At 36.4% G+C, this 67,778-nt stretch overlaps 2 protein-coding genes across 3 annotated transcripts; both read left to right on the top strand.

The window, feature by feature from the left end:
* Positions 1-7,308: 7,308 nt before the first annotated feature.
* LOC149078393 (lamin-like) lies at positions 7,309-27,944 on the top strand. The gene is made up of 11 exons (XM_089242043.1): positions 7,309-7,847; positions 8,858-8,990; positions 11,405-11,554; positions 13,943-14,113; positions 16,071-16,196; positions 17,572-17,792; positions 19,650-19,863; positions 21,145-21,249; positions 21,455-21,571; positions 22,549-22,642; positions 24,923-27,944. Exons 1-10 carry the CDS (start codon positions 7,450-7,452, stop codon positions 22,612-22,614), a joined length of 1,701 nt encoding a protein of 566 aa, XP_089098169.1. The 5' UTR covers positions 7,309-7,449; the 3' UTR covers positions 22,615-22,642; positions 24,923-27,944.
* Positions 27,945-34,285: 6,341 nt separating this feature from the next.
* Positions 34,286-64,966, top strand: LOC149078392 (DAZ-associated protein 1-like). 2 transcript variants are annotated; one of them, XM_089242041.1, is made up of 12 exons: positions 34,286-34,443; positions 38,080-38,120; positions 38,303-38,469; positions 42,583-42,621; positions 47,881-47,979; positions 49,491-49,539; positions 53,911-53,993; positions 57,997-58,234; positions 61,071-61,154; positions 63,496-63,660; positions 63,860-63,955; positions 64,629-64,966. In XM_089242041.1, exons 1-12 carry the CDS (start codon positions 34,400-34,402, stop codon positions 64,775-64,777), a joined length of 1,254 nt encoding a protein of 417 aa, XP_089098167.1. In that variant the 5' UTR covers positions 34,286-34,399; the 3' UTR covers positions 64,778-64,966. The 2 variants fall into 2 exon arrangements, with proteins under 2 accessions (XP_089098167.1, XP_089098168.1); XM_089242042.1 differs by lacking the exon at positions 61,071-61,154.
* Positions 64,967-67,778: the final 2,812 nt, after the last annotated feature.

The following is a 67,778-nucleotide window of genomic DNA, read 5'->3' as shown; positions in this document are numbered from 1 at the left end:
CTCTTGGCGATGTAGGCATCACGAGGTCCGTAGGAATAGGGGGTCAAGGATGTTTGGTTTGTCAGCGAATGTACAGTATGTCATTTTTTTTAATATTGGGGATAAATTATTGGGGACCATACAAATGCCATGATGCCATAACATTTTTCCAACATGCAAAAAACAAAATAGATCACTTTCGTTAGGGCCGTCTTAACGGCCTCGTGGGTCCCCAGTCCAGGGGCAATCTGTAGGGAGGGGGGGGGGGGTGGTGGTAAGACAAAATTCCTGAAACGGGCAGAAAGATGTGAGTTCGAAAAAGGGCAAGGGAGGTGGAAATTCAGAAAAAAAATCAGAGTTGAACTGAAATTTTGGAAAGGGCAAATGGTAGCGAAAATTTAGGGGGCAGAAATTGAATAAGGGTCGGGTGATTGCATTAATTTAGAAAAGGTAGGCAAAAGTTGGCAGCATTGTCAAAAGACGACGAGGAAGTGGAGCGGGGGGGGGGGGTATTTCTCACAGAAAATCAAAATACAGCAGGAAAGGTAGACAATTTCTGGTAATTATGGAAATCGAAAAAATAATAAAACTTTCTAACAGAACTCATTTCTTCGAGGGGAAAACGGCAGCAAATTGCCTCAGTGCAGGGCCGTAACTGCGTAAGGGCAATGCGTTGAGTCCCGAGCTTCAGAAGCGAGAGCCCAGGTGAGCTAATTAGATAAAGAAAAATGTAAACGATTTCTTTGGAATTTCTGACGCTGAAAAGCATCTTAATACATGGCGGAAAATACGAGGAGGGCGGTGATTCTCGTTTAAAATTCGATGCATGATCGTTCGTTCCGTCTACTACTTCTACGCTGTCTCGCCTTGATGAAGTGCCATCGATGGGACACCTTGAACTTTAAGACAATACATCAGGAGAGTAGGCTGTCAAGCCTCCGGAAAAGCCGTTTTGGATGGTGACATCACACGTTGTGGAATTTATTATCCGGTTAATGGCTGACCGATACTAACGCTATCGAGAAAGTAAAAGATAAAAAATAGTGGATGACCTTGCGCATTGTACCTGCATATTAAAATTGTTGGAATAGGATACGTCCGTGTCGGGTTGATGAGGCCTCGAGGTTCGTCGGGTTTCGCCGAAGTAGAATTCGGCTGGTCGCTTTTCAAACCTCTATCATTATATTAACTAGTATTTTAACCCGAAAAACACGACACGAGAGTGAGCAAGGGGAGTGCTTTGCACCCGTGTAGTTAATTTCTTCTGAAACGCGTTTTTTATTTAAATTTTAGTAAATATACATCTTGAAAACTACATTTAATCAAAATTTAAGAAATTATGAGTAAATACCAGTATTTATTTGATATGAAAACATATTATTCCATACACTCCGCGCAAAAACTGATAGTGTATTCTTGACAAATATTCTTGCTGAACTTGGCGCAGCTCGTTTTTGTTTTTTTGTCTTTTTCTCATGCACATAAAAAACAACGTTTGTCGACTCGATCAACCTAATCAAAATTCAATTGACATTTTTATTAAAACTGATATGTCTTATAAATCATGTTTAATACAGAATATTTTGCATAAGTGACGATATTAAAAAAATATTTGAATCAATATGATCAAATTCGATTCAAAGAAAACTGACGATTTCAATTAATAATTTGAGTTTGATAAAAATTTTTAAACCAAAATTTATTGTCTCCACTATGAACAGTTTTTCGTATTCTTGGAAGCACGAACTCATCTCCTCACAAGTACAATTCGAGGGGAGTTTCTGGGAAAAAAAAGCAAAACAGTATAATCGAAAGTAGTTTCGAAATCTGTGAATTAGTAACCAAAAATATAAAACCGTTAAAAAAAAAAAAACAAGATCCAAGTGAGGAAATTACAAGTTTCAGCAGTTATTATGTTCAGCGTATTGTATTGCTTGAAGCGGAGAGCCTTAATTTGTTTGGTCGGCTCAAGTTGGTTTTCTGTAGTTCATTTAAAACGTCTCACCACAGATAGCAATAGGCCTACAGCGGTACAATTATTCAGTCGTTCCACTTCACTCATAGTTACGAAAATTGATGGCCGATGACAGAACTACACATAACAAGCATTACACGGAAACACGTTAGGTTCACAACACGTACACGTATATTCCGGCATGTGCCAATTCATTGGAAATTCTGTAGTTAATTTCTTAACCAATTCCTACATTTGTTTTCATCTACCGATTAGGTGAGTGAAATGAATAAATTATATTTTTATAGCATCTGTTAATATGATATTGTCACAAAAAAAAATATTCGATTAAAATTCGATTAATCGATTAAAAAAATTTGATTAACCAGTTAAAAATTTTAATTGATTTTTTTCTATAGCTCTACTATAAAAATTAATGGTTCTTAACCCTTTTTCCAAGCCGCACCCCTAGTACTCAATCCAATCTACCTTTGGATAATTATTTTATTTAATAGAAAATTAATTTTTTGGAATTAAGTTCATTAATTTTTTCAATTAATTACTTTTTATAAAATTCGAAACTTATACTTACTTTATTTGAATGAAAAATATCACAAGTATGCTTTATAAACAAAACTAAAGTTTACATGTCGATTTTTAGTGACTACGTATTTTGTAATTGATTTTTCATAAAAATATTTTGAAATTGAGATTCTCTTTTTAAAATGGCCGCCCGGATGTTGATGACATTTGCATTTTTTTTTTTTGCATCTTTTGCATTTTTCGGGGGTTTTTTTTACTATTAGGGCAATTTTTTGAGTTTTGGGGCTTTTTTTTTTTGAAATGGAAAGAATTGAAAAAAAATTATATGAATACTAATTTCGTTGAGCACTTTTGAAAGAATATGCTTTAATTTCTTGGAAAATAAAATAAAAGACGCTTTTTGGCTTCCCAACCATGGATTTGGTTGAAACACTGGATTTTCTGGGGGGGGGGGGGAAGGGTTTAATTTTTAGTTTTTTACTGCAAAAAACCCTATTCCAACGTTATTTTATAAAACTTGAAACACACAACCTATAAGCTGATCGGTTACATTCGAGCAAATTCAACCATGTCTGAGATACGTGTGGGATGACAATAACGGACCATGCGTTAAGACGGCACTGATTGGTGAATATTTTCTGATGCCCATTATAACACCCCAGTGAAAAATTACATAGCTGCGGAAACCCGGAGTTCCGCATAACAACACCAGTTTGAGCAGTGTGGTTTCCATATACTTTTAGTTGTGAGCTTTTTCCCCCACAAAAAAAATGTTGGTATCTGCCATGGACACCCAAGTTAGGCGTGGAAACCCCCCCGGAAATATAGGTGTCTGCCTTGGTCCCCCCCCCCTCCCTCAGAAGCAGAAATTACAGCCATCAATCAGCGAGGATGTTCTCGAGCAATGAAGGACATTTTCTCCAGCACTAGTAAATGTGATGCGATAGCAATGCAATCTAAAGATCTGCAAAAGAACTAAGACAACGTTTCATACTCCTATCGAGAGACATCGCCACGAGTGCAATTTTTGGCAAATCATAACAATATTACTGCTGCAGTCTACAAACGTTGCTGTGGTGCTGCTCTTTTGCGCATTAATTTAATTGAAAATTTTCTTTTCTCAAGTTACTTATTCATATTATTTTTACGTTGCCGTTCGGGATCGGCAATAAATTAATAAATAAAATATAAAATAAAAAAAAAAAATCGGCAGAAAATAAATACTAAAAAAAAAAGAAAAAAAAAGCACTAGGTTGCAGATAATAACTATGATGAGACAAAAGCGATAAAATTGTTTCCCGTTAGTCGTTTGTATGACCGGGAATTCCACTCTTGAAATCAGCCGGGATGCAGGCTTCCAAAGGGTGAGTATTACTGGCCTAGAGCATACTTCCTTCAACCGCCCCCCCCCCCAAATATCCTGCATCAAGGCTCCTTTTTTTAACAGGGAGATTGGCTCGCATTTGCTCTTAGCGAGCCGATCTGCCCGTTAAAACGTAGAGAGCAACAGATCTACAACGGTACAGTTAGAGGCCGTTCAAGTATTACGTAAGCAAATTTTTAGCCATTTTTGACCCCCCCCCCCCCTGTCAGCAAAATTTCGTCATCAGCTCTGCCCCTCTAAATCCTAACTCATATTTTCATAAGGGGTGGTTGATTACGTAAGCATTATCCAACCCCCCCCCCCTCTCCCTTGTCATCAAAAGTCAGCAAATCGGAAACCCCCTCCCCCCCATCGATGATGACGTAATACTTGAACGGTCCCTTATCTACTTCATTCACAGTAAGAAAAATCGATGGTAGATGGAAACATTACACATAACAAGCTTTGGGCGGAAACAAACTTCACGTTCGGTTCAAAACACAAACACGCACATTCCGGAATGTACCAATTCGTTCTTTCTTTCAAACCGAGCACAAAGCAGAAAGCCTCCGCGCGAATCTTTGACGTCACTGAACTATAGTCCGCTTCAGTTTAACTTTGCAGTGAAAAGTAAGCTACGAGGGAACCTCATCACTCGTTGCTATGGCAACAAAAGCCTCTTAACCAATGTATCGATGCGCGGCCTCGGTAGGTATGGATGATTTCTAGGATATCACGCCAAAATGTCGTTGTGATTGCTATAGATTTTTGGATAATGGTAACCAATATTTTTTTCTAATTTAAAAATTACAAGCGAAGAAACATCTGTTCAAAACGATATTTTTTCATTATTCTTTTCAAAATCATTAAAAAATTTGAAATATTCTGTATAAATGATCACACACACATCATAAAACTCCCCAATTTATGGGAACTTTATTTTGCGGCGAAGGAGTACACTCTTTACCCTTCTCTCCGCTGCAAAGTTAACCTGAAACGGACTATAGTCCATTTCACCTGTAGCCATTAGATATAACAGTCCGACGTATGCGAAATCTTTACCCTTTTTTGCAGTATATCCAAGGGGTCCACGGGTGAAAATCGAGTTGAAGGGGTTCCATGATAGGCTGCTTCCGATGGGGATGGGGGTGGGGGGTCACAAAAAGCTATGAAAAAAAATTCAAATGTATGGAAATGTGAAATATTATGGAGAAAAGTAAGACTACTTTCAAAATGAAGCAGAACTGCCCATAGAATTAGGGCCATCTTCATGCATGGGCTCCATCCGGATACAGCCCAGGGGCTGTAGGTGCGTAGGAGGCCCCATGATAATGAGATATGATGCTATGTTTTTCAAAAACAAATGTGTAAGTTGGTATGCAGGTACTCCCAGCCAGATGGGGGGGGGGGGTTGACGTTGCTAAAATGGTCGTGCATAGAACCATAACTCATCTAGGCATTGTACCATGATTTGCGAGAGTAAAGTAAATATGTTGTTGAATAAGCTGTTACTTACACAGCTAAGTACGGGGTCGTCCCCAGAGCATCATCTTGCCTGATGGCCCTGACCAGAGCCGTCCAAAGAGCCATAGGCTTAATGGGCCCCCGTCTGAGTGATTTTTTTGAGGCCCTAGCTAGCACATTCACATATGTAAATATTTTTCAGAGTAAGCATATGATATTACGCTGAAAAATTTCAACCAGATCTAATTTTTGTGATGCACTGGCCCGGGCCACAATGGCCAGGGTGTTTAGACGCCAATGCGCCCACAAGCACTCTCACTTATTCAGACGTTACACATTAAATTTTTGTTCTTATCAATTCACTATAAATCAGTTCAATAAGTAGGAAGGGTCTCGCCATTGCCCCCCCCCCCGTGGGTGGAGCTTACAGGGCCCGAGACAATTACCATCAGTTTTTGTTTTTTCGCGCTACAAATCTACACATGTATATATATACAGAGTATGAAATTTACTTTCTGTGTGTGTGTGCGTGCGTGCGTGTGCGCGCGCTCTATATACAATTTTAGACCGATCAACTTTTGCGTATGTACAAAGCAGGGCCCCCCAACTTGAACGATAGGTTCTAACTTGAGATCTTGAACCTCAACAACGACTTTTGTAATGTTTACTTTGGTTTGCGGGGGTTCCCGAACGATGCATTTCAGACATGTTTATTTCTTTGCAATGGTCTGTAACTTCTTCAAAGCTCCCAGTGTATGGAGAAAACACGGGCAGAGCAGGGTATCTTTGCTAGTTCATAATAGTAGGGCCCCGTAAAAAGTCTGGCTGGGATAGAGCGTCAAGGATCCCTCTCCAGGATGTGAGGGCCATGGGTCTCGCTCCTTGTTGGGGAAAAAAAACCCATGTGTTCCAAATTCCCGTGACCCCCCTTTGAACAATATTTCTTTCTCTTGGCCTCCCTTTGTCTCATCCTGGGGGCTCGACTCCCAACAAGGAGCGAGACCCATGGCCCCCACATCCTGTCGGGTCGTGTCTGGTCTGACAGGATGTGGGGGCCATGAGTCTCGCTCCTTGTTGGGAGAAAAACCCATGTGTTCCAAATTCCCGTGACCCCCCCTTTGAACAATATTTCTTTCTCTTCGCCTCCCTTTGTCTCATCCTGGGGGCTCGACTCCCAACAAGGAGCGAGACCCATGGCCCCCACATCCTGTCGGGTCGTGTCTGGTCTGACAGGATGTGGGGCCATGGGTCTCGGTCCTTGTTGGGAGTCGAGCCCCCAGGATGAGACAAAGGGAGGTCACGGCAAAGAAATATTGTTCAAAGGGGGGGTCACGGGAAAAAACAGGTTAAGAAAAGCTGCCATATAGAAATTGTCCTTGGCTGTTGGGGAGACGGTACTGAACAGTTTTTTTTTGTCTTTTTTTCCGGCTCTATTGTTGGTACTACACTCAGGTAATGGCTTCATTTGCAATTTTTTTTATGCAACCAGGATTTCCCGTTAAAAAACAATTAAGTCTCTAGATGGCAACAACTGATAAGCTTTTATTTATTATATATTTTTCCTCCCCTGGTGGATAAAGCTTATTTTTATCTCAGTCTCATCTCATTCCCACATGAAAAAGTAGTTTTTATGGGGAAAGGAAGCTCTCTCTCTCTCTCTCTCTCTCTCTCTCTCTCCTCTAGAGGCAATATATTTACTGACATTACGTCATCTTGACAGCTATGGGTGTGTCCCCACAAGTAGGAGATCAACACGCACTCTCCCCCCCCCCCTTCTTCATCATTTTTCTTTTTCTGGAACACGCCCTGCTTATTTATTGATCATATTTCTTCAACTGTTTTTAAATATTTGAAATTTTATTAAATATAATTTTTTTTGTTTGAAAATTCATCCATTATTGTTAAAATCTTCCATAGCAAGAGCGTTTTTGGTTTCGGTTTATGAATTTGGTCGCTAGATGGCGTTGCAAGAGTGCGAGGGCGGATAGAGTTGATTCTGCCGGCGGTGGCGCGTGTGAGTGTGTGGAGGTGAGACTGAGTGAACGCCTGTACTTGGTCACGACCGGCTTCCTCGTTCCGTCTAGTGTGGATTATTTATTTATATTATTATTATTAGGAATTTTAGATTTCTAGCTGAATATTTGCCATGTCTAGGAGATCAGCGGCCTACGCCTCGTCGACGAGGAGCCCGAGTCCCCACGTCTCGACCAGCAGCGGAGGGGGTCGAGGAGAGCGTTCAAGGTCCCCCCTGAGTCCAACCCGCCTCAGCCGGATCCAAGAGAAAGAGGAGTTGAAGAATTTGAACGACCGCCTCGCCACTTACATCGACACGGTGCGTCGCCTCGAGTCCGAAAACAGTCGCCTCACGATGCAGATCCGCACCACACAGGAGACCGTGACCAGGGAGGTGACCGACATCAAGAACGTCTACGAGAAGGAGCTGACGGACGTCCGGAGGGCCCTGGACGACACCGCGAAAGAGAAAGCGAAACTCCAGCTGCTCGTCGACAAACTCAACAACGAGAACGATGAGCTTGGTATCAAGTGAGTTTTTGAAGCTTTTTTTTTGTCACGTGGTTCTGACCTAATTTGCTCGACCACTCATTTGTCACCTTCGGCAAAAGTGAACAATATCATCCAGAGGGTCGATAGAAGCACCCCCCCCCCCCAGTAGCACACTGATATAGAACAATGTAGAGATTTCAATACTGTTAGACGTCACAGATATCGATTGAGGGAATGTATTTTCACTATAGCATTCAATATCAGACACGTAAAAAGTAAAAATTTCTGACACGTATCGATACGATATTCTAATGATATTGTTGTGCTACTGGGGATGGGTTTGTTTGAGTTAGGGGCGATGAGAGGAAAATTTGTGGAAAAGGGTGCGGTGGAACAAAAAAAAAGTTAGGGAAACTACGCCGTAGGCGCTCTATATGTCACTGGTTTGGTTGTTCATTGACCTGGCTGTCTTGACCTTTTCCATGCTTACTATACTTATAGTCGCACACACTCTAGGTCAGCGGTTCTCAACCGGTGCTCAGCGGAGCCCGTGGGCTCTGTGCACCTCCCAGGGGCTCTGCTGCAGCTCGAGGGAAATAAAATGAATCAGTAAATTTGATAGATAAATAAGAGATGCCTACAAGGTTCTGCCATAAAAATTAAGAACACAAAAAGCGCTCCGCGAGTAAAAAAAGGTTGAGAACCTCTGCTCTAGGTCATTCAGCCATCTGTTCGATCAGTTCTTTTTCACATGCTTGTACACTGTTTTCAATCACTCATATGCTTGTACATGCTCCTGGCATGGTCCCCTGCAGCCGGACTCCTGAGACTGGGATCTTTTTGAGCGTGTAAAAATAGAAACCAAAAAAAAAAAAAAAAAAAAAAATAGTATAAATAAATAATTCTCAATTTTGTTGTCCTGCCAGTGTTTGTTGAAGAGGGATTTCACTCTAATTCAGATTCTATTGTAGATTTTAAAATGGAAACTGTATTATGTAATATCAATAATTTTTTTTTTAGATTTTTTAACATATTCAATTTGCTTCCAGGTTGGCCAAGAGGGAGAAAGAATCAGTATTGTTCGAAAAGCAGCTGAAATCATCTGAAATTCATAATCAAGATCTGCAACGAAGACTTAATCAAACACTGTCAGAAAATCGAAGACTAGAAAACAGCCTTAAAGTATGTGTAGTTTTTAAAAATATTTCAATTATGAAAATTGAGTAAATGTGAATCCTGCTTAGTTTTACTCACCATGTGACTCATATTTTACAGGTCTTTCCCCCAAAGGCAGATTTATGATTTTTCTGCCTGTGGGCTATACAAATTTTGCTACCTTTTACCCATTTTAGTCTGATTTTCTTGATCACTCACTCCTCTGCCCTGGGCTAAAGCCCACTTAGCTCCTTCCCTGTAAATATCCCTTTGTCTCTAAGTCACTGTTTTGGTCACTCGCATGCTTCCACACCCTCTGGATCATTGTTTTTGTCCCTCACTTAATAGGTCTCTTACTAACAAGGTTCCTTTATTTTGGTCACTCACTAACAAGGTGGTTATTATTATTAGTTGGTCACTCAGCAACATGGTTCCTCGCTCTCTCTCACTTCCACACTTTGACTTATACCTATGGGTGGGTTTTGTTCATGGAACCTAGCACTGTGACTAGACGTCTATCGTACTACCCCCCAAAAATTGAATATCTTGAAGCTCCCAGGGTTCAATTAATTGACGACCCCAAGTGCTCAAACCTATGTGCAGAGTACATGTCACATCCACAAAAAAAGTGAATAGCTGTTTCTTCCTTATATATATTCAACATGTACAGGTTGAGTCACTGCTAACTCCTATGACATTGAGATGCCTTTTACAGAGTGCAATGACCAGTAACTAGACTAACTATGATACCATTGAACTGTCTGTGAATACCAATTGTACTGAGATTCATCAGCTCCTTCTGCCTAAAACTAGGGCAGTCACAATTTATCTATTTTACCTATCGCAGACCATCAATGTTCAGCTGATCTTAGTGCTGTTTTTTTTCCTGAATGAGTTGAAAAAATTAGCGGCTCACAATGGCGGCGAAAAAATGTAATACAATTTCTTTTTGGTTTCCTGGAAGGACTTGTGTCCCTTGGGGGCCACATAGTGTATATTCGTTATATGTTATATAGTTATATATGTGTATGTCTTTATTTCTTTTTCTTTTGTATTCCTTTTCGTGTCCAGTATTTGTATAATGTGTATGTGTGTGTATTTGTTTACAATAATTTAAAAAAAAAGTATCTCTAATCAACTCCTGTGCAATGCCCAAAGCTGGCTCAGGACTAATAAACAGAGTCCTAGAACCTCCTAACCAACCTGTCAGCCATTGCATTACCTGAGCTACTTGAATTGACCAGGTACCCAGCAAAGCTTGACTTTTGTTGTTGGATCACTACTATACTTACACACACACACTATTGGCCTTTTTCCTGTCATTCACTGACATGGTCATTCATTCTTTAGATCACACATATATTTGCATGCTGTTTTGGTCACTCGTGCACTCTCTGGGTCACTAGTGGTTTCTCATATGCATTCACCCTCTGTGGATCACTCTAGTGGTCACTCACATGCTTTCACCTTCTGTGGATCACTCTTCTAGTCTCTCACATGCTTGTACATTCTCAAGGTCATACAAGTCACTCTTTTGTTCACTCATATGCTTCCACACCCTCTACTTTACTGCATCCCAACTCTGATCATATATATCGCCATACAGCAGTTTCCAACCAGTGAAATTGGGTGGAAAATGAAACGTCATACTATCAGTGGTCGCCCCAAAATCGGTAGGTAATGAACTTGTTTCGGATGTTGTTTCCTGGATTTGAACCCATGGACCTTGATGGTAACCTTCATTGGTGAAGATGAGCATCTTGCACACTGCACCACTCTGGTGCTCCTTCCACACCCTCTCGGTCCTCACTACGTCCTTTTTTTTAGTCACTCATCAACAAGGTTCCTTGTTCTGGAGGTCACTCCCATATTTACACACTCTGTGTCTTTTTTGGTCACTCACTCACCTGGACCCTCACTCTCTAAGTCCTTGTTTTGGTGTCTCATATGCTTGCATACTCTCTAGGTCAGGGGTTCTCAAACTTTTTCCACCTGCGGTGCTCCTTTACCCTATTCAATGCTTATCCGTGATCTCCGCCGGCTCTCCAGAGCTATTTAACAAAGAATATTTTCGAAAACCTTTTGTCAGGGTCGCTGCTCCGTGGTGCCCCTGACAAAGGTTGTAGGCTCAGAATTTGAGAACCCCTGCTGTAGGTCACTCTTTTGGTTGACCCACTAATCTATCCTTCACTCAGTAGGTAGAGGTGAATTTATGGTTCTGCTCTCTATCCCATTCTACTCTAACTTACTTGCCCACTGATTCCTCAAATTTGCTGTCCCCTCCAAACTTGCCACCCTGGGCTTTAGCACACTCAGCCCCCTGTAAATACGGCTCTTCTTTTCCCATATTTTCTGTATGTTTAGCTACCCTGACTTTTTTTCTCAGGAAAATGTCTATTTTTTTTCTATTAATATTTTTAGATGTACATTTTTGTTTTCAGGATACTCAGGCAGAAAGAGATAAATTGACTCAGCAGCTCCAAGGTGTCAAAAAGGACCTTGACAATGAAAAGCTTTTGCGAGTGGACTTGGAAAACAAATTTCAAACTCTCAAGGAAGAATCTATGTTCAAGGATGTGCTTCATAAGAAAGTAAGTTGAAACTTGAATTTCATGTCGAGGTTCAAAAATCATTGGTAACTTACACTTATCATCTAAATCACATTTAAAAAATTGTAAATGCATAGGTGACAATGCTTCCAATTTTTTAGCCTTATAAAAGTCCTCAATTGTTGCTTCACTTGAATGAAAAATCCCTAAAGAAAATACTCTTTTAGTCCTTACAATCCCAGGCCGACCATGTGCTCTAAAGAATATGGGAAATTAGGATTTCAAGTATGGGAAATTTGCAGTTGTTGCCAATTATGATGCCTAAAGGGAGCAAAGTTGTCAATTATTGCTGAATCACCAATGGTGGGATTGCCAACTAGATTAAAATAAATTCTGTGATGATTCATGATTATGACAAATGAAATAGAATATTCATATTTATAGTCATAATTGTCTTTAAAAAGTTAGGAAAAAAATTTTCTTTTTAATAATACAGTAGGCTCTCGCTAATCTGGCACATATCAGAGCAGGATGTGCCGGATTACTGGAGTCAATTTAAAAAGCTCCCATGTGAATAATATAAAATTCTAGGCAAAGACATGCAGCGACATATTTTTCCTTTTCAATGCTTGATGAAAATACAAATACAACACCACAACAGGGAAAATGCCCTGTTGTGGTGGCATCTTTTTCTCAGGCTTAGAAAAAGATGCCCTTAAAACCCGCCTAAAAAATGCTGGTTTACTTGGCAGGCCGAACTAGTGCATGGCTGAATCATCAAGAGTCTACTGTAATTTTAATTTTCTTTTATAAGTTGGTAAAATACTTTTAATCTTTGATTTCAGTGAAAGATGAAAAAAAATAATAATAAATGTAAATAGGCTTCATTGAAAACATGGGAAAAATGGGACATTTTCATTTGAAAAAATCGGGACATCAGAAAATGCAGGGACATCCTGAAAAATTGGGTCACATGGATGGGGACAGAGTGGGGGCCATGGTTGGTCTGGAGGTCACATGGATACCCTATGCAATCCCAAAAAATTCCCAGTTTTCTCTATCATTTTTATATATTGCATGTTTTTCAGTTTTTTTCGGTGCAAAATATTTCATTGCATGCAATAAACTACATATTTTTCAAGTCTAGGAATTAGTACCTATGTACTAAAATAACCATATTCTTTGAAACATCTGCTGCAGTGCTTCCTTTTAAAAGTGTAATTTCAGAGCCTTTTAAGGCTCTCTTGCATTTATTTCACAGTGAAACCTTTGTATAGCAATACTGTCTATAACTATAAACCGGCTTTTAACGATATTTTCTTTGGTTCTAGCGGAATTCCTTTTCAATGTTAAATAGTGCAAATACTCAAACTGTCTACAACGATAACCTGTCTATAACAATATTTTTTGTAGATCCCTACACCAACAGCATCATTATAGACAGGTTATACTGTATTTGTATTTCTTTATTAACTAATGCAAAAAAAAAAACCTGTAAAACATCATTAACTTGCGGACTTGTATGTGCACGGGCATATGCAGGATTGACCTTTGGAGAAGGGTGCATAAGGAATTTCTTCCAGAGAAATTTTGAGTTATCGACCTTTAAAAACATATAAATTCACGCATGTGAATACGCAAAAGTATTTTCTTTAAATATTTTAGTTTTTTGAGAATATTTGGAAAAAATAAACTTTTTGTTCAGGAGGGTGGTTATAAACCAGCACCTCCTAGAGATAGAAGGCCTCCGCAGTCTGCTTGTGACGTCAGTAAGTAGTCCATTTTCCCTCAGAATATTCAAGGGAAAAAATTCCCTGCTCGTGCCAGTATAATCGTTGTGAGGAAAAGAAATGATCGGGCTCAGAATTGGCGATTTCTATGCCCCCCACATCCAATTGCTATGCCGTATTTGTGAGCCAATGAGGAAGACCAAAATTAGAAGAAACGATATAGGATGCTGTGTTTCAAAATGTGGCAAACTTGCTAGGTAGCCTGTGTGGATGTTTATGGCAAACAGTGCAGAGGCCTTCTATCTCTAGGAGGTTCTGCATGAACCCTCTGTGTATGCCTCTATCCCCCATATATAGCACAAACGAGATTTTCAAATGCTGTGACTTCAACTAAGAACTTTGTTTTGTAATGGAGAAGAAACATTTTTCAATCAAATTGGTTTTCCTTTATTCCCCAAAGCAGAATGCTTTGCAGTGTTCTGCAATGAACCCTCAGCTGATTGAAAAAGTTCTGCGGTAAAAATTCTAATAAATGATTTTTTTACATATAAGAGTTATTTTCTTGAAATTCTTGGTGAGATTGTTCTGCAGCAGTGGCACTGATTGTTCCTCGACGTAGGTCACAATTTTTGGCGTATTCTGCTTTGAGACCCTTATGATTGATTATTGACAGGATATTTACTTGTTTTTTTTCTTTCAGGAAATAACAGAGACTCGTAAAATGAAAGAGACAGAAGTTTCAGAAATTGATACTCAATTGAGAGAGAATTACGAGCAGAAACTTTCTGACACTCTGCGAGAACTCAGGGAGCAGTATGAGACCCAGATGCGGATGAACAGGGATGAGATAGAAACTATATATGAGACTAAGGTCAAAATTATTTTATTATATCATTAATTGTATGATTTTTGGAGTTTTAACATATTCCATGTATAAGTTGCTTTATGTATTTTTCTTATTGCAGCCATCAAACCCTGTTTTACATTGTAGTGATAACATTGTGCCAGTTACAGGTTTTTTTATTCCAGTTTTCAGGGGGATTACGTTCCTGGGTTGTGACAGCGAATACAGAAAAATCTGCAAATAACTCAAACCATAAGCTTTTGTTTTTTAGGCATCTCGTTTAAACAGTGTCTGTTTTGTGTAGAGGAAGTAGAAGGGGGCAGGGTCCCTCCAGTAATTGTATTATTACAAATAATTCATTGCCAATTTAAACTTAAGCTATGCTACTCATAATGAACTTGTCTTCTAATACTCAATCTTGATCATTTGCATGAGATATGGTTCCGTTTTCAGAAGCAGTCCGTCGATTTAGCCCTTCTCTGTTGCTTCGATTGCTGTTAATCAACTCTTTTTGTCTGCATCAGTGAATCCTCCCCCCCCCCCTCTATACAGTACATAATTTGCATATTTTTTTTATCGGACCCACAAAAAAACAGCACTTTTATGTGAAACCAGGACTATATAGTAATAGGTATAGTTGCAGCAATAGATGATCAAATTTTAAGTTCTCATATCTTGATACGTTTGACTGTAGATTGATTGGTGTTGTAATAACAGGTAATCACAGCAATGAAGCTAACCTTTGTCAAATTTCGAATTTTCTCTGTTAGTTCTTCACTTTCAGAAACACTTAAACAGGCTTGTAGAAACATTTTCAGAAGCGCCAAAAAACCTTTGAAAGAGATTTTTTAAACGTTTGTTTGTAACACTTACAACTTATATTTTGTTCCGATACGAAAAAGTCATCTCTGCAACAGTGTTTTCCAGAAAACTGAGGAGACTGAATATCAAAATCTGCGATTACCAAGGGTGACTGCTTGATTGGTTACGTTGCTGATGATTACTATCAATCAAAAGATTATTTATCTATTAGTTGTTTTGATGTAATTAGAATCTATATTTTGATTTTGTTTGTAAGCATTGACTGAAAAATTACGAAAAGTTAAATTTTTCGCCGTATTTTAATCAATTATGTTAGTTTACCTTTGGCTGAGATCGAGGTGACCAATCTCACTGGATTGTGAGCTTCCAATGCCATTTGATAATCTCCAAATTCATCTCATTAGACCTGTATCCAAGCATTGGAATCCACAGTTTTAAGCCTGCCAGATCTTGGCTGATTATTATCGAGGCTTTTTCTAACTTGAGCAAAATTTCTTCAACCATCTGGTGTTTGTGCTATGATTAACTCTGTATCTTTTGTACCAGGGCCATAGCGTGCCTTCTTGAGACCCCAGGGCAGACATTTTCTTGGGCCCCCTAAAAGGGGAAAAAATTATGCAAAATAAATGTACATTATTTGTGAGGCTCCCATTCAGCTCAGGCCCCCGGTTGCCCCAGCCTAGTTACAGCCCTGTTTCGTACAACCAATGTTTTTTGGGTCACTTCCTCACCATTATTGTCTAATTAGAATATATGAAGCAAAAATTCTTTAATATGACGATGCTGTATGTTTACCTTTGCATCTCTAAAATCTTGCATGGACTGAATTAATTCACAATCTATGTGAGCAACATCTTAAATACATATATTATCACACTCCACACAACTGGTCGGTCACTATTTGAAATGCCTAAACTCAGAAAACTGGCTCTGAAATATATACTCTGTCTGAAATGGTAAACACTTTTTTGTGGTCATTTGCTTCTGTCACATAAAACGTGTCATTATAAAGTTTTTGACTCGCCCTGGCATTACTTTTTTTTGACAATGCATTTTATTTAAAATTGTTCTGCAATGTTTTTAATTAGCTTTTGGTTTGTAGATATATATATTGCAAAACTAGTAAAAATGTGTTTTTATTTGATTTTTCCTCAACTTTTAGATTTCGGATCTGCAAAACAAACTGGAACGGTCCAATAACACAGCATTGAACAGTAGAGATGAATTGAGATCATTGAAGTCTAAGGTTGAAAGCATCACTACAAGGAATTCTAATTTGGAAAATCAGGTAATCCTTGAGAATAATCAAAATAAATGTGTTTTAATGGATATTTCTGTTTTTAAAATATGATTCTTCCATAAACTTACTGTATTTTGAGTATATAAGAAACCCTTTTTTTCCAAAAATTAGGTCCTAATAGTAGAGTTGGGAGGGGGGTTCTTATACAGGAATGTCATAGATATTAACAAATTACTCAATTCCTTGCAATTTATGAGAAGTGTAATTCTGATAAGATGATAATCAACTAGTTGATGTAGCTGATTGTGATGCATCAGATGAGAAATTTGATGAGGGTCTCTGATAAACTAAAAATAATATATATATATATATATATATTAATATATTATCTTTAATATAAACTTTTCTCCAAATTTAAACCCATTAATTCGGGAGAAGAGTTTTTCTTATGCAAATACAAGCACAAAGGCCACAACAGGCAAATTGACCAACAAGGTGGTTGAAAAAAGATGCTCATAAAAAATGGATGTGAAATATAACCAAAATACAGCAACTCCATATAAAAGCATATATCACGAAAGAAAATGATTAACACTATATAATACACTGCCCATAAAAAAAAATTATGGCTGTCTTATTCTATGGATAGCTTTTTTTTGCAACAGCACAGCGTTACTGAAAGATACTGGCGTCCCTTTGTTGAAGCAGTTGATTGACAATGTATTAATAACTCAGTCTATCCTACCCATCCTGTTAAAATTTTTAAACACTTCGATCATATAGTCCCCTACACCTGTGTTCCTCCAATGTAAACATATTTAAGAAATCAAGTCTTTCTTCATAGCTCAAGCCTTGTGTGCCAACAAAAGCATGCATAACTCTTCTGTGCACCCCTCAACCAAGTCTGTGTTCTTCGGTAGGGTATGGTCTCCAAAACCTTACACCATGCTCCAGTCCAGGATTAACTAATCTCCGGAAAAGCAGAAGAATGACTTTTGGAGAAAACTTTTATTTAACACAAGGGTTCCTTGTACATGTTAAAATACATTAATTCATCTCAAAATCTGATAGGAATATTAAATTTCCTTTCAAAAGTCAAGCACGTAAACTTGGAGTTCTTTTCAAAATTTTTTGCTGCAGTTTTTTTCCTCTGAGCTTCTAAAATCGCACATGCTCCCTACAGCCCATTTCTATCAAGGTAATGCATAAAAGAAAAACCCATTATCAAGTTTTGAAAATTTGGGACTTCTCGCATCTCTTAGAAACTTCAGTGGCTCAAGAGGCATGCCTCACTATCTAACAATCACATGGATTTCTATTTATGTATGTTAAGGATAAAAAAAAAATGTAAAATGATAAAAACAGTATTGAGGCTACCTTCATAAGTTACCTAACACTGAGCATTCAAAACATACATTTCCAGTTTTCATCATTGCAAAATCGTATAAGAGACTTGGAGAAAATGCTGGAGCAGGAAAGGGATTGGCATAGCGAAGCTTTGCAAAGAAAAGATGATGAACTGAGAAAGCTACAAGACGACATCGCAAAACAGCTTACAGAATACCAGGACCTTTTGGACATCAAAGTTGGCCTGGATTTAGAAATAAATGCTTATCGCAAGCTCCTGGAAGGGGAAGAATCAAGGTAAATCTATTTTACGTAAAAAAAGAACAAAGTACAGTAGAACTCCTATTTAATGATTGTTTATTACCCCTACTTATAAATTGTAGACACAATGCTAAGTCCTGTTGTGTATGTGTGCTCATCTGGACTCCAATTCAAAAAATAAAACTGATGGTTCTATCTTCTTCATTACATATGAAAATATAATCTAAATTGACAATAAAAAATATCTTGCGAAGTTAGGTATTTATAGAGTGTTTATTTGAATGTGATTTGAATATTAAGTCTCTCTATAAAAGAAAACTTGTGTTAAAGAAAAAGTTTTGCTCGTGTTTTTATCATATATATACAGTTGATGCTCATCATAAGGACAATGCATTATTGTGACCATTCCATTATAATGGCAGGTACAATAAGTACCAAATATTTTCCAATTCATCCCATGTTACCTTTCTCTCAACATAATTGACACACAAAAACTGTTCAATTCAATACAGCGCCTGAATTTAGCTCTGCCCTGACCTTTTTATGAAAAGAAATTAACAAAATCTGTGTTTTTCATTTGCCAAAATTGTAATATGTATTTCAATTTTATTGTTTTCTAACCTTATGCATTTTCATTGCAACAGAACAAATAATATAATTTTTTATTTTGTCTAAGTATTGAATTTTCTTAAGCAGTATTTTTTTTTCAAACTGTTGATATTGCGAACTCCTAATATTAGGTCTGTCTTCCATGGAATGGGGGGGGGGGGGGGGGGTTGTAATGAACATTGACTGTAAGGTTTCATTTTTACAGTCGACCCCAATATGACAAATTCCTTGATTTAACAATTTTTTTATAAGTTTCAGTACTTATATTTGTGTTAATCTCTGCCCCAATATGACAGTTTTTTTTGTATTTAATGAGTAAAACTAATTTCACGGATTCGTTAAATCAGGGTTCATCATCATCATCATCATTCTGTGGTGTCCCAAGTGGGAAGAGCTCAGGCAATTTTGCCTATTGCTCTGATACCATGTAGTATGACATGAATTGTGGATCATGTAGATGTGAAGTAACAGCATATTGTCTAGGTTTCCCAGAGGTTTTGCAACAGTGTTGGGAATGAAAGGTATGGTAGCTGTTACCATTTTACTGAACTCCTATATGTGGGATTTGAGTATATTTATAGTATAACTGCAACCGATAAAGGCTATATCCAAATAAATGAGGAGGCTACTCCTATCTGTTACCCTTTTTAAGAAAAGGAACATAGGAGGTCTCTCAGGGATATTATCAAGAACTCAACATGAAGTTATTGGAAAATAACATGAGAGTTCAAGTTAGAGCAGAGAATTGATACCATAAGTACAGTTTTTTATTATAATTAAGAAAATTTATCAAGTTGTAAATGTTGGCTGCATTTACTATTTCAGTTAGTGTCACCAAAGTAGTTCCTTCTCGGGATAGAGAAGGCAGGGCATCATCCCACATAGTGAAGTGGAGTTCCTCTCCACACACAGGACAAATAGGTGAATCTGCATAGCCACAGTTGTGTAGGTGTTTCGCTTGGTTAGTATGACCAGTAAGGATCTGTATAACATTTCGAATCTGTTTTCTGTTCAGTGAAATAAGTTTTTTGGCAATATTCGGTTGGGCCAAGGCCAGCTTGCCCTGTCTGCAGTCCTGCCTCGAGTTCCATTGCAGATAATGTTTATTGTCTATCCATTGTTTGACATCGCTTTTTAGAGTTGACATTGAAACAGGATAGAGGGTTTGACTGTTCATCATTGTATTATAGTACAGAATAGATATTGCATTTCTATAATCTAAATGTAAACCACTTACATTTGTTCTCTTGTATCATTGAAAATCTTTATTGATGTTATTCATAGATTAAACATGAGTCCAGTTGGCTCTCGAGCAAGTACTCCAACGCCATCGAGATCTACTCCCATGAGAACTACAAAGAGGCGCCGAACAGTCTTGAGTGAGACAGAGAGGACATCATCGGGAATTCAATCATCTGGACGTGCACGAGGAGATGTAGAAATATCTGAACAAGATCTTGATGGAAAATTTGTGAAGATTCTGAATAAAGGGAACTCGGTATGTGTGTGTATGAGGCTTTGTTCTATAAACTTTGGTCTTGCTTTTATATTTCATTCCAAATAGGCTGTTTGTGCATTACACAGAAAAAAAAATGCAAAAAATTCAATGATTTTGCAAAAATTTTTTATGTAAATTATCTATGCCATACTATATTTCTATTTTGTAAGACCTTAAAACTATTGAGAGATTTACTGTTTGATCATTTTTCTTACACCATCATTTTCTGCGCATGAGAGCTAATCAGACCGGGACCTACAATTTATTGCAGATTCCAAATGACAGTTTTTTTTCATACTCAGTGAGAGCATTACCCCCGCAGTCTGAGACTCCCTCAGTAGCAATGTTTTTCTATGGTTGTGTCACCTTTTCTGTTGCTCCTTCCTGGCACAGGAAAGTTTCTGTCAGGATGAACCAGGTATCGAACTTGCCACACCTCTAAACATCCTTTGGTACTTTAGACAAGTATCTTATTGACCTGGGCTATATGTACAGCTCCCAGAGATTTGGAGCTCAAAATCATGGTGTTTTTTGCTTTGCTTAGTGCAATCAATATTTGTCCAATCTTCATGAGTTGATGCTTTTATGAAAAGTTGTGCTTGATTGGGAAATGAAACTGATATCTTCAGGTGCTTTTGTGGAAATTAATATTATTTCAAAAAATGTATATACAATATATACAGCAATATTTGCTGAGAAATTTGAATTAAAAAAAAGCAGGGGAAAAGGGGGAAAGAACAGCATATATAAATAAGGGAGAGAGCATTGTCCATTATTTTATTCAGTTCTTCCCCCTTTTTTCTTTTGCTTTCTGAATTCAAATATCTCAGCGTATATTGCTCTTAGGAACATGGGAAATTATTTTGTTGGCTTCAGGAGTGACAGGGCAGCAACTTTCTAACAGGAAATTAGGGGAGAGGAGTAACCATATAAGAGTTCAAATTTTGTAACTTTTTATTAACAATTATTTTAATTCGAATGGCATTCGATAAGTGACGACATCATTTGAAGCATTTTTTGTAATTGAAAGTTCTCTCTAAAGCCAGTGGTTCAGGAAATAGCTATTAGACCACAACAAGTCTGGACACCCTGTATATATAATTTTAATTAAAAAATATCAATTGTGAACTTTGATTGCATTTTTCAAAGTTTCCATCAAAATTTTCATTTATGGGTTGAAAAATCATGACCATATTAGCATAGAGCACCTAAAACTATAAGATTTGCATATGAAGCGATTATATTTTGTTTAATTATTTATAATATATATTTTCATTGTAGGAAGTGGCACTTGGTGGGTGGCAGCTAGTCCAGCATGCAAATAACGCTGAAGTGAAGTATAAGCTCCCCAGAGCTGCAATTATCAAACCCAAAATGGTTCTGTCTGTAAGAAATTTTTACACTTCATGAGATGTTTATCTGTATTATTCGTTTTTTGGATTGATTTTATTCGGTTTGAAATCCTTTTTTTCAGTGAAAAACATATTGATGTTTAGTTTGATTTATGTTACATGTTGAGAAACAAATAAAATGCATCTGTTGTAATTATGAATGAATCACTAATGCTTGCTTTTTAAATTTTGTCTTCTAGGTTTGGAGTTCTGATAGTGGAGTAGCACATTCCCCACCACAGAATTATGTGATGAAAAATCAGTCCTGGATTTCATCTAGTTCATCTAATGTCATGCTATTGAATGCCAGTGGAGAGGTAATTAAATATTTAAAATATAATAAAAACAAATTCTCTTAGAGAACGGCACAATAATAAATTCATTTATGATAGGGGCTGCTTGCATACAAGGTGAAAAAGTGCATATACAGTCGTCTCATTAACCCTTTATAAGGCAGTTTAGGGCACAAAGGGTTTTTGAGCAGGAATTCCTTCCCACCTGTTCTCAGGTATTTTTCGGTGATTTCCGTTCCTGAATTCCTAAAAATTTGTTTGGGAAATTGCTTTTACAACCTGGTTGACCTATAATGTGAAATGTAAAAAGATTCTTGCAGATATATTCTGCCTGAAAACTTTTAAATTTCCTTCTACAAACCCTCTAGCTCTATTTTTTTTTCTTCTTGGCTTGTTTATGTTATGTTTTACCAAGAATGCAAGTATGTATTTTACAGTGATTTCTGTTTGAATGGGGTGAGGCAGCCACCTAATGGAATGAACAGCCTTAGTCAGATAGTGAATAAAAAACTACTGCAATAAAATATTCATGTTAATGAGGTTCAATAACAGAAGTAAAAAACTTGATTTGTTTGTGATCACCACTGGAAATTTTTAGTAGCTCATTATTACAGGATCAAATTTGTTTTTTGCTTATGTCAGGGCTTCTCAAACTGTGCGCTGTCAACCTTTGTTGCGGGCGCCAGGGAGCAGTGCCTCAACAAAGGTTTTTCAAAAAGATTCTTTGCTAAACTGCTCTGGGGAGCTGTGGATAAGCGTTTATTAGGGTAAGGGGTGCTGGGAGTAGAAAAAGTTTGACAACCCCTGGCTTAGGTTATTATTTTGTATTAAGCAGTTAAATTTTGTAAGAAAAATGCACTTTTTGGTGTATTTTGGATCGCCATCAGAAATTTTCAGTGCCTTATTATTCTTCATTTTTATTTGAAATGTATTTAAATAAATGATATGTTAGTAATTATTGAGCTGTCAATTTTTAAAATAAATTCTTGTTTATTTTGTAGGAGGTAGCTATCAGAGAATCGCTGAGAGTATCTGAGAGCTCTGAAATTTTTGTTGAAGAGCAATGAGCATATTTATTGTGGATTTTCTGTTGCAGTGAGTTTTTGTTTCGAATAAGATTTCTATCATTGAAATTTTGCCAGAACTTTGATTAGCCGATCCTCGTTTATCCAGAACTCTGTCAAGCATTTTTTTTTTTCCCCCCATCGATAATTTTTTTGTGGCTGATTTGCTTTTAGCATAAAGACTGGATTGGAAAGGGTTGGTGGTGCTCATTCCAATTCACAATTTTCATTCATTGACATTTTTTTTTCCGCAGTCAGACCTTGGCTTCAACTTAGAAATAGAAATTTACTCTAGCCAGTATTCATTTTGGCACCAAAATTAATACTGGCTTCCTCCCCATAATTTCTTACATGAAATAGAAATAAGTAAACTCGGCACCTTTCCTGGTCCAGCTCCTGTGGCGCCAGACCCCTTTGCCTCGTCTAATTACGGCCCTGTGTAATCTCTGCGGGGGAGGGGGGGGGGTGGGAGACAGAAAAAATTATTTGTTAAGTAAGCAGGGTGAGTTAATAACAAGGAAATCAATTTGTTAATTATACAGTAATATCTTAGCTAAGGGGCCATTCAAGTATTACGTAAGCAGATTTTCAGTCATTTTTGACCCCCCTCCCCCCGTCAGAAAAATTTCGTCAGCGCTCAGAATATTTCATGTCTTCAAAAAGGGGTGGTTGATGACGTAAGCAACCTTTAAACACCCCTCCCCCCTTGTCATCAAAAGTCAGCAAATCTGAAACTTCCCCCCCCCCCCGATGCTGACGTAATACTTTAATGACCCCTAACATAGATAATTTGTTCATATGAATCGCAACCATTAGTTGAAATCCGAATTGTCACAGGTTGCTATGTAAAATTGTTTAATTGTTTTAGGTATGACCTAAAATTTAAAGATGTGTTTAATAAAACATGAAGAAACACTGAAAAAATAAAAACGAAAGCTGAGATAAAGAAATTTACAATTGGATTGGGTGGGGGAGTTAAAATAACACAAGATACTTTAGTTTGATGCAAAGAGGTGTTTTGTATACACTGTATACACTGAAAACCTTCAAGTCTAAGCTTCTTTATTTAATGCTTTAGTTTTTGTATTTCTTAATGTGTTTTTTCTTAGCTTAATCCTTCATTTTACATGAAATGGCCCAAAAGCTTTCTGAAAGAGAAATACTGGAATATCTGGAAAATGATTCTGATGGACATTAAAATTCAGCTCACAATGCATCTGTGTTATGTTCACGTGTGTTTCACGCACCCATATTAACTAAAATATTTGTTAGCCAAATTTGTATTTTCCATTTGAGGCTGACTAGCAACGGGAAAAAAATGTTCATTTGCCTACAAAATTCATAAGCTGTGCTATCCCTGTACTGGCAGGGAAAACTTACATCAAAGATAGGGTGACTGATGTGATAGACATTATACCAAGATCAGATTGTATATTTTTTATTTCTTGAGCACATGATACATGTAGGAAAAAGGCTAATATTTGTTTACAAGTGTCAAACATATTATATACAGGGTGCATAGCAAACAAGGGGTATGACATTTTATTGCCGAAATATTCATTCTAATGTGTAGTACTCAGATATATCATTTAAGAGTGTTTCAAGGGATTATATAAATATTAAAATGAAAAAAAACCTTGTACAGTCCCAGTGTGTCCCAAAACCCAATTATAAATTTGTTGCCCTCTCTCCTGATGCCAACAAAAGAAATTCCATGTTTCTAAATGCAATATTTTCTGAGATATTCGAATTTGGAAACAGGAAATTTGGGAAAGAATAGTGTTAAATTCGGAGAAACCATTATATCCGCATTTAATGCTACTCTTTCCCAAATTTCCTCTATTTTTCGAATTTCGATATCTCTGTTAATATTGCACTTAAAACCATAGAATTTTTTTGTTGGCATTAAAAGAGGCAGGGCAACAACTTTCTAACTGGATTTTGGGGCACACAGGGACTATATAAAAAGTTTTTTGTATTTTAATGACTATACAACCACTTGAAACATGAATGACATACCCGAGTATTACACCTCATTTGAAAACTTCTTCTAATTGGAAGTATACCTCTAGGATCAACGATTCTCCAGTAAAATGCCATACCCCACTGTTTCCTATGCACTCTGTATAACATTTGTTATTATAAATAGCCAGAGATTGAATTTCAATGCACACACTCACATAATTTCATGTTACAGCATATGTGCAAAATTCAGACTTCATACAATCGCTACATGTACATTATGTTCTAACATGTGTTTATAAACAGTTTATTGTCTAGATATTTATGAATTCATTTTTTTTCCTTACAGATCAAGTAGAAATTCAAGAAAAATGTACACTGTCCAGTTTTTTTTACAGATCCACTTCCATATAACTTTATTGTGTTCATTAATTTCTGTCTATGTAATTTTATGAGAAATCAAATCACTTCAATTAATTCATATGATGATTTCATTTCAAATAATAACAAGCTTTGTTATTCATAATTAATTCCATTATATTAATTCCTGAGATTTCATAATTCAAATGTTCCTGCCATCAATGTCATTAGTTTATCAAAGTCAATTGTGAACTCGAATGTTTCTATTTCAAATACTTGAAAATATATATATGTATATCAAACTTTTTTCCCCAAAGTCTAAAGTGCAATTAGTGACAGAAATCAAAAGAGTTTTGGGCGTTATTAAAATTCCTACACACTTTGTTGTTTTTGAATGGAATTCTATCATGATTAAGTGCCATTAAATGATTAAAGTACAAGCTAGTCAGAATTTTAAAGGCATCGAACGAGGAAAAAAATCAAATGTTTGTAGTTTTATTAAAGTAACTGATTTTTTTAAATATATATATGAATAGCATTTATATGTATATGCATTGAATTTTGCCGGTAGGTTTTTGAAATGGAATAATATTTTATTTGCTATTGTTGAAAGTAATTTATAACAATTACTGATTTTGGATGTAATTCAGCCATCTCTTATGAAAATTGGTTCATTCCTTATCATAATAGTATAGCAGACTCTCGCTAATCCAGCGCATATCAGATCAGGATGTGCCGGATTACTAATGTTAGTTGAAAAAGCCTATTTGAATAGTATAAACTTCTGTGCATATATAGACATGTTTTCCTTTACTATACTAAAAGAAACTGGCCTAAAAATGCTAGATTACTGGATTGGCCAGATTATCGAGAGTCTACTGTATCAATCAACTGAAAATCAAAAACTAGGATCCTTCAATGCTCTCAAAAGTTCCGATTTGATGTGTCATTTGATATTATTTTGACTATCATCAGTATATACAGTAGAGCCTTAATTAATCAGGGAGGGGGGGGGGTTATGTAATCTGTTCTTGGCAATTTCAGATAATGGGAATCTCGATTGATAGAGGCTCTCTTCCCAAAAATGTGATCAATAAAAGTCTATGGATCACTGGAAATTTGTTTACAAATTAAAATCAGATTTTGATACATAATGGTAATGATTTAGGAAAAATATTTTCTAATCACTAATTTGAATTATTCTTCCCCATCATGTGCTGCACTACTCTAGTGAAAGGCAGATATGACTGCAGTAGTAGCTTATGCAAGATTTGCTCGGGAGAGGAGAGTTTCACCTTTTTTTTGGGGGGGGGGGCATCAATTTTAATGACTAGTTGACTTTGATTTTACCCAGTCCCCCAGTTAAGGCTCTGCTGTATAGACCAGGGTTCTCAAACTTTTCGTCCTATGGTGCCCCTTTCTCTAATCAGCACTTATACGTGGCTTCCTGGAGCAGTTTAACAAAGGATCTCTGCAAAAAGAGATAATATATTATAACAATAGCAACTCTCATAAGATGCTTGTGAGATTTATAAGGCGTGTGATTTGAACTTAACTTTTTATTTATCCGTGATTGTATCAGAAAGCGAGTGTTATATACATAATGAGTGTGCATAAATGTAACTAAGTCATTTGATTCTGTCGCAAGATTTTTTTACATGAAAAAACCTGTCATAGAGAGATAGTGAGAACAGTGTTCTGGTAAAAATTTTTTTCAGGGGGTGCTTGTTAATTTAAAATTCTATTGTGTTGCTAAAGCTATTATAAATATACAGTGAAACCTGTATGTAATGAAACGAGACTGGAAAGAAGGTTCCGTTGTATGAAGGTGCGTATCAAAGCCCTAATCATCGATAAGACAGATGTTGAAAGGTTTCCATCTTATAGAGTGTCTATCTAAGATAGGATTCACACAAATTAGGTATGCTCTAAAAGTTGGTGAATTACGATAGTATACCGTAGTTTGACTTATACTCACACATCTTTGCCATCATTGGTCTGATTTATTTAAGATGTTAAGTGTTTCAACTAGTAGAGATTTTTTTGATAAATTTGAAAAATAGTACTAATTAACATCGCATCTAGCAATTTTTGCTAAAACCTTCATATGGAATGGGGTATGTTGGAACTCATCTTATATCAGTCACCCCGCTTTTACAACTCAATAATTTCCCTTGGACAATAAATTGTCATGTTCAATGGTCATCTGGGTTTTCTGTATATTTAAAAAGTTGAAGGTGAAGAGGATGTCAATGAATGAAGTACTAAAAGTGGTGACTGTTTGAATGCAGACACACTTGAATATTATGCTCTATGATGATATTAGCTGGTATAGCAGCTAAGCTAGGGTACTTGACAAATTAAATTTTGCAGTGATCATTTCAAAGACACGAGTGCAACTGGTTATTTTATTCCTTCATGTATGGGGGGAATCTAAAGATAAAGAGAAAATGCCATTGATTATTTCATTAAGTAAAAATTCATTGCGGTATCAAGCTGCATAGGTGCTGATATTTCTGATTTACCCAGAAACCTTAATTTTTTAGCCATATTAAAATCCTAGTCGGAAACGCAAACCTTTGGATTTTATAGTTGGTAAGCATTCTCAATTGTGTCTTGCTTGAACAAAAAATCCCTTAAGAAAATACTCTATCAGTTCTCGCAATCACAGGCCAACCATATTTTCTCAGAAAAAATGGGAGAAATTAGGATTTCAAGTGGGGATATCAGCAATTGTTGTGAGATATGATGCTAAAAGTCAGCAAATTTTCCAGTTATTGCTGAAAATGCCAAAAAATAGCCAATGGTGAGAGATGAAGCACCACTGCAAATCACAGTTTATTAAAAGGAAGCGTACGAAAAAAATTCAAGTAGGCTTTGTTAGAAATATACGGAAAAAAATAAGGCATTTTTTTATAAAATAAAATCAACGCGAAAAGTTTTTGGGAACGTTCTGAGAAAATGGGTAGTATATGGCAGGCTTGTAACTAGGCTGGGGCAACCAGGGGCCCAAAAAAAAAAATTTCCTCATTTGGCATAATAACCCTTTGAAGTGTGCCCAAGAACGCATCTATGGCTCTGTAGTATGGTCACCCTCTGCAATCCCAAAAAATCTCCCAGCTTTCTGTTTTATTTGTATGACATGTTTGCTTTGGCTTCGATGCAGAATATTTCATCATGTGATAAACTAAATATCTTTCAAGTCTGGGGATTGACTCTAATGCAAGCCTTATGATCAAGCAATGTCACATTCTAAGCTTGTTTGCATTTCAATATTGATCATTTTAGTACTTAGGAGTATAACAGTGGTTCCAAACCTATAGTGCTCATACCCCTGAAGGTACATGACAGGTTGTTCAAGGGTATATCAAAATAACAGGTGGAAAAACTGGTTAAAGTAAACAAAGTTTGAAGCATCTGTCATGGCATAATATGGAAAGAAGTACGCACATTTCCATGGATACGAATCCCTCTTGTGCATATCTAGCAGTACAAAATCCTCCAATGTATATCAAAGCCTAAGCACAGCTCCCAAGTCTTTCTAGGGATGTGTAAGCCTATTACACATTTCTAGGCATATGTAAATTTCCTATGCAGTTTAAGAGGTATGCATGCCTTCTAAGCATTTGTAAGAGTGCTCACTTTTCCAGGGGAAGGGATTGCACAAGCCTCCTACAATTTTCCCAGGGTACTTGAAGCATGAAAGGCTGGGAACCACTGTTCTATAACATTGTTCATGTCATGGACTAAGGTGAATCCACTTATGACTTCATCGACTGGTTATTTTGTTTAAGGTCTATTCTCATAACAGTAAAGACCGTAACACACTACACTGCCATTACTTGATTTCATGTCATGCCAGAGACGTGAATTCTGATTCGTGGAAATTCATAACATCTCTGACATAACGTGATTATCACATCATGTCAGTGTAGTGTGTTTCAGCCTTAACATTCCGTCTCATCTCTCTAAAAAACACATTAGGATCAGATTCTGAACTTCATCTAAGTTTAAGTGTGACTGGGAGATAGAAGAAAAAATATTCAAAGCAGAGACGAGCTGTGGCTGATATGTGTGATGACAACTTTTTAAGAATTGAATTTTAAATACTTGAATTTTGTTAGTCCTTATATTGATATTTTGAAATATAAAGTGAACATTTGATGAATTATTTAAGCTTTTCATTCATCAATTTTTTGAGCATTGTCTTCATCAAAATAGACGCTACTATTACATGTGCATAAGCACTGCAAGCTGTCAAGTTATTTTGAGAGCTGTTTCAAATTATAATTAATATAATAATATATAAATAAAAGCATCTATTTTTTGTACATTGTATGTAGTTGCTCTGTTTTGCAATACTTTATCCCTGTGATATTGAATACTAATAATTTTGTCTTTCGATTTAATATTTATTTGAGTTAGTATTTACTGTATTTTATTGTATAAGGACTTTATCTCATCGGCGTATCATTTTTATAATCAGTAATTCAGTCATGCAATAATATAACCACATATTCCACAAGGTGCTAACATGACAGCTATGGCACATTGTCAATACAGTTCAGTCTGTGGTTCAGAAGTAGCATGTTAAACACTTTTGGAATCGCTTTTGAACTGTTGGTCAGTATTGGTCATTAAGTGCGTAGAATGATTGTTCAGTGACAAAACTGATATGAGGCATATTACATGTCAAGAAAGGCGTTTAAAATTTAGGCTTATACTGTTTCTTTTATTGTACTTATAAAGTTCCAGTGCCTTCTGTTTATGGGAAACAAACGGTAATGTTGAAAGTGCCTGTTATAATGAGATGTCGTGTCTTAGAGGGAATCAAAATCATATCCATGAAATGTTGGAGTTATCCTGTTTCGAACCATATATATTTACTTGGATTGGTGCTTTTGAATGCTCTGAAATCCCAGATATGTTTATGTGTACTTCCATTTGTTGACTGTTAAGAAAGAGGGGAAAAAAAGGGTATCAAAATTTGGGCGAAGTTCATACCAATGTATGAGTATGTAGTTCATTTACTTTATGGCCATTTCTTTCTTCCAAGAGTAGTATGTGTTTTATGGGAACCAAGCGATATCAGAATATACAGTAGAGCCTGGATTTATCCAATACTCAACTTATTTGGAAATCTCTGTTAATAGATGTCGGTTTCTTTAGAAATAATTCCCCCCCCCCCCCCTGATGGGAAAATAATTGCCAAAGTCCTGCTGTGATGTTAATGAAGGGGAACAGTTTTCACAAGTGCAAATAAAAAACAATCTTGTTTTAAGCAATGACTTGGTTGTGGCAGCAATACAGTCAACCCTTGATTTACAAACTTAATTAGTTGCTGTAGTCAATTTGTAAACCGAATTGTTTGCAAGCTGGGAACATTTTTCTGATAGGAATCAATGTAAAATTAATTAATGTGTTCTCTTAGAACTGTGAATTTTTCAGGGTGAACAGCTCCTATGTATGATAAGCCAATGCTTATCATCGGACCAACTCTGAAAAAATTACCATAATTTGGAAGAGATGAAATGCGAACCAAATGAAAATGATGCCAGGGCTCTGATTTTGGAAATATAAATCATCTATAATCTCACTGTCAAAGCCATCAAAATCTCCTTTTGCTACACTATCTGCCACAAAATATACTCCAAGCCAAATTAAATGGTTCTCCATTAAACACTCACTGCCAAGCTTTGGATACACCCATCCCCGGGAAAGCTTCGATATCTGAGATGGGAAGCGGGGTGTGTCCGGTCCTTCAATGTTCAATGCCAAGCTTTGTAAATAGGAACTATGCAATGTAGGATGATAAAATAATGTTTCCAGAAGTTACTGAAACTGTTAGTTTTGTGTCAGATATTATTGCAAAACGTCTTTGACAAAGTTCTTTTCTTCAAAGCTTTGTAAAGTTTGAAACAACCTGATGATCCATGGGCTGGATAAGAGCTGTATTTGGTGGCAGAAATTTTACTCAGATGAAATATAATTCTTCAACCGAATTCCATTGGAAAAAAATTGTAATTTCAGACTTTTGAAGTACGGTTCCTTCTAGATTTATACCGTTTTTAGTATTCGTAAACCAAGATTATTTCATAAACTGAATAATTTTTTGTAGTTTGCAAGCTGAGGGTTGACTGTACCTTTTTTTAGTGCACGTTTAAGCTCTGTTTTAATTGTGTCGGATAATTGAAGTTTTACTGTATATTCAAATTTCCGAACTACTAATGTACATTGATATGTACCCTGCCATATACTTTCTGGGTGTTGTCTAGCAAATTGATATGATTTTCATTGTAGTTTTCCTCTTTTTCAAAAAAGATTGTTTTATTTATTTTTTTTTTCGTCATGATTGTGTGATTTCAAACTATGATAATGGTTTCATCTTCCTTAAGGTAAAAATTTATAGATTTAGTGCATTGCATTTATTTATACGGAATCTGCCTTTTTTATGGTTCTTTTTTTTGTGAATGTCTTTCACATTGTGAATGGTTTTTTTTATACTTGTGTTAAATAAGGCTTTTTTTTGCTATTTTTTGTGATATTTTGCATTTGCTTCTGTATTTTTTGTGAATGCCATAAGTTTTTTTTCTGTGTGTACTGTATTTCATGTGTAACGCAGACTTTAGAACAAATACTCCTTTTGAAACTATGGTCATTTTACTTTGAGTGGGTCCAGAATATGAAAATATCTTTTACTTAAGCTGGTCTAACAGCTCATCTGCACACTAACCCCCCAGTTCGGCAGATCTCGGTTTTGAATCCTGGAAATGACATGAAATTATGGCCATTTCTGCCTTAGGTCCCACCAGTCTATAGTGAACGTCGTGTAACATTCGAGGCACTAGGACTTGGTGTTATAGCTTGTGTTATGGGTGCATAATTCTTATTTTTTGGTAGGGGAAAAAGCTTTAAATACATTAGGCAGCTTTAGGAATACATTAGAATCAAATCCCGTCCTAATATACTTCTAATTTATGATTTTGATATAAAATTTGAAGGTAAGTTCTCCTTTGGATCCACTCTTAAAAAAAAGGTCATGTTAGTGTGATTTATTTTATTTGCATTGGAAGACTTTGAAGAAAGTACTTTGAATTTTTTTAATATATCTTCTCCACCTATTTAGCTGCTATCTATTGTTTATCATTGAATGTGTGTTTGATGTTATTTTATATAATTTTTTTTGTAGTGTTTGGAAATAAAGAAAGAAATAATCAGGATAATCAGTTTCATATTTTCCAAACTCATTTTATCATAATTAAAACATTAAATTTAATCAACATTACAAATTCAAGTAAGTTTCAGCCATGGGCCCACAAGGGTGGGGTTCCAGAATGATTCATCATTTTTTTGTTTTTTCACACCATGAATTCACTATATGGGGGGGCCCTTAAAAAGTCTGGTTTGGGGAGGGGCATGGCTTCAGCAGTGAAACAACGGAGAAAAGTTTGGGTTATCTAATTCAATTACCTTCCGCCTTGTGGTGCTGGGATATTCTGGGGGGGGGGGGACAACAGGAGACCTATGAAAAAAAAGTGAAATGTGGTGGGGAAAAGTATGGCTACTTCCAAGTCTGAGAGCATCACGGAGCCCTGGGTAAAGGTATGTTCTGGGTCTCTCTGGTAAGTTTAAATTATCTGCCCTATTTAAACATTTTGGCCAAATTGTTCTCTAACCTTTAGAAGCCCGCGGCATGTTGATTTCTATTTTTTTTTTTTTTTCCACTGAGCCAGAGCTTTCCTTATTAGCTCGTTTTTTTCACACTATTTTGCTAAATTCACAGTAGAGGGGCCTGTATCTGAGAATCTCCAATACACATAAGTGGCTTCATTGGTAACAGGATCAGATAAAATCTTTCTGAAAGAGTCTCAACCGTCGGGTCTTGCCATCAGTCAAACCCGGGCCGCCAGTAGTTCGACGTTTCATTTTTATCCACTTATTTCCCATCAGTCCATGGTCCCCCTTCGTGTGATTTCAGAGATCCGTGAGCTTGGGTGAAAAACAGCCCATCGTTTTCACATTGCTGTATATTGATTATTCTGTAAAGGGGTTCGGCCTTTTCAGTTTATTGACGCACCTGGGGCATGAAAGTTATACATAAGTTCCTAGTTTAGGCAGTTCTAGAGCTACCCTCAGATCCATCTACAAAAGAGGGGGGGGGGAACATATTGTCAGGGGGATACTACGCCCCCCGGGACAAGCATGTATTTTGGTGCCCTCGTGTAATGTAGGAGCAGTTTTAAAGGGTGAATTCGGCTCCCCCTTCAGTTCAGCAGCCGGGGCACAAGACCCACCTCCCCCCACGCCTAACTGCGGTCTTGGCATCGCCCCCCCCCCGTCGAAGGCAAAACCGACTGATCTAATTGACATAATCATCATCGTGACCCCCCCCCCCCCGCCAGACTTCCAAGTCTATCTCCTCCCCGGGTCCAAGTGATTTTTCTGAGGCTTTACCTAGCAAATTCCTGAAAATTTCAACCAGATTTCATTTTTGTGAGGCGCTTTCTCTTGAGGCTCCAAGCCGTGCCGGGTGGGCCCATGCGTTAAGACGGCACTGTCTCCGCCTATGCAAAAGAGAGGCTGATGGATGGGCGGAATTACGGGTGGGGGAGGGAAATGCCCCCCCCCCCCCCCAGCGTCAAAGGTGGAGTCGACTGATCTAATATATATATGAATTGTCATCATCATCATCTTGCCCCTCCAGCAATAATGACCGCGCCCCCCCAGACTTCCAAGTCTCTATCACCGCCTATGCCACTTTATAACATTTGTTACACTAGAAATTTACTTAGAAATCAACTTAATAAGCTGAAAGCATCAAATTCAGAGATCTCGGGGGCCCTGGTCAAGACGGGGGGGGGGGGAGAGAGAGAAAAAAATATATACAATGTTACAGGGGCGTAAAAAAAGTGGGGTAAAAAAAATTATGGGTGTAAGAAAGTAAAAAAAACAGTGCATGGCACTGCAAGGGTAGGGCTGACAGGCGTCCATCCTGGGACGAAACTCATTAAATTTTTTTTACGCTATAAATTCACTGCAAAGGGGTTCGATTCGAGGAGGGGAGGGTATGAAACAGTTATCTAAACCTTAACTGCTTATCAATGAGGAGAGAATGCTGAATTATGTAGCAGTCTATCAGAGGTGTTTCTACCTGTCACTAGGTGGCAGAATAAGTATCAGATCTCAATCATATGTGCGAAAGTGTGCCAATTCTCTTTTAAAATTGAAAACAAAAAAAATAAATACAAATATAGAAAATTTCCAAATATTTTTTAGATATTAAGATATAAATTATTCTTCAAAATAAAATATTTATATGATTTGATCTTTTATCTTAAGTCGCACTGTGGTATCTGGCATCGGTGACGTTGAAGGCCATTGTTTGTGACTGCAGCCGACATCAATCTTTCCAATTCTCTCGCCATTTGTTTTTTTTTGTCGTCAGGAGTTCATTGAAGTTGCAGACATGACTCAAATTAAAGATGAAAGCGGTCAAGATAGCGAAGCTGGGTAAGATCCTTCATGCATTGAAACGTTTAATTTGAACGATAAGTGTGTGAATTCCATGTTATCGGCGAAATGCCGACTTGTTGAAGTCGGGCCCCCCCCCCCGCAACCTTCCCCATATTGCAATGCGTTTCGTCTTTGTTCAATCGTGTTTAAAAATTGACTATTTGATTCAAAGGTTTACGATTCGTGATAAATTTTCACGTAAGTGCAATACAATCATAGTATTAATACAAAGCGTACGAAATGCAAATTTTTAGTAAAAATGGTGCTACACAATTAACTATAGTAGGAGTTATCGAGTCCGGCTGTACAAATCCATTTATAGTTGATTCTTGAGCTACGGGGGGGGAGGGGGAAGCCGGCCGGTATTCACTTTCAGTAAGTGTGAAGGCTCCAGCCCTAAAGGTCCTGGGGCAATTGTAACTTTCTTGTTTTTTACGCTGTAAATTCAGGAATAGCATTTGTATAATCCCTTTTGGCGATGTGTTTGCAAAGAAAAACGTCCGAAAGCATGGAAAGTCATGGAAGCCGCACGTTTCTTGCCAAGGGAAAAAATTGGCAACACATTGGCAAAATGGGAAGACACTATAACCCCATTCACATGAGGAATTCTTGCCGAATGACTGCTTTCCATTTCTTCATTCAAAGTCATCAAGCAGGTGTTACAACTCCCAATTCTGCCAGAATATTGCTGATAGAATTGGGAGAACAGAATAATTTCTTCTGTTAAAAAATTACGGTGAAAAAGGTCTGATTAACACAGGGATAGAATGATTGAGAATTTGGCAACAAACATGCCCCACAAAATGCCACAGTAACTGTGGCTAGGGACCTAGGAACAAAAATAGCTTAGGAAACATACCAATGACCGAAAAAAACATAAGGTACGAGATTTAATTGACTGAAACTAAATATGAACCCTGAATAAAAATAGGCTCTTCCTGTTGTATTAATAAATATTCTCTGTATAAAAAAAAATAAAACCTAGGTTATTTTTTAAATAAACAGGCATGAAAGTCTCTGGGTTTCATCATTAAAAACGAGGGGGGGGGGAAGATTAGAACTGATATAATGGCTAGTGTGTAAAAAAAATATTAAAGGTACAGCCTGGGGTTGATATCCCAAACGAAATAATCCAACACACTAACACAAGACATGACAGATATAGCCTGACCCGAGGACAGAAGAAATCCAGGGCTGCTACTTGCACGTTAGAAAACAAACAGTGGAATTGATTTTTCAAATTTCAAAAGACATGTCAAACAAAGGAGGAATTCATTTGAAACCCGTTGGAACTAGCACCACCTGTATAGAAAATTCCAGAAAGAACAGGATGTATATATACTGCAACCCAGTGGCATGTCGGCCTTGGCGATTTATAGTCGGATCGTCTGAAAAAAAAGTTGTCAAGGGAAGTGGTAGAATATACTATCCTGAACATAAGTACAGTAATTAAAAATGAGTCAATTGCCATGAAGGCTTGGCCATGGTGACCCTCCAGGGATGACTGGAGGTTTAATATCAGCTTTGCATATAAGTGAAAAACAAGGAACCATGAATCTGTAGTCACCTAAAATATCGAAGGTGAAAGTAATACTCAAAAAAAAAAAAACCCACTAAAGTTACCGCTGGAATTTGAACCATCAACAGACCTGCGAACTCTCCCGATTTAGGTGGGAGACTCCGGATTTTTCATCCTTCCTCCCGCTCTCCGGATTTTGGCGGAAAATTAGATTTTACGCGAGCTTTCACGTTTTCGTGGCGTCAATGATTACCGTCGTCGTTAAGGAAAACACCCATAGAGGACAGCCGTAGTCATTTCCATCGAGCAGCGGTAAAAAAGTCTCTGTGACTGCATTGAAGCAACTGGCGAAGACTTTGTTTTCGTAGCGTTTATCGGCAATCATTTATCAGGGGCATGACCTTGGTTGCCGTAAATTTCTGTATAATCGTTATTGCATTCCATGAACAGCCGTGCGGTAAACACGTTTTTCGTCCGCAGCTTTGTAATTTGAATTTTTTTCAATTGTTTCTTCCGATTAAACATCTTCAGAAAGAAAATATAAAACTTTAAGCTATATAAAGCTAAATATAAAGCTTTTAAGAATTCATATACCCAAGATTATCAATCACTGATAGGAAACACTTATAATTTATGAACAGTATGTAGATGTGATTTCTCTATTCCGCATGGGAAGACTGACATGGAATTATTCTTCTCAGCTCTAGCAGTGCAGAACCTGTCGTGGGGGGGGGGGGAAAGAATGTAACTTTTTCTTAATTTATTAAAAAAAAAAATTTCGAAACTTTTTTATGAACTTTTTTTTTGATCGAGTCTATGAGTGTCGGGGGGGAGGGGTACCCCCCTATGGAGAATTTCTGGATTTCAAAAGTTGGCATGTCTGCATTAACTTTTGTACTGCCAGTTTTAAACTTTACCAACTGGGTTAACAGTCCTCTAGCCGAGGACTTAATTTATTTTATTTTTTAATCAATTCTTGAACATCCATTTGTCACTAATGCGCTATTAGAATATCTGATCTATGATATTATACAGTGAAACCTTGCTACAACAATATTCTATGTAATGATAAATCTCTCTGCAACAATATTTTTACAATTCTTGATTGGAAATGTCTATACTGTTATAAACTGCTGCCTCGTATCATATCGAGGTTTCAGTGTATTTTTTAAAGCTAGATCTCCTTCAGAGAGAAACGTTGTCGCTCTCCGCTGCTCATACGAAGTACGATAGTCTAGATAACCAAGCGGAGATCGAGATGTAGTTCGGAACGAAAATTCACATTCCTCTGTGGGGAATCGAACCACCAATTTCTCTGTCCAGGCGAGTGTTCTAACCATTGAACTACAGAGGACAGACATTTTCTTTCCTTAGAGCATATGTATGAATGGTGAACGGGACTGTGCATATATGTCGTCATCTGGGGGCTAACGTCGTAAGAGCTATTAGCTGAGCTAGGAGGCTGTCCATGCACAGTCCCGTTTAGCATTCATACATATGCTCTAAGGCAGTGTTTCCCAAAGTGGGCAATATCGTCCCCTGGTGGGCGATAGAACGGTCCAAGGGGGCGATAGAACCTACTGATTTAACATAGGATCCTATGGGTTTATGTGAGTTGGAGGGCGATGTGAGATAAAAATTTCTGATGAAGGGGGCGATAGAACAAAAAGTTTGGGAGACTGCTCTAAGGAAAGAAAATGTCTGTCCTCTGTAGTTCAATGGTTAGAACACTCGCCCAGACAGTGAGATATTGGTGGTTCGATTCCCCACAGAGGAATGTGAATTTCATTTCCAAACTACATCTCTATCTCCGCTTGGTTATCCAGGCTTTCGTACTTCGTATAGATCTCCTTGATTTAGTTGAATGCTTTGTTTGTTTTTATCATTTTTTTTTTTACGGCAATAGTATTATCCATTATGTCCAAAATCGTGACTCCATTTCACTCTTAGGACTTACCATGCTTTCAGATGTTTTTCTCGTCACAGAAAGAAATTGCCAACACCAAAATCACCAAAAAGGGATACTATAGCTGTATGGTCTGCTATAATAAGGTTCTACTGTATTTTCATTTATGTAATATTGTAGCTCATTTTATTTACTTTTTCATATACAGGAAGCTTTTTGTTGGAGGCCTCAGTTGGGAAACATCACAAGGTAAATTACGCAGCTTAATAGGATTATTGCAGTTTTTCATGCTTATGTGTCATTGGTTCAAATTGTAATTTGAGTGTGATGTTATAACCTGTTTTTCTGTAATTTTATATATGAAATAAAAAAAAATGTTGCATATCGATTGATTTGAAAAATGGAATGGTTCGATGTGTTTATTTTTTCAGAGAAACTTCAAGACTTCTTCTCCCGCTTTGGCGAGGTTTCTGATTGCGTTGTGATGAAAAACAATGAAACCGGGAGGTCACGTGGTTTTGGATTTGTCACCTTCAGGGACATAAATTGCGTTGGGAAAGTTTTATCCAGTGGCCCTCATGAGCTGGATGGACGCACTGCAAGTTTTTTTTCTTCTTGATTAGTTTTATTTATTCTTAATACTGGTGTTCCTTTCTTTACACGATCAATTGGTTCAGCAGAAAAAGGGCAAAAGACAAAATACATGGTCTCTCAGTTTTGAATCTGACGATGAATGGTTTGGTATGTATTTATACCAGGGTTGGGGTTTTGGACAGAACACGTGGGAAAAACTGTCTTAAAGTGTCTGAAACTCCAAAACCTCCAAGTTTCAAAATGTTATGTGGAAACCTTTGGTTTTTTTTCCCCATGATACCAACGTATTAAAAAAATAAATACTAGCAGAAAATAAAACTAAAAAGTATTTCAAACAGGTGGGGGTCATTTGTTTTTTTTTCTAAGTTAATTGTTTCATCAAAATTTATGGTTTTAGGCTGGAAATCTGAGTAAATTAATATCACTTGTATAACTGTTTACATAAACACTGTTTTCAATTTTTTAGTTTGTTGTAAATGTTATTTCTACTTCATATTTCATTTTTCATGTATGATTATGAAGCAGGTACTGTATTTAGGACAGTGCTTGTCCACAACCCTGCCAAATCTGTCCAAACATTTATCTTTAAAAAATACATTATATTGAAGGTACAGTTTACGCATATTAGTCAGTTATAATCATTGCATTATTGTGAAACTAAACATAAATATATTTTATTGGATACCAATATAATGATGTGAATAAATGTCAATGGTGTAGTGTTTATTTAATGCACATTGTTCTGTTTTGACTTTTCAAACTTTTTTCTTCAAATTTTCAATTGATCTTTCTATTTTACATTATCAATTTTCAAAAACGAAAATATCCGAAGAAAATGAGGCCATTATGGAGTGCCTACACATGACTGACAGAATACAATTTCACAAACACTGATTATGCCTCTATGATCAGACTTCAAGACCCAAAATTTTTGCTAAATTTAAATTGTTGCTCTTATGAGGCTAGAAGCTAATATTTCACAGACTAAATTCAAGCTATATTTATAATTCTATCACATGGAAGACAGCAAGAAAAACACTGAAGTAGGGCTTATCAAAAGACTGTCTTTAACACATTGTTTTTTTATTTTCGTGTCCCCCAAATTATGCATCAATTGAAAAAATGTTTTCAAATTTTATCTTAGAAATCATCTTGGCACAGATAACGCAGCTAAATTAGTTATGTGTTATTAAATGTTAAAAGGTGCAGCTGCGCTTAATTATTAGTGTTCGATTATTATGTAAGTTTAATTTAATTCTGTAGTCGTATCTATTGCTTTTTTCTAATTTTCATGTGACAAATTTCTATCCCATTCTTGTATCTTTCATATTTCCGTAAATAATTTCAAGACTGCTCAGTTTTTAATTTTTGATAACCTGATATCAGTCATAACCCTTTGCACATACTGTTTTTAATTATAAAATTTTATTATATTTAATGTAATTTTAATATAATTTATATAATATAAAGTTTATTATTGGTTATGGAAGTTACCACTTCATCAAACTGCAAAGTTTTTCACTTATAGTTATAAATAGGAGGTTTTGGACAGAGGGTTTTTACCGTATTGTTGAAAACCTTGCCAACCCTGATTATCCCAAAGTTCCTTTGATAATTTATGAGGCATTTAATATTTGGCTTATGGACACCATTCTTCGTCTGGTTAATCAAGTTCAAATCAAACTATTGACTGAATATTATAGGTTTTAATTACTTTTAATTTTTTAAATTGTGTTGTAGTGTAAAGGTATAAAATGAGATCGTGTAAAGCGAGAGATACCTGGAGTGTTGCAAATTAAACGTCAAAAACAATTGAGATAAAATTAGTTTTTTTAATAGTATTTCATTTGTTATTTCATCATGAATATCATATGAAAATGATTATGTAATGAGAATTTACTTATTTGTGCCAGATAACTTATTAAATGTTAACAAACTATCAATCTCTCATTTGGATGTGAGTTAGAAGTAATTATGCATACAGCAAGGGTGGGAACTCTGTGCCACACTGCGCCAAAATTAACATCCTGCTCCAATAGGGTATTTTAGTATTTTTCTGTGCCAAATAGCGAATTTTGCCTTGGTGTGCCCAGAATTTCGGAAAGGACGTCAAAAAATTTTTGTTTTTGCTTGTCGCAAAACGATTCTTTCCGAAAAGAGCGTGTTTTATTCAAGCGCAAAATGTGAGTCAGTTTCCGTTCTCAAAAAAAAGTCTCCACTGGCAGCAGCAGAAATTACTGTAGTCGATCGTCAGTGCGTCAAATCCCAATGTTTCATGAAAAAAATATTCTGTGAGTGAAAAGAGCATGTCTGCAGAATTATGATTGCTAATTTAGAAACTGCCGAATAATAGATGTTAAATCACCAAATAACGAGTGTCAGATCGCCAATCTTGCCAAATAATGAGTGCTGATTCGCCAACCATCGTGTTGATTCTTCTGAAATTCTCTCCCATTTTGCAACAGTTTCTTTCTGAGTATAAACAAATTGAAAACTGATATAGAAAATTTATAATATCTATAAAGACAAGAAAATGTTTAGCCCGTTTGAAAGGCTGCTGTTCCAGATAGCAAATAGTGTCCTCAGTAAGAAAAAATCATCTTAAATAGACTGGTGTGAAAAATGTTATGAAAGCCGCTCTTTCAATCAAGGTGTCAAAAGCCTGCAACACCAAAAACAAAAAACAAGCTGATGAAAAGATGTTTGATAACAAAAGACAGTGCAGTTGTTTTATTTTGAAAAGGGGTGAGGGTTAACGGAAATATTGTTGTTAATTTCGCTGTTCCAATTTATAAATATCTGCTCCGAATCCTATATTTTGTTGCTCCAAAACTGCTCAGAATCCTGAATTTTACTGTTCCGAAATGAACTTTGTCACTTCCCACCCCTGCTACAGTTTAAAAGAAGTCTTCAAATATTTTTTTATCGAAGATTTCTCTATGTATTTAAGCATATAGAAAATAAGTTAAAAAATGAAGTCAAAAAGTGCATTCTTTTGATTTTCAGATTTTTCCATTTGAAACGTGCATAGTTTTTGATGGGGGGGGGGGAAGAGTTCCAAGAAGAAACTGTCATAGGATTTCAGATTTTTAGCCTAGATTCTTATTTGAATTTTCATCTAAGAAAGGGGATTTGTTTATGCAGGAGGATATACCTATGCGGAGTACATGCCTGTGGTACCTGCCCATTTTGTGGGTAGGTAAGAAACTGATATTCATTAACTGTTGTGAGGACTGAAGATTGAACACAAATGCCTTAACCGTTTAAGCGGTTTTTTAAATTTTCCTGATTTGCATTATTTGAAATTGCAAAAGTTTTGAAAATTGTCACTTATTTTCAAGAAAAATTATTCTTTTTTCTGATTGCGAACTGATCATTATTAAACCAGACATGCACCTCGTCCATATTCCTCTGTGGAGTGTGCGTGTAGTGAATCTTCCGTGAAGTTTGTTTCTGTGTGAGTGCTGCCATCTACCATTAATTCTTCTGACTATGCATGCAGTACGAGATGATCATTGCTTATCCCACCATTGCTTTTATTTCCTTCACTCTGATACTAAACACCTATGATGTGCGGTGTGGCTTTTTATGAAGAAAAAACTTCTTATATTATTTATACTGAGCGTATATTTCTTTCTCTTTTTGTCTCGCACCTCTTATCTTACCTAGAACAAGAGCTAAATATTTCGGGGTAACGAAAATAAAGTAGATCAAGTTTCATGATATCTCAGGATTGTTGCTGAAAGGGTTAATGGTTTCTAAAGAAATTGTATCCCGAATCATGGTAAGGAAGTAAGTTAATACAGTCGATGCTTGTAATAAGGATCTCACATTATAGTGACCATTCCATTACAACGACTGGTGGGATAAGTCTTAAATGTTTTTCACAGAACAACTATCATATGTTTTACTTTCGATATTATGGCCCTCCCATCAGTTTTCGGCGGGACAAATAGGATTATTATATCGAGCGTTCACTGTATGCAGGAGGCTAGAAAAGCACTCAGCAAGAGGATGAGTTCGGTGGCAGAGTTATGGTGCTTATTCATTCAGTTAAGTGAATAGAGTATATTTTTTCTCGTTATAGTTTTTTTTCATTCATTTCTTTTTTGTTTAGATCGATCCCAAGGTCTGTAGTGCAAGAACTGCTCAGAAGGTAATCATTTTTTTTTTTAACAATAGAAAAAGAATTTACATGTAGAATTTGTGTGAGCTTGTATCATTTGTATCAGGAATTTCAATATATTGAAACTAGCCGCTTTTCACCGATGTTTTTTATTGGCTATTAAGGGTTCAGTTGTATAAAAATGTTGGTGTATGGCGGTAGGGATTTGTCCTGCAGAAATTTGAGTTTTCCAAAGCCTTCACATAGCTCTATAATTCATGCGCAATACTAGATACACTCGGACTATTAGGTACAAGTGTTCCTTTCTGGCACAACTAATTCGGTAATGCATTGGTTCCTAAAGTGTGGGTTGAGACTCCACGAGGGGTTGCAAGCAATTCTCCATAATGAAGGCCGGAATTATAAATTTTTTTTTTATTTTCCGCACCATGAGTAAAAAAATTTCAAAATCAAAAATGCCTTTATTCAACTGAGCTACTAACCGTACATGTATCATGTGATGTGAATTTATCAAATTATACATATACAATATATCAAGTTAATACTTATACAGGGTGACTCAAAATAAATCATCCAATTTAAAAATTAAAATCACAGAATAAATGTGAATATAGAGGAAAAGTGTTTACATTTTATAAACATTATTAATGATGGGAGTTTGTTTATGAAGTTCTTTTGGCAAAGAAATGAAATGGCATCTAGTTCGCAGAAAAGTTCTGAATTTTTTCGTTTCCATGTATCAACCAGTAATTTCTGCTCAGATTGCTCTTTAGACTGCTGTTTGTAATGTGTTGAGGAAACCAATGTCATATTTGCCAAGTCTCCTGAATTTCTACTTATCTCCCAGACTCCCAAAAAATTCTTATGTCTCTCGAATTTCACTCATGATTGTAAAAAAAATCCCTGCATTTAGGGGAAAAAATTATTTCCAAAGAATTTACACTAAAAAAAAAAACCTGTTGCTTCATAAGCATTGTGCAAATTGTCTCCATTTCATCAAATCACATAAAATTATTTCAGTTTTGGGGAAAAAACACTAAATTCACCAATCATCAATCCAACCGTTTGACATCTAAAATTGGCACGTTTGTGTGCATCTGCTTTATCCGTTTTGGACCCTACAGAATTTTTCATTTGGGAGATTCGATTTTTGAGAGTAATAATGAAATGACAGGTAATTTAACCCAAGGGATGCTTTAAAATTAATGAAATTCTGATTTCACATAGAAGAGGGTAGTTGGAAGCTTCATAATAAAACAGCTTTGCCAACTAAATATTGAAAAATAATTTGATTTCATTCATTGATTACACCCTTCGGGGTACCTCCATGGTGTATAATCTGTATCGTGCGCAAGGTTGGACTTGGATGATTTAAGATAATGGCATCTCTTTTGAACCGGGTCTTGCTGGTTATAGATTCGAGGCAGTTGTGCCTATCCTGTTGGTACTGGGATGATTTGCGGCATCCTGTTTACTATTTTCCCTTATATGTGTGATATATATAGGGGAAACTTATACATATAATTGATTACAGAAAAAAAGTTGGATAAACATATTTTTTTTCTCATACCTAGTCAATATTTATACAAAAGATTGTAAATGTGATAATAATCGTATTCTAATATTGATCCATAAAATGCTGTATGGTCACCAAAATAAGCTGTGCAATTTATTTGTTAACTAGTCTCTTCAGGGGTTCCCAGACTATTTTTTATGTAGGGTCTTGTTTTTGCGAAAATGATCGTTAATTTTATGAAAATAAGTAATTTTGTGGGAAGTGAAATAATCCAGTTAATCTAACAAGATTACGAATGCCCAAAGAAATGAAATGCCAAATTTATGGTTTTGTAGCGACCTCTACTTGAACTTTCACCGATTGCGGAAAAATGATAACGTCGCACTTTGCAATTTTCTGGTGCGAATATTTTGTTACCTAGCAACGCAAGTTGCGATAAAAAATCGAATGTTTTTCTTCGCAGTCGGCAAGCAACCATTGTCATGTGATGTCTTTCATTTTTATGTGTCCGTACCAAATTAAACATGTATTATATAAAACCTTCTGATTGTTATTATATTTAATAATGGAGCTCAACAACCGATCCTACAGATAGGCGCCTACACACCGGTGCCCTGCATCGGTACTTCAACCGGGTGCCTAAACTGGCGACGCCGGACGTGATTTCGAACAGCGCCATGATTTCGAACAGCAAGCTTCTCAAGGTAAGCGAGTAATCGTTTCCTCCGTTCCAAATGGACAATCCGCCGAATGTCGATCGCGTCGCTATAAAGCCGCCTCCATTTTGGAGAAACAATCCAAACTTGTGGTTCATCCAACTAGAAGCACAATTCTCGATCGCAGCGATAACTGCCGATGAAACGAAGTTCAACCATACTATCGCTGGTGTCGATGCCGATATTTTATCGACATTCCAAGATTTAGTTCTAGAACCTCCCCAGCAGAATAAATACGACGCGCTGAAGACACGATTGATTCAGGTTTACGCGGAGAGCGAATCATCGAAAATCCGTACGCTACTGCAAGGTTTAGAACTAGGAGATCAAAAACCATCGCATCTGCTTGCCCGAATGCGTGAGCTTGCCGGACGTAACTTTAGTGATGACTTGCTGAAATCGTTGTGGTTAGCGCGACTCCCCGCTAACGTCCAAGCTATACTAGCTGCTTCGAGCGAAGGGCTTCCACAACTGGCTTCGATGGCAGATAAAATCGCCGAGTTGGCCATTCCAAATATCTGTTCAGCATCCGGTCGACCTGAGAACGCAGTCAGCCAATCACTGGAGCAACAAGTCGCAGCTCTGACCAAAGAGTTGAGTGAGCTGAAGGCCGCTATTCACATTTCACAGCGACAGCCTAGACCTCGATTCCGTCATCGAGAACGGTATTCTCGCTCGCGATCCCACAGCCGAGCCCAATACAAACAAGCTGAAAATGGCTTCTGCTTCTATCACACCAGTTTCGGAGCTCAGGCTAAGAAATGTCAACAGCCCTGCTCCTTCAAAACCTCACCGGGAAACTAATAAGGCAGTCGTCCACCGGCCAAGGCCACGGCTGCCAATTCGTCGACAGAGTAATACTGGCCGATCCTTCCACCAACTGGACTTTTTTGATCGACACGGGCGCTGATGTGTCAGTCGTCCCGCGAACTGTCGTCAATACCCACAAGAAACCCGAGAAGTTGATTCTTACAGCCGCCAATGGTTCCTCTATCTCAACTTACGGTACCAAACTTCTAACATTGAATTTGAACCTCCGAAGGACATTTGCTTGGCCGTTCATCATAGCCGACGTAACCCGACCAATTATTGGTGTAGATTTTCTATCGCATTTCAACCTGTTAGTCGATAGCAAACATCATCGCCTCATCGATGGAACGACCTTGCTATCTGCCACTTGTTCCATTGCAAGAAATATCGCAGCTCCATCTTTTTGCTTGAACGGTATCGATCTATTATCATCGCCATATCGGGATATAGTCAAAGAGTTTCCTGATATTCTCCGTCCACACATCCAAAATAAGAAAATTAAAGAGCACAATATCAAGCACTTCATTGAGACTACAGGTCCACCAGTTTTTGCCCGACCTCGACGGCTTTCCACGGAAAAGTTGAAAGTTGCGCGAAAAGAGTTCGAGTTCATGATGCAACAAGGACTTTGTCAGCCTTCGAAGAGCAGTTGGTCTAGTCCACTCCATCTAGTGCCAAAGAAATCTGGTGACTGGAGACCGTGTGGAGACTATAGAGCTCTAAACAAAATCACAGTTCCTGATCGTTACCCGATTCCTTTCCTCACAGATTGCTCACACATTCTCCACGGAACGACAATATATTCCTCAATCGACCTGATTAGAGCGTATCAAAAAATTCCAGTGCACGAGCCGGATATTCCAAAAACAGCAATTACTACACCGTTTGGACTCTTCGAATTTCCGTATATGACCTTTGGATTACGCAATGCAGCGCAGACCTTCCAGAGATTCATGAATACGATCCTACAAGGATTGGAATTCGTATTCTGTTATTTAGACGATATCCTGGTAGCTTCTCCAGACGAGCAAACTCATCTCCAACACTTACGTGAAGTATTCAGTCGACTTGACGAATACGGACTGTGCATAAATGTGTCAAAATGCATATTTGGCGTCCCGACCATCAAATTCTTGGGATATGAAATTAGCAAGAATGGACTCAAACCGTTATCCGCCAAAGTAGATGTCATCAAGAACTTTATGCAACCCACTTCCGCCACTTCCTTGCGCCGATTTCTGGGCATGTTGAATTTTTACCACCGGTTCATACCTAAGTGTGCAGACCTGCAGCGACCACTCACCGCTATGTTAGCAGGTCATGCGAAAAACAGCCGGAAACCACTCAATTGGACTCAACAAGCTTCACAAGCCTTCGCCGATGTCAAGGAAGCGCTATGCAACGCCACTTTGCTCGTTCATCCAAAGCCAAACGCGCACATTTCTCTCGTAGCAGATGCATCTGACAATGCCATCGGTGCAGTGTTACAGCAAGAGCATGACGGTGTGATCCAACCCCTCAGTTTTTTCTCTCGCACACTCCCCCCCCTAGCTATCACGTCCGGGTCACCAGTTTGGGCACCCGGTTTAAGTACCGATGCAGGGCACTGGTGTGTAGGCGCCTATCTGTAGGACCGGTTGTTGAGCTCCATTATTAAATATAATAACAATCAGAAGGTTTTAAATAATACATGTTTAATTTGGTACGGACACATAAAAATGAAGGACATCACATAACAATGGTTGCTTGCCGACTGCGAAGAAAAACATTCAATTTTTTATCGCAACTTGCGTTGCTAGGTAACAAAATATTCGCACCAGAAAATTGCAAAGTGCGACGTTATCATTTTTCCGCAATCGGTGAAAGTTCAAGTAGAGGTCGCTACAGTTTCATTAATTTTTATTTTGTGAAGGGTCGGTTTTTCTGATCTGGAATTTTGGGAAGGATCTGGGAAAACAGACCCCTGCTCTTGGTTTGCATCTTGGTCTTTATTTCGTTTATTACTTCCTGGATATGTAAGAGAGCTTGACAGATTCCAGGTTGCCATGGTGACTAAAACATTGGGACTGGCGCCTAAAATTTTCTATATGTATATGAATACAAGTCTGAAGGGCATGGTAGCCCAGGTTAATAAAATTTATCAATTATACCGTATAATACATTCACTTTCATATAATGACTAGTAAATTTTTCATCACTTGATATAATCAATGTACGCATCTTTAATTTTTTTTAAAATTTCTACAGAGCAAGAAGACTACAACATGCCCAAAGATTTTTCTTGGTGGTTTGCCTCCAAATTGTACTGAGACGGATGTTAGGAGTTTTTTCTCCAGATATGGGACAGTGAGTATCAAATTCCCCCCTCTGGTATTGAATGTTTATATTTATACAATCAATGTTCATTATAATGACTCTCCTTAGAATTCAAATTTTTCAAGAATTACATAGACAAAATGCTACTACTTACGCCTTCTCCCTGCTTGAGTCACACTGCCTCGTCAGGATTGGGCTGTTGAGCCAGATTTTTCGCATTCGCCGAAGTTGTTGTCCTAAAGGTTCTGGATAATTCAGAGCCCTTAGGAAAACAACTTCTGTCAGTTGGGAAATCTGGCTCAACACACCAATCCCAAAGAGGCAGCATGACTCAAGCAGGAAAAAGGCGTAAGCAGTAGCCTTTTTCCGCGGTTACATAATTCTTTAAAATGTTCAGCACTCGTGTGAATGAATCGTTGAAAGACAAAAACTATACATCATGTCGGCCAGAAAACTTTGAAATTGAATTCTAATTTATATGATGGCTACGAAAGCCTTTTTTGTTTTATTGACTCCTTGTTCCAGAAAACAGTGTATTGAGAGGTTACATCTAATATTTGGAAGAAAATTAGCTTCTTAAAGGGATTCTTATTTGGGTAATTTTACCCCAAATATCTGATCATTCATTTTGTTATGTAAGAAGTTGCAGTGAAAATGTATCGGGCTAGAATAGCAAAATTGAAATAAATTTCATGTGTACACCTGTGTACGGTTTTTCTCAAGGTCAAACAATTTTGACAAACACAAATTTTGTATACACAATTTAACATTTTGAAACTTGGAGGTAGAAAGATTGTCCAATGATATTTGCTCAGAGTAGAAAAATTAAACACCGGGCAGCTGTTTCAATGCTGATATAACCCCTTTGCCAGTGGAAATAGCTGGTGAGAGTGATCTGCGCTTTAACAGGCTATTTCCACTGACGAGAAATTAACCTTGAAACAGTTGTCTGATGCTTAATTCATGTATTTTGAGCAAATATAAAATACAATATAGTATCGTTGGACTTCCATCTTTCTACACTCTGCTCAAAATTTGTCCATTATATTTTAGGGAAAAGAGTTATCACATTTCCATACAATATGGTCATCAGATGTTTTTTCTAATGTAGCTGTTAACTTTTATTATCAGGAATCCTGATGTGGTCACATTTAGCGGCATGCATTGTAATGGGTAAAAAAAATGGCAAAGTTTAAGAGAAAATTTGGAACTTATTGTACTGATTTTCATAATGGCACAGTTGCAATAATACATAGTCATTATAATGGGTGTTGACTGTATAAGTATTATAGTTGATAATTAAAAAACAAAGTCAAAGTAAGACGTTTCTATGGTTTTACTTACATAGATCTGATATTTATATTAAATCTTTTATTTTACTGATGTAAAGACTGAAAAATCATATTTTATTCTGGTTGGTATTTTCTAAGCATTGCCTATTTCATCAATTTGGAATTTGTTTTTCTAGTACAAATCAATCTTGTAAGTCTGTACCTGGTTTAATTTTTTTTAATGAATTGAAACTTTTTATTTTGTTTCAGGTTGTGGAAGTTGTTCTGATGTATGACCAAGAGAAAAAGAAGTCAAGAGGTATGAATTTTTTTAGAATATTACGAGTTTCACAAATCTGACAGGCTTGGGGAAATCTGATCAGTATTTATAAAAAAAAAAAGTAAATCCGTTGACTCATTATTTAGTCGTGATTGATTAGATCATCTACCTTTTATTGTAAATTTCTAAGAGTTGGGTTCAGGAACCATCACGCCATTCAATTTAGAAACCTTCTGGTGAAGCTAGTATAGAAATTGGTAAAATGTAGGGTTGGGATGTCTGAAATTTTTGTTTATTATTAGAAATAACTTTTTTGTCTGACAGTCGAAGGGTTAGGGAACACAACCTCTTACTGTGCATGTATGGGCTTGAATCCTGGTTCTGGAATGAATAACACTAACAAATTTCCCAGACGAATCATGCTGATCCCTTGGGAATACGTGAGGATCACGTTACACGTTATAAATGAATTTTTATTCAGTTTCTTCAAGCATTTGTAGGCTTTTGGAAATCCAGGAATTTCAGCACTTATACAGCATTTTTGAAATTGACACTTGCAGTTTCTCATATTTATACACAACTGATGTTTCTAAATGATTTCTTGTTTGATTCTCTTTCGTAAAATTTTCCTCATCATGTACTGATGCCTAATTAACTTTAAAAACATTCATTTTTTAATCAAATTTTCTGATTAAAAATTTGTTTAATTAATTCATTTTTTGCCAAGGTTTATTTTCCAGATACCTTCTTAACACTGCCTTTCTCTCGTAACTTCAACTGCCTTGGGATTTATGAATCAGTCTTGAGTGATCCTTGATTATGACTTGTGTGCTCTGATTCAACTAGTTTAGTAAAAGCTTCACTGATGCCTTTCAGTTGGATAAATACAGCAATTAACTGTAAATAATAGTTATTAAGCTCTGCTGTCATGTTTCAAAACAATCAAAAAAATACAAAAAAAAACCCAACAATTCCATCTCCTTGTATAAAATCAGTCATTTTGTGTTTTCGTAGAAATAGTAAAGAGTTATTTGTCTTCGATAATGTGAATTTTATTTTTCGCTGTTATCTATCAAAGTTTTTGTTAACTTACATTTCATTCTTAAAGCTTTAAATACAATGACAATTCATTCCAGAATCACATTCATTAGCTGAAATTCTATTTTCCATAGGTTGCTATGAGTAAATTTTGTTTCAAAACGGCCCAAAAGTTTCATGAAACGTTGAGAAGTGCTGTAAAAAAATACAAATAACTCACCGTAGTCTAGGATAAACAAGTTCAGAATTGTTTGAAGGAGAATTTAGAGGAAGATGAAAATGTGAACATATCCAGGAGTTTTTCCAGCCAAAATTTGGGTTTATTTTCTGAACCCATCATAAAATACAAATCAATGAAACCATAAATCTGAAATTTCATTTCTTTTTTGATTAATTAACTGGATCATTCAAATTCCCACACAAAATTACTCATTTTTCAAAAAATTAATAATTTTATCAGAAACAGGACCCTACAAAAAAAGTAGACCCCTGATATCTTTTATTTTACTCTGTATGTTGTGATGTAGTCAGTTCATTTCTCTCACACACATGCAGATGGAAAAGATAAGTTCCTGGAATGTCCAGACTGTTCAATATGGCATTAAGTCATACCGTATCAAATGAAATAATTTGTGTCTTGGGCTTTTTTTTAATGCATTTTCTCTTAACTTGTTCATTCATTTCACATGGAATGGCTCAAAATCTTTCTGAAAGAGGTGTATCTGGAAAGTGATTTCAAGGTGGAAGTTACTCATTGGATTCATTTTTGATCAGCGTGAAAAATTATTTTATGACATGACTGTTTTATATTAACCCTCTGGCTGCTCATCCCGCGATTTCCACGGGTAACTTAAATGTAGCAAAATCTGCTCATCCCGCGATTTCCGCGGGCATGTGTTTTTCCTTTATTGAGAAGCGCATCCCGTTTTTTTCCCGTTTAACCACTGAAAAAAATTACATTCAATTACTTTTAAAACAGCATTAGACGTTTCATTTATGTTTTGGCCAACAGATGTCATTAGTTGTCCACTAAATTGCGGCATTTGAAGGCACGTGGTATTACCGCTCAAACTTCACTTTTTGAGTGAAAAAAATTACGTAATTTTTGAAGCAATTTCGGTCCACAAATTGAGCAGTCAGAGGGTTAATGCATGCATCCATGTCCACTAAAATGTTTGTTAGCCGAAAAATTCGTAAGCTGAGGTATTGCGGTACATGGTTACTGGTTTTTTTTACAAATTTAGAATGTCTTGTAATTTTGGTCTAGGTTATATTTTCATTCTTTAATTTTCTTTTCATTTTTTTCCTTTGAAAACATCTACTGAAACATCCTACTGACTTCTCTTTTAAGATGATCCATCCTGAAAACCACTGGTCTGTGGGGGAGGATATGTGATTTAATAGGAGAATTTTATCAAAAGTGATTATTGATAAGTCTTTTAAATTGTAAACTTTTCTCTTGGTTGCTAACACACCTTTAATATTGTATATTACGTTTGGGGACATTTGTATTGGCTGCTGGTGTGTATGAAGTCAGCAATTACTTCATAGATTCACAACTGCTGACTGCAGCAAGTCACCATCTAGGTAACTTAAGGCCATTCCGACTGTAGTTGATAGTCGTGCTGCTAATATTCAACCTAATTTAATCAGAAGCGTAGCATGAGGCTATAAGTAATTTTTGCGATTAGGTGTATGAACATAGCTCATAATTAGTCATACAAATACTAGGGATTAGCAGTGCTTTTAGATATGGATTCAAATAAGGGTATTTACTGTAGGAATACTTCAAACAGCTAAATGTCACATGAATGGGCTTAAAATTTGTAGTTTCGGCTTCAATAGGATATTGAGAGTTTTAATAATATGTGAGTGTTTTTACTATCATATTTTTATTTATATTTATGCTTACTTGTACATATGTAGTTTGTCCAGACAACTTCCAAATTCTTCCATTAACACCAAAATATTCCTTTTTTAAGATATTGCATCATTCTTCACTGTGTGTGCGTTTATTTTTAAACCTTTTCTGGTGTCATTGAGTGAGGAAACATATCATTCAAATAACATTAAAAAATCATTAATGTACATTTTGTACCCTCTTTTTCAGTTCTTTGTAAATTTGAGTAAGAAATCCCTATAAATTTGGATGAACTGTTTTAAAATCAAGTTCATAATGAGATGTAGAATGAAGTTTTTTTTGGAAGCTTCTGCACAAACTTCAAATACTATAAACTGAATTTTCTTATTAGTATAAACAAAAGTTTTACAGTAATTATGTGGTTGTATCTATCAATATTGGTTTATTTATGAAGCTGTGTGTATTTCATTACTGTTATGAAGCTAACGTATGATATACAGTAAAACCTCTCTAAAAATGGCATCCTTCAGAAAACTGGCCCATCAATCGGGCTTAGTAGTTGAACTGCTGTGTAAGAAAAAATTGTAAACCAGGAAAAGTATAGGAAGGTGTCCCTTTAGAGAATTTTTACTACATTTTTTTACTCGTAAAATTTTGTAAAACATTTGAGGAAATCTAATTTAATTTTCAATTTAATTTATCTTAATTACCAACCTTTAACTGTGAAGGTTTGGTTTTAATTCCATGGTTTTCTTTAACCAGCTATTTAGAATTGACTCTAAGCAATAGGCTACAGTTTAATTAGCTTGTCCAAAAAATGGCTAGCAGGACAGTATGCTTATTAATAATAAATTAAATGCAATTTGAAGTAAAATTATCTTATATAATCTTGAAAATACATTCATATTTAAACTACAATATAATTGACCTTAAGTTACACTATCTTAAATTTTAAATTCAATTGGTATCAAATTACTTTTTATATCAACTGCTTTTGTTTCAATTGAAATCCACCTGCATTTCTCTATTTTTCCGTGTAGTTTGAATTTATGCAAACTCTAAAATATGTCTCTTAAATTGTCATTTGCATTATAATCTTAATTGATAATTATAAATCTTAATTGAGAGCATCTTTGGTGTCCTGAAATGTTTGCAATTGAGTGGTAGTAAAGAATTTTTGAGACTAATATTAACTCCAAAACACATTAAATTTTATTTGCTTCATCGTGCCTATTGTAAATGAAGAGTAACATCGATAACATTTAGGTGGTTTTTTTTTTTTTTTGTAATTTCTTAGGTACCAGTACATTATGGAAGTTTGTTTATAAGTAGAAAATTTCGTTATTTTTTTTATTCACAGCATAAAAAAAATATTGTGTATGTGAAGATAGTTTTAATGTAATATATATAGATCATATTTATGTATATTTTGCTTTATTACATTTTTATTTCCTGTTTTATTTGTTAACTAATTAGTAAGAGTATTTGCTTCCTTTCGTGATATCGGATAGGCTTCGGTTTTCTATCATTCGAGACAGAAGACAGCGTGAAAGCAGTTTGTGCTGAACATTTTGTGAAAATCAACGGGAAGCAGGTGTAGTGGATAAATATATGTTATTTATGACTTACATTATAAGTTTATTTTACATATGTTTATATTAATGTGCATTGATTTATTAATGACATTGACTTATTTTGTTTTTTGCAGCCATTGCATATTTAATGGTTCATCATAGTAATATTGATGCCAGTATTTTAAATTCTCAGCAATTTTAAGCTTGTAGTTTTATATTTAGGGGGGAAGATATGCCAGCTTACTCATATTGACAGGATATTTAGATTCATGGGAGATAAAGATAATTTAGGTGTATGCATAGGTGTTATAGGTCTTCTAGTCTAGAAAATTAAAAAAAAATTTGGTGCATAGAAATGGTGAACAGCTAATTTACTCATGATACAGCACAGTAAATTTTGTTATATCATAGTTACACTGAAATCTCAATTAGTCTAATATGCAGAGGTAGACATAGAAATTTGAGTTATTATTAGTTCATTTCTTCATTTTGATTTGTAGGGGGGAAGGGCAAGATATATAAAAGGTAAAGAAGTTGACTAAGGTGATTTTTATATTTATTGAGTGAAAATAGATGAAAACACATAGGTAAACATACTGTGCTGATAAGTACTGATATATACCAATACTTTTATAAAGGAAATGCATGCGTACCTGTTATAACAAAGTGAAAAAAACAAAAAAAAAAACAGCAGAAATATTTGTACTTGAACTTCGTTATATTCATACCCCCTTCATAAGCATAGGTGAGGAATACAAAATTCACAGAAAATGGAAAAACATGTGAAAATTCACAATGTTTGCTGTGAGCGAGCCAGACTGTATGGATATTTTTTTAAAAATCACTTGCAGTCACAATTTGTATCAATGCCTGACACTGACTATTCAGCGGGAAAAAAATGATTTTGATGTGACCAAATATGTTCAATGAAAAGTATGCAGAGAGGTGGCCAAGTTGATTATTTGTGGTTATCTAGAAAGTTCTGGTAGGGGGAGAAGTTTCTTTATTTCCATATGTCATATTGTAGTTTCTAACGGGAAGGGGATAAATGCTATATCTTGTGTTTTGTTCATCTACAAGTTAAGGAAAAGTTTTCACACTGAAATAAGTTTCTAGAGCTATGTGAAAACTTGAGCACTGATATTCATTATGAATTGATTTTTTTCTATCTAAAACTAGAATCATGATTTATGAATTATACTTACTAATTTTGGTTTGACCCACGTAATCTTTGGTGGTGCAGGAGTCTTCTCATTTGATCTCCACTTTTTTACATTGAATCTTCACAAGGTGTCTGTTATTAAGGTTATTGTATTCTAAGCTGTCTACAGTCTTGACTACCCATTAGGAAGCTCTGAACACGCATCTTTCATCAGAACCTTTTCCATCTTAATTTTCTCGCTGAAGAATATTTGAGTTTATAACATGTTTTGCTATTGAAATTCTGACTAAAGGCTATGAGATATTCTGTGTGTAAAGGAGCTTTAAAACTTTCCATCCCTTCATCAAGGTATTCCTGAAATATAAATTTTTCTGATTGTTGTAGTTACGTAATACTGTAGACAGCTCATAATGTGCTTACTTTAATTATAGACACCCTGTATTTGAAATTAGAAAGAGAAAAAGTTAATGGCAATCAAATACATTAAAGTTTCCTTTTCATCAAACTTGTAAGAAATTTTCCTGCCAGAGTACAATTTATAGAATTCTTCATTCTTTGATAACAGATTTCCAATACATGTGATGCTCAAAATCATCATTGATTTGTTACTGTTCAATTTTATGGATGTAATGAAAGGTTGCAATATGCATGCTCAATAATTCATATCTTTCATAAGTTTTTAGAAAGGTGATGAGAAACTTCTTTCCAACTTATCATTCCTCCAATTTGACATTGAACATTAATATTTATTTGAATGAAATGTCAGCCAGAATGTGTGGATTAATTGTGTGTAAATAGGTTATCAGTCTCATAAACTTCATTTTTTCCTTGGTCATTTATATTAAGGTTTTTAACAAGATTTTGTGGTTTTGTAACTGCATTTGTATGATGGATTATGGTATTTGTTACCATGATTTTTTATTGGATTTTACAGCATTGAAATTATTGATTTGGTCTATTCCACTGTTGGTTTTGTATCGTCAAATTATTCATTAGAAATGGCCTTAACTTGGTGTTGATTAATAGCTGCCTTTGTGTATCTGGGTTATTGGGACGTAGTAGCCCAGGTCTATGAGATTCTCGCCTTAAGTACCAAAGGTGTCGCGAGTTTGATACCCAGTTCGTCTTTGTCAGAGAAATTTCCTGACACGGGTACAACAAAAAAAACTGACATGGCCGCAAAAAAAATTGCTACCACAGGGAGTCGCCATTGAGGGGTTCGCGCACCAACCTCTTGATGAGTATAAAAAACAAGCTGGCCGTTCGGAATCGGCAATAAATTGTAGGTCCCGGTCTACTTGGTCCTCGCGTGCATGAATGAATTAACGGCTGGACTTAGCCTGTTGCCGAGATCTATTCCAGCCCAGCTTTGTGGCAGAGTCTGGAACAGGTCCTCGCGTGCAGAAAATGACCATGGTGCAACAAAAATGATCAATGATCTGGTTTATTTCCAATTTGTGGGAATGTCAGATTTTTTCACACACACCTTGAATCTGAAGTTGGACTTCCATGTGTCTGTATATTTAATCTGGAGGTTAGATTCCGATAATATTACTACTTAACCGTACATGTATCTCATACACATTCTTCTGCAGAATTTCTAAGGTATCTGTTCATGTTGGAATGTGTGTTCTGAGTGCATGTGTACAACTTGTACTTAACATATGTGTTGTCAAATATGCTTGTTCCGTGTTTGGCTGAAGCAGCTTTCCAATAATAGATTTGTTCTAGAAGAGATTTTTATTCAAAATAACTTATCATACTTTTTTATGTATAAAAAATTCAAGGCGAGATTCTTGGTTCTCAATATAGATGAGATCAAATTTCTTTTCAATATGCATTTATAGGTAAATCATCTGCATTGACTAGACTGAGGTCTAAAAAGATATGTGGATGTTTTGATGCCAGTTAAATGAGCAGGATACACAAAATTTAAATTGTTCAATGATTATAAAATGTTCAAAATTCTAGGGAATTTGTTTAATGAGTTATTGAAGGAAAAATGTCATTTTAGTGTTGCCTTTTCTTTTTCAGACTAAAGTGGCAATGATAATACAGTTGAACCTCTTATTAGATACTATTTGGACTGTAATATTCATTTAACCAGTCATCTAGCCAATTAATTTCTTCTTTTTTTTTAAAGTTTGAAGCTAATGAAATATATTTTCATGATTATATAGTTTTATGAATATACATTGAAACTGACTTCATCATATTCTTAACTTAAACCAGCATTTCTCGTCAATCCGATGGTGGAGGCGGTACCCATATTTCCACACATACCGACTGCCCCACTCACAACTGATTCTGTTGATCAAGTCAGAACCATTCAAATCTGGATGTATTGTCCACTTTCCGAATCCTCTACAGTGCTCGTGATCACTGATGCTACTCCATAGTATGCCATCACCTCTTACTACTTATGATCACTGGGGAGGGAGTGTGTGGTGTCTCACGCAGGCGACCCCCAAGAGTCGGGTGAATGACTTCGAGTGTATCACGTGATCACTGGCACTGGAGACGACCGTCTGGAAAAGAACAGCAGTCACTACAAACGAAAGCACGAGGTTCAAAATTTCTATGCCTTCCTTTTTTATTAACCATGATAATTATGTGTCATCGTAATAAATGTTTATTCTGAAATACTACAAAAAGTTATCTACTCCCAGTTCCTTATAATATAGTATATGTTTACAGAGGTCCAACTTTAAATCAGAAAGTTAATTATTGTGTACAACAATATAGTAATTGTACCATTAACATAACAGGATTTCACCCCCCCCCCCTCTTATTTATCTGAGGTGGAAAAAATATCTAACTGTAGTAAAGTTTTTCCGTAATTTATGTATATGTTTTCATAGGTGGAAGTCAAACATGCTGAACCACGTGACAAAAACCAAAGACCAGGGAGTGGAAGTACAACAGCTGCCCCTTCAAGCACTCCACAGAACCAATGGGGTCCCCAAGGTTGGGGCCCGCCAGGACCAATGGGTGGACCTCCAGGACCAATGCCGGGACCAATGGCTCCTAATTGGGGTTGGGGTCCTCAGCCTCCCTATGGCCCTCCTCCTGCTGGAGGCTGGGGTCCACAACAACCAGGTAGGTCTTGAATTAATTTTGAACACATTTTTAAAATTTTAATGAAGAGTAACCACCTTTGATCTGTTGAAATTGTTTTTTCCCCCCAGCAGCTGAAAAGTATGTGCCAAGAAAACCAATTAAAAAGCATGACTCATGTTTTATGAAATGAATTGCATTGTGAAGCTGTAGAGTTCGTGTAATTACTGTAATGGTTTAATTATGGTACGAGATTACGTAACAGATTTCATTTTCAGTAACAAAAAGAGTTGTGAATGTTTTGTTTTCCTGATCCTACTATATTGTGATGTCTCTTCTCTTGAGGCTCCTGGGCATGGCCTGTGGGGCCTCATACCTTAAGACACTGCTTGAGAAAATTTACCATCTTGGACTCTTATTTTTCTGGCATATATCATTTGCCACCAGCAGCTTGCTCTTTGATTTTTTTTCTCTGCTTTATGATCATTTTCAAAGTTGACCCAGGGATATTCAACTGTTTTATGAATAGAATTAGTGGTAATTTTTTTTAAACTTTTTGAGGATGACACCTATGGACCCTTTTCTAAGAATATATTTTCAAGCAGGAAGTTAAGATTAGTAGTGCCTTCCTTCAGTTAATATTGCAGATTTCATATGAATATTATGTCTTTCATATGGAAAATCCAGGACATATATAGGCCACAATGTTCATTGGCTTTCTAGGAGTGTTGTTTCAAACCAGACTTAGATATTGTCCATATCAAACTTGGGTTTTTGCTATACAATGGTTACCAAAAAGCCTTTCCAGATTCTTAAGCTTTTCAGGTGTATTTATGAATTTTTATTAATTTCATTTTATTCCTGAATGTTCGCCCCCCCCCCTATTTTAAATATGGTCTACATGAAACAGCTTGTTCTCCCAGAATTTAGCTACATAAGGTTAGCTTCCCCCAAGTGTAATGTTTTCATAAATTGATCACTTTGTTTTATAGGGACAGTTGAGAAATTTTTTAATTGCACCTAGTATAGGTTATCTTATTATAATCCAAATATAAATATATCTCGTTTAAGTTGTATTTAAATATTTTTGTTGGTAATCTCTTAAAAATATATAAGAAAGAATAGAGGAAAAATATGTCTGTTGTCCAATCTGTGGGCTGCATGCTGCTCGTAACACATTGGTCTGCGCCAATTGTGGCGCACTGCGCCAAAACTAATATCTTGCGCCATCCTGCTCCAATAGCGTATTTTCGCATTTTTCTGCGCCAAATAGCAAATTTTGCTTCAGTATGCCCGGAATTTCGGAAAGGACGCCAAAAAATTTTTGTTCCTGCTAGCCACGAAACGTTTCTTTACGAGAAGAGCGTGTTTTAATTCCACTGTACTTAAACTATCGGCCCCTCATCGGGCTTTCCATCGCGAAACCCTGATATTGTCCTTGATCGTGGAACTGAAGATGGTTTGCAATGCCTTTCAGCTTTAAAGTGAAAATTCGAGTGTTTCCGTTTAAAAAAAAAGTCGTCACTGGAAGCAGCAGAAATTGCTGTAGTCGATTGTGATTGTGTTAAATCCGATGTTTCGTGAAAAAAATTTTCATTCCAGGAGTAAAAAGCGCATGTCCGCCGAATTACGAATGTTAGTTAGGAAACTTTGCCGAATAACGAGCGTTAAATCGTCAATATCGCGAAATAACGAGCGTTAAATCGCCAATCCCGCCAAATAACGAGCGTCAGATCACCAATCCCGCCAGATGATGAGTGATGAATCGCCAAATATCGAGTTGGTTCTTCCGAAATTCTCTCCCATTTTGCAACAATTTCTTTCCAAGTATTAAAAACTTATAAAGTTTTTGTAGCTCATTTGAAGTGCTGCTGTTCAAGGCAGCAAATAGTGCCCTCAGTAAGCAAAAATCATCTTAAATAAATGGGTGCAAAAAATTTTATGACAGCCGCTCTTTCAAACAAGGTGTCAAAAGCCTAAAACACCAAAACAAAAATCAAGCTGACGAAAAGATGTTTGATAACAAAAGACAGTGCAGTTTTATTTTGAAAAGGGTTGAGGGTTAACGAAAATATTCTTGTTAATTTCACTGCTCCAATTTATAAATATCTGCTCCGAATTCCATATTTTGCTGCTCCAAATCCTGAATTTGCTGCTCCAAATCCTGAATTTGCTGCTCCAAATCCTGAATTTTGCTGCTCCAAAGCTGCTCCGAAATGGACTTAGTCACTTCCCACCCCTGAATATGAAATAGACCAAAAATGTGAAACTGTCTCAAAAAATTGTTATTTTTCAAGAAAATTTCAAGTGCCCTTTGGTTGCTAAGGAAAGCCGTATTCAGTCTTGATTTCTCAATTTAAAATTGATTTGGCTTCATCAGCTTTTTTTTTACATTTTGAGTGTGGTCCAAAAGTTATTTTCCCCTTTAAGTGTAGCCCACGAAATCCCAAAAGTACGTACACCCCCCCCCCTTTACATATTTGTGTATGTTCGACTATTTTGTTCATTTGGCTGTTACTTAGTTTGAAAAGCATGCTGTGCCGTGTGTATTTTTTTTTCTGGAATAACTGGTTGTTATTAGTTGTAAATAGACTATGATAACAGTACTTTTCAAATACGTTGGTTGTTAGAAAATTAGTATATTTAGAGGATGTCTTTATATTTATACTTACATTTTAGGTTGAAAATTTTTTTCACCGTATCTATGATTCTGCTTGTGAGCCGTAAAATTTGTATGACATAGAAAACAATGATATACTTGTGCCTCTCTGAGGCATCGACCAACATCTGTGCTTTTTAACATTGGATTGCCCTTACAGAATTATCGAGTTGAATTGTTATTGGTGCCTCTGTAACTATTGAGATTTGTTCTCCACAGGTTATGGACCAGGCTATCAGAACTGGGGCCCAGGATATGGACCATATGGACCAGGTCCCAATTATGGGCCAGGATATGGATACGGTATGAGCTTTTGTCCCTTTAATTATGCTCATTGTTTATCATTAGCAATCTTTCATGTTGAAGATACAGCATATATTGAGTTTTGACATTAGAAAATATTTACTGTGATGGTAATCTAGATGTCATTTGAGGGTAGACGTGTTGAGGCATTAGAGCAGGGGTTCTTAACCTGTGGGTCATGACCCAAACTTTAGTCATAGGGATGTCAGAGATGGAAAATACAAATCCACTCTGTCCTGTTATAATTACTTATATACTTATTATGCTACTTGTATTATTAATTTTGAAAACCAAACAGACCCATGGGTTGTGAAATTTATGATTTTCGGATGAATAATGTTGATTTTTAATGAATGCCTGTATTTAGAGTATATTTAAAATAAGTTTGTAAAACACTTTGTCGATAATAACTTGTTGCGGTTGATTGGAAAATACAGTCAAATCCCGTTTTAATGAATACTGTTATAGCAAAAATCTTGTTTTAACACTTTTCTAATCCCTCAGATAAGTTTACATGGGAACAATGCAAAAATCTGGAATTCCTTTATAACAAAGTGATTTCTTTTGGTGTTTGTTATAACAGGATTCGACTGTACATAACCAATATAATCCAATGACTTTTTATGATTTCTTATAAGTTCCCTTATGTTGAAAATTAACTTCCTATTTTTTTTCTTCATTTTGAAGATAATTTTAGTATAGTTTACGTATATAATTTTAATTATCAATTGTATAAATAATATATATTTATAAAGAAAAAGATTTTGTAATCATTTTTGGATCTCTGTTTGAAATGACAGATTTTGAAATTTGTATTTCAGTCGTGCTTGCGATGAAACTTACTTCCCTTGCTTTTGTTTGTGACCAAGTTTCAAATTTTCTGTATTAGGGACAGGGTTTGTTGATATATATCAATCAATAAATATCTGATATTTATTTTCAAAATACCATTGTATGATGTTTTCGGTACTTTCAGTCAAAAAGGATTTGATATTTTCATGGGTAAATGAATTCCTAATCTTAAATTAGTTCATCTGTTAATAGATAAACAATTCAAAAATGAAAATATTCAGTTGAGTATGGGCTGGTACTTTCAGTCAAGAATGAGCTGATATTTTCTGCTGAGAAGTGATATTTTGAGTTGAGGGTGGTTATTTTTCAGTTGAGAATCTTGTGATATTTTCAGTCGAGAAAAAACTAATATTTTAGTTTCATGATTTCTGTTGAGTATGATTTTGATATTTTCAGTCAAAATTGGACTGGCATTATCCATTGAGAATGGGTATATTTCCATTCAAAATAGGCTGATATTTTCATTCAAGAAGTGGTGTAGATATTTTCAAAATATCATTCAGTAGAGCATCGATTATCCAAAACAATTGAGGACTCTGGGGGGGGGGGGGTGTTCGGATAACAGCTTTTTTGGATAACCGATCATTCACGGAAAAAAATTGTGCCAGTGTCATAGGGAGCAATATTAAACAAAACCTGTGTATATTTTGTATCACGTCTCACAAATAACACTGTGAACTGACTGGCCTAGTTGCACAAGTTCAAAATGGTCATTAATGTAGACCTACAGTTTAAGGAAAGTCCAAAATTTTCTTTTGCTTCACCAAAGGCACTAGCAGAACTTCTAAATAGCATGTAAATTTGAATTTGTCGACTGGAGTGCTTTCAGTTAATTGATGTTTGGGTCGATCGGTATTCGGATAATCAATGCTCTACTGTATTTATATAAAACCTGCTTCTCCAGTTAAATGTGAAAGATTTAAAATATCTTATTAGTAATTATCAAATGTAAATCTTGATGTGAAGTTGGAAATGTTCTAAATTTTATAGTTTACACCATTTGTAAAAAAAATAATCGATGATAGCTTGACTGCTATCAAAAATATTGGATCACAATTTTAATGTTGAATGCATAAAATTGTTAAAATATTAAATGAACATGTTTAGGTTAAAGGCTAATTAACTTTTCTATTACTTTCACATCAAGCCTAAAAACATTCATAATCAACAATATTTGGACTATTCTATCGAAAATATCCAAAATATATATATATATATATATATATATATATATAAAAATAAGATATTTTTGAAGATATCACTATATATATATTTATGAACCCTGTTAGGGAAATGCTGTATTCCTTTTTTTAGGTAACTAGTTTCAATTCAAAGTTTTGTGTTTTTCTTTTCTCCCATTGTTCAAGATTGTGATGTATCTGAAAAATTTCATTGGTTAACATAGACATTGAAATGTTTTATGTCTTTGATGAGATGTTGGTGTGAATTTCCTTATGATTGTGAAATGCTTCATTATTTTATTCACTAGGACCTGGTTATGGCGGCTATGGTGGTGGCTATAACGGTCCAACAGCTCCAGGTGGCCCACCTCCTGTGAATGATGCATACAGTGGATCTGGACCGGCACCTCAAACTGGTGGACCCTCGAATGGTCCATCTGCCAGTGGACCTCCTGCCAGTGGTTCTGGCCCTGGTAAGAAAAAAGTATTTATATTGTTATGGTATTTTGAAGCTACCAGGTCTTGTAAAAATTGCTATGCTTAATGCAATCTTGCCTCCAGATTGCCATGTCCAAGTGTTGCTTGTAAATTTCTACAATTTTTAATTCCTAAATAGATTTTATTTATATTTTCTGCTTGTTTCACTTATGCCATGCATTCGTTTCGCTCTAGGAATGGGAACTTATCCTCAAGAGAATTCAAGCTATGGTCCAACAAGGGGAGGCTATGGGGGAAGTGGAAGTAACACTTCTGGTGCTGTTACTGGAAGTAAGATTTCTTTTCACTAGATTTTTGGCTTCTGTAAATATGTATACAATAGAAATCCCCCCTTATTAATAAGACTATTAAAAGCTGAAGGTTGTCCTTTATAATGAAAGTCCAGTTTATAACATAATTCTTATAGGGGTGTACATCAATAAAAGTACAGTAATTAGCTGCAAAAATTTTTTATTATACTTGTTTTTTATCAAATAAAAAACAGCCTTGAACATAGGTTGAACTGATCAAGATGTGTATTTATACATTGTATTAGTCTTAATTTTTCTAGCTGGCGAGCGACATGAGTCATGCAACGCATCCATGTTTGCTCAAAGCAATGATAGATGTTAATTAACATTTTTGTGCAAGTGGTTAAACGAAGTAATGGTTAATGCCTTTTTAATACTTTTCTTAGATACTTAAAACTCGCGAGATAAAAATTTAAAAATTTTTCAGTTGTAAGCAAAGTGTTATAGTGAGGTTCTACTGTATATTCAAAAAATTATATTCTGTATCTGAAATGAATACTATATGAATGCACATCATTGTTAAAATGGACAACTGTGTATTGTTGAATTTGTAACTTGTTTGTAAAAATTACCTAATTTGTCAGTATTTCACATTAAGTTATATATATCAGATATGCACAAGTTATGAATAGAAATATTTGTAATGTTTCAAGGCTACAGCAGTGGCAGCCAAAATTGGAACGGTCCTTCTGGTGGCCCTGGTGGAAACTATGCTCCAGATCCCTACCGCAGTACAGATTCAAGTGCTCCTCCATCTGGTGGCCGTACTGGTGCCCAAAGCTACCATCCATACAGACGTTGAAGACAAACAGAAGCATGACGATATTGAATTTGGGAAGATAGATAAGATTGTACATTTATCAATTCATCATATATATCGGTTAATGTCATACATAAGTTTGATAATCTTGTGATCGCTAATCGTCGGGACATTATATTGCATTTGTTTTTGGATGGAAGATTTGTGTTATCAATAAATTACACAATTTTATGTCTTCGGTTGGAAATTCTTTTTTACAATTATATTACTTTTAAATAGCCTCGTTCTTCACTTGATGTTTTTCTTTCCCTGTCCTAACCAACCATTCGAGGAGAGAAAGGTATTGTTGACATACCACTCTTAATTTTTTTCTTATAAAACTTGTGAAGATTACCATTTTGAAAAAGTTTATAATCACTGTGCTGTAGTTTGGCAAGTATCTCCAGGACGAGGTTTTATTCAATCGATTCTTCGATTCGAAGTTGTCTATTCGAAGTTGTTTAAGTAAATAAGGTATTTTTATATTTTTCTCGTGTTTTGCATTTTGCTTCTAAATTTAATAATTCCTTTAAATTCTGTAAAAAGTTTTTTTCACGGAAACCCTTATTATATTCTTCACTCACTTTTTTTGCTATATCAGGATGAATAAGATTTTGGTGTTCAAGCAGCAGAAATTCTTGCTGCCTAGGTTTTTAGTATGCATGTTGCTTAATTTGAAAAGAGTAATAATTTTTATTCGTTATTTCAGTTATCACTCTGTCACTACTAAAACATGCATAAGATAATTCAGAAAAAATTTTAAAATTCCTTCACAAGTTAAAATCCATTATTTAGAATTATTTGTTTCAACCATTTTTGGCAAAACTTTTGGTATTTCACAGAAAATTTTTCCTTATATTGCAGATATAGAGATATATAGATGGCTTTTTTCTCAGCCAGAGATATCAAGGAAATAGTTATTTTCCGGATATTATGCTGAGGTGAGCTCGGAAAGAAAAGTCATCACGTCTCCGCCGGGACTCGAACCCAGGCCCTCTTGCATACCGGGCAAGCATGTTACCATCTACATCACTGGAGACACATGAATCTGCCTTCCTAATTTTCACGCACTGTGTCGTGAGGCGCTGAAGTAGAGGCATTAGTAGCCTCTCTTAACTTCAGGAAATGGCCCCCGGGTGGGACGGTATGCAAGAGGGCCTGGGTTCGAGTCCCGGCGGAGACGTGATGACTTTTCTTTCCGAGCTCACCTCAGCATAATATCCGGAAAATAACTGTTTCCTTGATTGCAGATATAGTTCGTTTTTAGTTCTGCTTCATTTTCAAAATTTCTGCTACAAAAATGAAATTTGCTGCTCCGAAATAGATGAGGGGCGCTTGCACCCCTGTTTGATGGCCTGTTTTTCTTCCACTTCCTTGCCTCTCGAAAATGCTGAAACTGAGTCCAATAATAACAGTAAACAGGCCAAGGCTGTCTTAAGACTGGGACCCTGGGTAAAGTAATGTCTTTTAGATCTCCTATATGGCTGGAAATTTCTGCTTACCAATTTACATGCTAACTCTTTTTTAACTAGATCTCATTTTCATGGGGCCCCCCTTAGCACTGGAGCCCTCCAACCCGGGACTCTGGCATCAATTCTGTTATAATACATGAAAAAAAAAATTGGGTGTCAATATCAATTTTCTAGTTGTCATGGCTAGCTGGGATTTGTTGTACCCTGGTACATATGGCTTTGAATTTGAGAACTACTGTTCCAGGCCATAAACAAAAAGGAATTCTTTGCATTCACACCATGTTAAAAAGTCATTTCAATGATATTTTGGGTGGGGGAGGAACACCAGGTAGTAAACAATATACAGTGAAACCTCACTAAAATAATACTCTACAAATCAATAATCCCTCTGCAACAATATACACCAAAAAAACTGGTACCCCTGCCTAATATTGTGTAGGGCCCCCGCGAGCACGCAGAAGTGCCGCAACACGACGTGGCATGGACTCGACTAATGTCTGAAGTAGTGCTGGAGGTAATTGACACCATGAATCCGTAGGAGTAAGAGGGGGTGGAGATCTCTTCTGAACAGCACGTTGCAAGGCATCCCAGATATGTTCAATAATGTTCATGCCTGGAGATTTTGGTGGCCAGCGGAAGTGTCTAAAGTCAGAAAAGTGTTCCTGGAGCCACTTTGTAGCAATTCTGGACGTGTGGGGTGTCGCATTGTCCTGCTGAAATAGTCCAAGTACATCGGAATGCACAATGGACATGAATGGGTGCAGGTGATCAGACAGGAAGCTTAACGTACCTGTCAGAGTCGTATCAGGGGTCCCATATCACGCCAACTGCACACTCCCCATACCATCACAGAGTCTCCACCAGCTTGAACAGTCCCCTGTTGACATGTAGGGTCCATGGATTCATGAGGTTGTCTCCATACCCGTACACGTCCATCAGCTCGAAGCAATTGGAACCGAGACGCGTCACACCAGCCAACGTGTTTCCAGTCCTCAACAGTCCAATGTCGGTGTTGTCGGACCCAGGCGAAGCGTAAAGCTTTGTGTCGTGCTAGGGTACACGAGTGGGCCTTCGGCTCCGAAAGCCCATATCGATGATGTTTCGTTGAATGGTTCGCACGCTGACACTTGTTGATGGCCCAGCATTGAAATCTGCAGCAATTTGCGGAAGGGTTGCACGTCTGTCACGTTTAATGATTCTCGTCAGTCGTCGTTGGTCCCGTTCTTGCATGATCTTTCTCCGGCCGCAGCGATGTCGTAGATTTAATTTTTTACCGGATTCCCGATATTCACGGTACACTCGTGAAATGGTCGTACGTGAAAATCCAAATTTCCTCGCTACTTTGGAGATGCTATGTCCCATCTCTCGTGCACCGACTATAACACCACGTTCAAACTCACTTAAATCTCGATAACCTGCCATTATAGCAGTAGTAACCGATCTAACAACTATGCCAGACACTTGTTGTGTTATATAGGCGTTGCCCAACGCAGCGCCGTACTGTGATTGGTTGCATATCTCTTTATTTGCAT

Source organism: Pholcus phalangioides, unplaced genomic scaffold (assembly GCF_987345545.1).
Source record: "Pholcus phalangioides strain wild (caught in Gottingen) unplaced genomic scaffold, Ppha-v1.0 ptg000014l_1, whole genome shotgun sequence".
Taxonomy (NCBI): Eukaryota; Metazoa; Arthropoda; class Arachnida; order Araneae; family Pholcidae; genus Pholcus; species Pholcus phalangioides.
This window is presented reverse-complemented; position numbering and strand designations above follow the sequence as displayed.

Excerpts from the sequence above, each read along its gene's own strand:
- LOC149078393 (XM_089242043.1), top strand. The coding sequence starts at position 7,450 with ATGTCTAGGAGATCAGCGGCCTACGCCTCGTCGACGAGGAGCCCGAGT. Across the intron at positions 19,864-21,144 it reads TTCTGAATAAAGGGAACTCG|GAAGTGGCACTTGGTGGGTG; the intron begins GTATGTGTGTGT and ends TTTTCATTGTAG. Across the intron at positions 21,572-22,548 it reads TATTGAATGCCAGTGGAGAG|GAGGTAGCTATCAGAGAATC; the intron begins GTAATTAAATAT and ends TTTATTTTGTAG.
- LOC149078392 (XM_089242041.1), top strand. The coding sequence starts at position 34,400 with ATGACTCAAATTAAAGATGAAAGCGGTCAAGATAGCGAAGCTGG. Across the intron at positions 49,540-53,910 it reads AGAGAAAAAGAAGTCAAGAG|GCTTCGGTTTTCTATCATTC; the intron begins GTATGAATTTTT and ends GATATCGGATAG. Across the intron at positions 61,155-63,495 it reads TGGGCCAGGATATGGATACG|GACCTGGTTATGGCGGCTAT; the intron begins GTATGAGCTTTT and ends TTTATTCACTAG.